This window comes from Spermophilus citellus (assembly GCF_964194105.1).
Source record: "Spermophilus citellus genome assembly, chromosome: 14".
NCBI lineage: Eukaryota > Metazoa > Chordata > Mammalia > Rodentia > Sciuridae > Spermophilus > Spermophilus citellus.
The window spans coordinates 71327945-71400033 of record NC_138194.1 but is presented as its reverse complement, the minus strand read 5'-3'; the positions used below and the strand labels follow the sequence as shown (position 1 = coordinate 71400033).

The following is a 72089-nucleotide window of genomic DNA, read 5'->3' as shown; positions in this document are numbered from 1 at the left end:
CTATGTCTTCTATATTGAGCTAAAAAAAGTTCAAGAAAAACTTGATTTTAAAATTTAAATATATATATTTTTTTAATTTTTATTTTTTAGTTGTGGTTGAACACAATACCTTTATTTTATTTATTTATTTTTATGTGGTGCTGAGGATCGAACCCAGGTCCTCGCACATGCTAGGTGAGTGCTCTACCTCTGAGCCACAACTCCAGCCCCTGAATTTAAATATTTAAGTTGTTAATAATTAAAATAGAAGTAGCTGCAGATGGCATTTTCCGTGCATATTCAGCACCTGTTCCCAAAACAAAACAAAACTCTTGGAAAAAAATTAGGAAAGGGAGTGAATGAGTTAATATCGTTGGGTATAGTTTATCCCTCTTCATTCGTGTGATACAAGTTCTAATATAACATCACTGACCTCTTCAGAAGAGTAGAAACAAAGACTTGCAGAGTCAGCCTCAATTTAGCAATCAGTCAATGCAATCCACCTAATTTACTTTTGAGGCACACAACTAAAGGCAACTCAGAACTCAATAAACTTTGCAAGATCATACAGCAAGCCCCAAAGAAGGATTGTACTGAGGTCAGATAATTTTTAGTTCAGGTTCAGCATTTAATAATATTTCTTATGAGTATTCCACCTTTATACAGCCTTGCTGGTAGAAATTGAGGAAAGAATTGAGCCAGAGGCTTAAGCCAAGTAGGTGCCTTTGGGGTCAGGTGTCATAGGGGCAGAAAAGGATCAAAGTAAAGGGACTGCAATGGAAAGGTAAAACCGGAGTCAGGGGCTTGGCCAGGGAGATGCCCTTTGGAGGATTCTGGGCTCTTCTGAACCAAAGAAGCTATTTCCTTAAGTGCCTCCAAATAGTTTTGACCCATATGCCTTGGTTTTACCCTCTAGACCACCCATAACAAATCCATTTTTTTATCCCCTAGGAAATCTTTCTTCTGTTTGAAAGAAGAAGCACACCAAAGAGTGACGCTGTGAGACATTTGATTCTTAAGTCTGCTGTTACTGCGGGATTCATTCATTCACTCATTGAATGAATGTTTACTGAGGTCCACTATATGTTCAATTCTGTTCAAAGCTATAGAAGTTTATCAATGAATAATACAGATAAGCTTCTTGGCCCTCATAAAGCTTATAATTTAGTTCATCATAAAAGATAGTAAACAATCTACATAAAAATGAATTATAATGTAATCATAAGGTATATTAGGCAATAAATTCTATGGAAAACAATAGAAAATGATAAGAGGGATGAAAAGTAGCGGTGACAGTATAGGAGAAGCCAGGCATGATTTTGCCTAGGGTAGACTAGTCTCATGCAAGGTGACATTTTGGCAAAGGCTTGAAGAAGATAAAGGAGTTAACTATACCACTATTTATGAGAAAATTACTCCAGGTAGAGGGCATATTCGACCTTAAGGCCCTGAAGTGAGAATGTGCCTAGATCTTTCCATTGCTCCACCCTGCCATCTTCAGTGGGTCAGTTTTACCATCTGACTTCCTTTTCTTATGACAATCAGAAGGCCCCAGATACCACATTCAGGCATAGAAATGTGCAGAAAAATCTCCTACGGTCTCCTGCCTGTCATTTTTAGGGCAAAAAACCTCTGACGTCACCTTATAGACCTTGGATTGTATCTTCTGCTAGGATCAGATCACATGTCAATTTCCAAACCCATCATTACCTAGGGAAATGATTATATTTTGGCTTAAAACAATTGTCTTGATGGTCTGTTTTCTGTTGTTATGGCAAAACACTGGAGACAGGGTGATTTACAAAGTTTTTACAAATAAACAGAAGTTTATTTGCCTCACAGTTCTGGTGTTGGGAAGTCCAAGAACATGGCGCTGGAGTCTTTCAACATGTGGTAAGGGCCTTCTTGATACATCAAAACATAGCAGAGGGTATCGCATGGCAAGACTGAGCAAGAGCTACAGTTAAGATCTTTCTCTTCCTATGAAGTAAGAGGGATGAAAAGTGGCAGTGGCCGTATAGAAGAAGCCAGGCATAATTTTGCATAGGGTAAACTAGTTTCATGACAAGGTGACACTTTGGCAAAGGCTTGAAGAAGACAAGGGTGTTAGCTGTGCCACTATTTATGAGAAGACTACTCCAGGTAGAGGGCATCTTCGACCCTAAGGCCTATGAAGTCACTAATGTCACCAGGGGAGACCCACTCTCATGTTCTCGTGATCTCTTCCAATCCTAACTGCCTCCCAAAGGGCCCACCTCTAAATACCATTAACATGAATTTGGGAATTAAGCTTTCAACATGAACTTTTGGGGGAAACATTCAAACCATAGCATCAATCATTTGAATTAGAATTGATGTGGGAAATTTTATTATCATAGATTCTTTCTTTCTTTCTTTCTTTTTTTCTGGTACTAGGGATTGAACCCAGGGCCTCATGTATGCTAGGTAAGTGCTGTATCCCTGAGCCACATCCCCAAGCCACATCCCCAACCCCATTGGTTATTTTCAATTTATAAATAATACTGCATTTATCATTCTACAACCTTCTTTTGCACACATCTCATTATTTTCTAGGGATAGAAAATAGAAGTAGAATTATTATCGGAAGATGAATTTTTTTTTTTGTACCAGGGGTTGAACTCAGGGGCACTCAACCACTGAGCCACATTCCCAGCCCTATTTTGTATTTTATTTAGAGACAGGATCTCACTGAGTTGCTTTGCACCTCACCATTGCTGAGGCTGGCTTTGAACTTGCAATCTTCCTGCCTCAGCCTCTGGAGCTGCTGGGATTATAGGCATGGGACACTGTGCTGGCTAGAGGAAGGAATTTTTAAGGCTCTTGATATATAATATCAGATTATATTTCATAAAAATCATACCATTATATACTCACAGCAGTGTATGAGGCCTCACATCTCTATACACTCGTTAGTCTGAAATATTTCTGTATAGAATTTTTGCCACTTTAAAAGTTGATCATATTTTTTGACCATTTTTAAGTATATGGGCTATTTATAAGTCTTTCAACATTTCTTCCACAGTCAAGCAGTATCTGAGGCCATCAGACTGTTACATGAAAGAAAGACAAGCCTTTTTGTTTATCTGTTAGGTTATGAATGAATTTCTTATTATCATAAAAATTATTGACATCTTTAAAACACTTAATCTTAGGGATTTAACGTATCTCCTCATTTTTCCAAATCTTCTTTTGTGAATCATTAAAGCTTTGTAATTTTTAAATTTAGGTCTTATCTATTTCATATTGTGGCTATTATGCATTTTGCTGCTACTGCAAATGAACCCCCTACATTTCTATTACTTTGTTACAAATTACTACAAACTTAGTGGTTTAATACAGCACAGATTTATTACCTCCCAGTTTTCGTGGGCCAGAAGTCCAGCACACCTGGTTATATCCTCTGTTCAGCATTATACAAGGCAAAAATCAAGTTGTGCTCAGGTGCATCATCCTTTGGAAGATTAGCTAGGGAAAATTCCCCTCCCAAGCTTCCTTAAGTTGTTGGAAGAATTTATTTCCTCTAGTCATGTGATCAAGAGCCCAATTTTCTTGCTGTCTATGGGTTAATCAACATTCTCAGCTACCAGTAGTTGGTGTGAAGTCCTTGCCAGGTGGCCCCTCCAAAGGAACTCTATCTATCTCACATATTAAATCTCTGACTTCAGGAAGGGTGTAGTCCCTTATGGCTCACACAGTTAAGTCAGGGCCACCAGGATAATTTCCTTTTAATTAAGTCAACTGATTAGGGACCTTAATTACTTCTGCAAAAACCCTTCTGCCATACAATGTAAAATAATCATGAGAATGACATAGATCATATTCACAGGTTCACTGACACTCAAGGGAGGGGACTATATTAGGCTTATACTTAAGGAGGTGAGAACTTTGGGAGCCTCCTATGTATATCAATTAGCTATGGCTGAAAGCTTTTGATTTTCATGTCTTGACTCCTTATAACACAAAATGATATCAGCCTTGGTCATTAAATACTCTAATTGAATTATTGGTAGGGATCAGCCTCCAAAGATAGATAGATAGATAGATAGATAGATAGATAGATAGATAGATAGATATAAAACTTTTACTTTGTAGGAAAGCAGAAAAAATAGTTCTCAACTTTTAAAATATTACACATTCACTTAATTCTCAGTCTTTATGTGCTAAATGTATCCTTTATGTATCAGTTAACAATGAACATTTCACATTTCAAAGTAACATGATTACTACCTGCCAGTCAAAAGTTCAGTTTCAGCAGCATTTCTGTCTTTGTATAGCAGTATTTGCATAATTGCTTGACTATTTTATATAAATAGTCAAATAATTATTTTCCACTTGATGAGAAGAATAAAGAAGAGTGGTGAGATTAGCGAGAGGCACTTGTAAACTTAGTGTAGTTGAAATAGAGATGGAAATAAATGGGCTTAAATTGCCACTTTTTTACAGGACCAATGGGACAGTCACTAGAATTAAGACAGAAGAACCTGAGTAGTGACATAAGCCTTGCTGTATATTTCAATTAGAGAGGATTTAACATACAAAATTGTTTTCCCAGATGCAAGAAAGTCAGAATGCAGAGAAAACCGACAGATACTGAATGAAGCAGCTTACCCCCAAACAAAAGAGAACAGGTGTCTGTGGGGAAGTTCTGGAAAACTGGGCCTTGAGAAAGGTTCATGCCTGCCCAGTTGGTGCACATTTAGTTCTTAGACTTCTTGTTGGATGCTGAGTGCACAGAGTTTGAACTACCAACGGAGCAAGGCCAGCTGGTGTTGATACTTCTGCAGGGCTGTAGCTCTGCTGGTGCTAGAAGTGGCAAGAGAAGCTGGTGGCTATGGCAGGCTCTGTCCCCTGAAGTCAGCATAAGGCTGGCAAGACTCAATAGCAAGAAGTTCCCTTTATCTTCCTTACGTCTTCCTATCTCCTTATAATGCCTCCAGTTATCCCATCACTAGATCCTAACAGGAAATCAGCTGGAAGGACTTCTGGGAAATGTAGTCTTTAGCCTACAGGCCCAGCAAGGCAGAGAAAAGTACAAAGGAGGGTTTCCTGTTGAAAATAGAAATAATTGTGAGTGCCAATACAAAAACTAGAAATGTGCAAAATGAAGAAAATATATTTCAAACATAATTTGTAAGAGGTGAGAAACAACTAGAAATTTCATTATATTTCTGGAGTCAAGGAGGAAAGCTCTTCAGTTGAACATTCCTTGCCTTTGTCCTTTCAGAGACACTTAGATTTCTTTTGGTGACAGAATCCTTCTTTAGAGGAGGGAGCCCATTCCATATAGGTCCAGTAGGGGTTTGACCCAGAAGTGGGGTATGTTATCCAGGCCCCCAGCTATTAAGGATCACATTTGTTTGGTCATAGTTAGTGGTTCAGAGATGAGTAGGAGATCCCCAAAACAGGCTAAAAAGAGCTCTTACTGGGACTTATTTCAAAACAATGACAACAATAACAAATACTATCTTCATGCCAGGCATGGTGACATACTCCTGTAATGCCAGCAACTTGGGAGGAGGAGGCAGGAGGAAGTTTGAGGCCGTCCTCAGCAACCCAGTGAGACTCTCCCCAGCTTAGTGATATCCTGTCTCAAAATAAAAAATAAAAATGGGTGAGGCTGGGTGCAGTGGTATACTCCTGTCATCCCAGCAGCTTGGGAAGCTGAGGCAGGAGGATTGCAAGTTCAAAGATAGCCTTAGCAACTTAGCAAGACCCTAAGAAACTTAGTGAGACCCTGTCTCAAAATAAAAATAAAATAAAATGGGCTGGGGATGTGGCTCAGTGGTTAAGTACTCCTGGAATCAATCCTCGGTGCCCAAAACAAAACAACAACAGAAAACCATTCTCAGCAAATACTGGCCTATCTGCTAAACTGGCAGAGACTGAGTCTGAGTTTGGGGCTACCAATGATCAGTGGCTGTTTTGTCTGTTATTGCAAAGAGCTCTTGAGAATTGGAGAGAAAGAAGACCCTATCCCAAAGTGAGCTTGTACTTCTCAGTTACATGGTTAATGAATTTTTTTTTTCTTATACCACATGAGTAAGTTTTAATTTTAAGATATCTGACTTTTATATGTATTTTTCATAAATACAACATGTTAAAGACAATGGAATAGAATGATTAAAAGTGATAGATTGAAATTATATACACTTCAGTTGAATTTTGATTGTACTTTTTAAGGATCATGACCTTGGACCAATTACTTAAAATCTATTTGCACCTCAAGTTTCTCAGATGAGGATAGTGATAGTACCTTCTTCAAAATATTGCATGAAGATCAATTGGGAGAATGCTATGTTAGCACAATGATTCTTGTGCTCATGACAAATTAGCTATTATCATTTTTATTAGTGTTATAGTTTGAATGTGAAGTGTCCCCAAAAAAACTTATGTGTGAGACAATGCAAGAAGATTTACAAGTGAAATGATTAGGTTATGAGAGCCTTAACCCAATCAATGAATTAATCACCTGACAGGATTAACTGAGTGGTAACTGAAGGTGGGTAGGGTGTGGGAGGAGGTGGGGTATTGTGGGTCCGTGACTTTAGGGTATATACTTTGTATCTGGCAAATGGAGTCTCTCTTTCTGCTTTCTGATCATCATGTGACCTGCTTCCCTCTGATCTACTCTTCTGGCATGATGTTCTGCCTTACTTTGAGCCCCAAGGAATGGAGCCATCTGTTTATAGACTGAGACCTCTGAAACTGTGAGTCCCCCAAATAAACATTTCCTCCTCTAATTGTTCTTGTCAGAGAAGAATTGTTTAGTCACAGAAGTGAAAAAGCTGACTAAAACAATTAGATAGGTCAAGCATTCCATACAGAATGAAAAGAAGGCATGATTCACCGGATGGCACCTAATTTATACATCAGTTGTATCTTTCAAGGTCCAACTGGGAGTATTTATACAAAAAGCTGGCCACCCACACAGACTACCTGCTAAACAGAAGACAGTTAGGCAACCCTAGAATTGGCAATAACTATAAGCTGCTACCATCTCCTAAGCTGGGGATTCTTAAGGTGTCCAGTCAAAGCTGGAACCATGCTGGACTGTCCACCAGAAACTGAAATCACAAAAAAGACAAAGCCACTGCCAGAAGAACCACCCGCATAGAGAAAGAAGAGCAGTACCCTGGCTGTTCGCCTATAACCACTGTCCAGTCTCTGATTCTTCAAGCCCAACTGCAGGCCTCCAAAACAAATTCTGGCAAGTAGACTGCCACAATCAGAGCAGAGCAGGAAAATATGAAGAATGGATCCGTGGGCAAACGGTGCTGATCAGTCCTGAAAGGGGGCATTAAATTCTGCCCTCCATTGACTCATGTTCACTTGCACGCCCACAGTCAGCCTTAATATCCAACAAAGTGGTGGCTTCTCCATATTCCTAAATATTTAGGTTACCAGACTATTTGGTTTGCTATTCAATCATTAGCTACTCTTTTTACTGAGCCTTATCGAGTAACAAATGGTAGGAAATTTTATAGTCTTAAGAGAATACAAGTTGATGGAAAAACACAGAGCCTAAATTACTGTTGAAAGATGACCAAAAGTCGCTGGCCTTCAATTAAGTAAGAATACTGCGCCGCTATCGTCCTTTATTTCTGCATATTTATATAACTGGAAGCTTACATCCTTTGCAGTGCTCGAGGGCAAACTCTGGTCTGTTAGATCTGGAAGAATTGCTTTTATTTATTTTGAATCATAGCATGGTACATGCTTTCAACTTGGGTAGTCTTTCATTTCCTGTCAAATTGTCTTCCTTTTTATTAAGCTACCCGAAGCTGGGCACGTTCTTCTCCTCTTCATTATGCCCTGTGTATAGAGGGTTTTTTTTTTTTTTTTTTTTTTTTTTACAAAAACAGTATTCTCTGAACAGACTCTGTATTGTAAGTTCTCAGAAAATTGTTCACGGTGGAGATCTGGGTTTGAAAATGGTCAAGATTAAAGGCATTTCTGGGCAGTTCAGATGACTCTTTGCAGCCTGTGTGTCTCTTTCAAGGTACAAAGAACTGCCTGTTTTATGATAAAAGGAAGCCAAAGTAAGCAGGATTTTTGGAATTGCATCCCCAAACACTTAGGTTTACAAAATACATCCAGTTCTTCAGCCTCCCTCCACAAATCTCCAACTGCATCGGCTGAACCATGGATTCTTGTTTTTCCTCCTCCAACTCCCCTGAGGGTTATCAATGTGACTGCTTTGTTGCTATAAAGTCAGATCATTGTAATAGAAATTACAATTTGATAAAATTTGCAAAGTTTTTTAGCAAATAACGGAGCAAACTGAATACAGTTTTACCTCTCCCAAAAGTGTCTAATAGAGAATGCTAAGAAATGACAAAATGGGAATTGACTAGTAACACGAGGGAGAAGGATCAATAGATTTGGATTATTTCCGCAGCTGTGGCAGTACTACTGCCACCATAGCTGGCCAGGTCTACTTTTAGCTCACGAGCTCCTATTGAAGAAGGAAGTTAAGTAAGGTGGTCTTTCTACCGAGGCTGAGGCTCATACCAAGCAGACTGCCTGAAATCTACCTGTGATAGAGCACCCAGGAAACAACTGGCTACAAAATCGGCTTGAAAGAGTGCGCCTTCTACTGGAGGTGTGAACAAACTCATCAGGCCTGGTATTGTGGCACTCCGTGAAGTCCACTGAACTCCAGATTCACAAACTTCCAGCGTCTGGTGTGAGATATTGTTCAGGACTTCAAAACTGATCTACACTTTCTGATCACAGCTATTGGTGCTTTGCAGGAGGCAAGTGAGGCCTATCTGGTTGGCCTTTTCACCTTGAAGACACCAACCTGTGTGCTATTCTTGCCATATGTGTAATGATTATGCTAACAGACATCCAACTAGCATGCTGCATACTTGGAGAATGTGCTTAAGAATTCACTATGATGTGGAACATTGCATTCTCAAAAATGTTTTTCTCTTCTTCCTGTTATTGGTAGTTCTGAATATTAGATTTTTTTCCCCCGGGATCAAAGGTACCTAAGTATATGATTGCAAGTGGAAAAATAAGGGATATAAATCCATTTTCATTTGTGTGTGAATTCTTAATATGAATATGGGGATGTCAAGCATTAATGCAAGACAAATTGTTTCAGTGAACAAATTTCAGCTATTCAACTTTATAATAATTATAAATAGCGGGGCACTGTGGCGGAGGCCTGTAATCCTAGAAATTCAGGAGGCCAAGGCAGAAGGATTGCAAATTTGAGGCCAGCTTCAGCAACTTAGTGAGATCCTGTCTCAAAATAAAAATAATAAGGCTGGGATGTGACTCAGTGGTAAAGCAGCAACCCTGTGTTCAATACTCAGTACCCCAAATAAATAAATAAAATAAAATTTATTTTTTTTCTGGACAATCACAATGACAGAATTTGGAATTTCTTTTTAAACAAATAAATTTCTTAGTGAGTGCAAAAAGGTTTATAAATAAAGGAATTTAAAAAGATCGGGCTGGGGTTGTGGCTCAGTGGTAGAGCACTCTCCTGACATGTGTGAGGCACTGGGTTCAATCCTCAGCACCAAATAAAACTAAGCAAATAAAATAAAGGCATTCTGTCCATCTACCACTATAATTTTTTTTTTTAATCAAGATGTTTGGATACCAAGTAAGAAATAGGTGAAATAGGTAACTTTCCAAAGAAAAAACATGAATTAATAGAACAGTTCATGGTCAATTATGGCATAGAAGGTACTGGTGGTTAAACTTGCTAACAACTGTGTAGAAAATCAAAATTAAGTCTTGGCAAGTCCCCTTCCCATGTTCAAAAGAACCCATTGGTGGACTGTGGCTGAGGCTCAGTGGCAGAGTGCTCTCCTGGCATATGTGGAGGCCCTGGGTTCAATCCTCAGCACCTCATATAAATAAATAAAATAAAGGTATTGTGTCCACCTACAACTAAGAAAATATTTAAAAAAGAACCTATTGGCAATATTATTAGATACTTTGGCACAATTGTCAGAATTATCAGAGCTATCCTCTTACTGTCTTTTCTAACTCTTAACTAGATTGATAATTCCTATTTTTATTAACACTCTTGACCCCATTATTTATGGGTTCTGTAAAAAGCAGTCTTCAAAATTTAAAAGATGATCCTGAGCTGGAAGTTACAGCTAATAGAGTGTTGAACCAGAGCCAGAAAAAGATGAGGTGGGAAAGTGGGGGATGGGAAGGGAAAGGGGGAACCAAGGTAGATATCGAGTTAAGAATGAAAACCACTAAATTGTTATCTGAAGAAAATCACCAGAGATTGAATAAGGAGAGATAATAAAAATTCTCTCATAGCCATTAAACAGGTGCAAGTGTTGATATACAATTTTTTTTTTTCTGGTTTTAAATGCCCCAGGTGAGATGCTGCCATGAGTTAATATGTGACTCTCATACCAGAGGTTGTAAGAGATGACCTGGAGTTTGACCCCTTCCGTGTTTCACTGGGTAACTGGAATCCCTGGCATGTGCCTTAATTTTTAAGGTGGTTGCTTCCTTGGACATCACAGGAAACTGTTCTGTTCCTTCCTACCCTTCTTTACACAGGTTTCTTCCAAAGGTCAGTTTACATCCTCAGCATCTGCTTAACGTGTCTCCAGGAACTGTTGCTTCTTGGAAACCCTCTGTTAAGTGTCTGATGACATTTCAAGGTGATGGCTGGAATAGTACATTCCCAGGCTATCTTCCCATCCCCCAACCCTGTCATTATTCAGACAGTGGCAGGCTCCTGTATTTCTACACTGATTATAATTACATTGCTCCATATTTCACAATAATTAAGGCTGGTATAGGCTAATAAAAATCAAGGTAGAAATGTTAATGGGATTAAAACCTCTTTAATAAATAAATGAAGACAAACTGTTTTACGGGCTTAAGAATGTGACTGGAGCCCTTGATTCTATTGCAGGCAATGCTGAGAAACAGCACAGGAATATTTCTAAGTAAAGCAAGCATGATTGTGAAGAGGTTTAAAAACTACCTTAAAAAAAAGAGGAAAAACTGAAAAATTGTAGGGGGTAGCTAAAGAGAGCCAAGATGCAAAAAATCTGAAGGGCTATCATAAAAGGGATAGACCCTGTTGTATTTTATGAGGGTGGTTTAAACTTCCCCAAGATACGCTGCAGCAATCCAGGAAGTAATGAAAGCAGACACAATCATTTGGGCTAATGATTGCCTTGCAGTAAGAGCCAGCTGCCGTGGCAGTGAGTGGTCAGGAGCACAGGCACCCTCTCAATGTTCAGTGGACCGAGTGTGAGGTCTCCTCTCTGGGGACAGTTTCCACAGGGCAACTGCCATTGATCTTGGAAGACTGATGACATCTGAGAAGGAGGGTATGGCTTGCCAAAGCCTAACCCCTGAAACTGAGTTTGGTAGGTAGTGCCCATCTCAGGGACTGAAATTTCAAGTCTACCTTCTAAACAGGCTGGAAGCACAGTGGTTTAGGAGTGGCAGCCCAATGGAGTCAGAGCCCAAAGCTTTAAAAAGCAGGGTGTGAGGACACCATTTTTCTCTTGAATTTATCTCAGGACTTTTCATTGTGAGGATGTCCACCCACTTAACAACTATGCTACCCACTTCCTGCACTTTGGCTTCTCTCCTAATATACATCATTGTGTGTCACGTGGATTCTCTCCTCTCCTTCTGAACACTGTTGTGTAATGACTCTTCATGTACCTGCTCCCACTCTCCCTCTCCTTTGGTAGAATCATTGGAAAATTTAAGTCAATGGCTCTCTATTGCTCCCTTTCTCCTGCCCCATGGTCATCTAAACCAGTAAGCCTCAACAGTCCCTCTGAGGTATTTTCCCCAGGGGTCCCCTCCAATTAATCCTTCCTAGGAACATTTGCATTTTATCAGCAAACTGTAAATCTAAGGATAGAGATTTCTGAGTAGGGTGTTTCTAGAACCTCAGTTTCTCAAGCCAACAGTTTCCCCAGATACTCTTCCATGAATAGCCAAAGGAAAGATCTTCACAGTGAGATGCTGCTAAGAGTGGGCATATGTTCCTCCACTCTGCCCTTAAATTCATTGTTGAAGCCCTAAACTCTAGTCCTCAGAGTGTGATTGATTGGAGATGGCCTCTACAAAGATGTTGATGTTATGATGAGACCATTAGGGAGGGCTCTAAGTCAGTTTGACTGGTGTCCTTACCAGAAGAGGAAATTTAGACACACAAACACTAGGGATGCCTGTGAAGAGGAAAGACCATGTAAAGACACAGCAAGAAGGTGCATCTGCAAGCCAAGAACAGTTTTCAGGAGAAATCAAATTCATCAATACCTCAGACTTCTAACCTCCAGAACTAAAGAAAATAAATGTCTGTTGTTTAAGCCACCCAGTCTGTGGTGTTTTGTTATAGCATTCCTAATATTCTAACACAGAGGCATAACTAGAATTGAGCTATGATCTCCAGGGGTCTTGTGTTGGATGACTCAGGAATGCATTTCTGCTCACCTAGAATAAATGATGGGGATTTGATGTATTAAAGCAGTGTATCTCAAACTCCATGTATAAGAGTGTCATCTGGCAGGCTTGTCAAACTGATTGCTGTGCCCCACCTCCAGAGCTTCCATGTCATTAATCTTTGCACAAATTTCTTTGCTTGCTGAGTGTCTTGTTGGTAATGTTTGCTTTCTGCCTCTCCAGGGATTCTAGTCTTAATGGAATGTGATTTTTTTTTTCCTCCTGGAATGATCATCTGTGAGGCTCCACTTACTGAGAAGTCTTGTATAAATAGGAAAATGTCACTGACACACTGGATTTTCTGGTCAGTCACTTTTCCACAAGCATTTTGTTATCTCTTTTTTTTTCTTTTTTCTTTTTTTTTTTAAGAGAGAGAGAGGAGAGAGAGAGAGATTTAATATTTATTTTTTAGTTCTCGGCGGACACAACATCTTTGTTTGTATGTGGTGCTGAGGATCGAACCCAGGCCGCACGCATGCCATGCGAGCGCGCTACCGCTTGAGCCACATCCCCAGCCCCATTTTGTTATCTCTTGATAATTCTTCAAACAAAACTTAGTCTCTGTCCCAAGCACATATTCTTTCCTATATTCGTTACAGTCTTCAGGTTCCTGAAATATTGGTCCATTGGCAGAATTATTAGGCATTTGTTTCCAAAATGTTATTGATAAATACTATTACAACAAACATTATAGCACTTTAGCTTAGTGGGAGAATGAAACTGAGGTTTCTCCACTTCTGCTGGAGGGAAGGGAAGGGTCTGCATTAGCTGTAGGCCTCTGCAGCTGTGAGTATTTAATGGCGGGGTCTACCTTCCAGACTACAGCAGCTCACTGTCAACTTCTTTCTGAGTTACTATCTTACAAATCTGAAGAAATTCGCTGACAAGGGAAGGCAAGAGTGAAATGAGTAGGATTTAGTCAAGAATAGAATCGGAACTCCCACAGGGTTAGGGGGGACCAACAGCAGGTTGCTGCTTGAGTATGCTGGTCTAGGGGTTTATATAACACTTGGGTCCATGCTATTGTTCCATATTTATGGTAATTAGGCTTCGGAAAAGTACCAGTGCCATTGGTTAACCCTTGAGTCTGAACTTCATTTAGATCTGCCTGTTTTCATTTTCTCACAGCTAGTTGCAATCTCAACTTCCCAGGAGGTTGAGGTCAGTGGATATTGGATGCTGGAGGTTCCAGGCATCCCCATTGGCCCTGCCAGGTGACCACAGGTGACTATGATGTGTCATGATAGATTCAGCAATGGTACCAAATGTACCACTCTGCTGGGAATTTGGATAATGGGAGAAGTGCATCTGAGAAAGCTCTGTATCTTTCACTCATTTTATTTGTGTGTGAATTCTAAAACTACTCTAAAAAATAAACTCTATTTTTAAAAAGTTGATAGGATTGGGTGGAACAGCACAGTGTTGATTAAGGTCCCATGATGCTGTGGCTCTGGGCAATCTTTTGAACAAAGACTTCCTAGACTCATCATTGCCCTCAATGCAAAAACCATTTTAGCCATGGCAATATGCACAGGGTATCCATGTGGAGTGGCATTTCTCTAAGTACGAAAGAGCACAGTAATGCAGAGAAAAACCCAAAAATGTTAACATTTTGTTTTGGAGGCTCAGTGACTGATTAGTCTTCACCAGATCTCAGACTGGGAAAAGCTTTCAGCTTATCAGTTATCCTGTTCTGCCATTGTTCCCTTATGTTTATAGCAGAATTTCCATGGATTTCTCATGGAAGGTTGAATTTTCCGTAGGCATAAATCACATTTTCCAAGCCAGATGACTAGTATTCCTTTCCCTGCTACTCTCAACCATCACTGAGTCCTAGATGTCCTCATTCCACATGAATCTGACCATGCCCACTTACTTAGCAACTCATTTTTTCAGCATAACAAAGTTCAGATTCAGGTGTACCTGGATGGCATGATTCACTTCTAGTAGAGGTTATCACAATGTCTGATGTATACATTCTTACAATGTTTCAATAAACCTGTCTTTTATGTGACAGACACTTATATTGGGGGGTACATATCAATTATCTTAAGGAGTTGTTAAGTCAATTAAGATGCTTTCAGCAGCAAATAATAAAAAATCAACTCATCATGACTTAATAAGAAAATTTATCTTCTCTCTTCAGAAGGACAGCAGATCCAGGATTAGTTAATTCAGTGACTCAACCACATTGCCACCAAGGACTCACATTTGCTCCCATCTTTATATTCTGTCATTCTTAGGATCTCACCTTTGTCCTAACATGTTATCTCCCTAGGGAGAGAGCTGTCTGTGCTGGCTGCAACCTTGTCTAGAGGAAGAAGAGGACCAGCTCTTGTCCTAACTCCTTCTGAAGAGGAAAAGAATCTTTCTTAGAAGCCCCCATTCTCCTCACATCTTATGGGCCAAAAGCCAGTCATATACACACCCCTGAAATAATCCTGAACAAGGGGAACAAGATAACTACAGTAGACTTTGGCAAATCAAGAAGAAAATCTTAGAACCAGTTCTCCCATGCAGAATAGAATTGCTACTTGAGTAAACTGAGGTTCTGCAATGAAAGAGGGTGGGGGAATAGATGTTGACATGAGACCAACAGCTTCTGCTTCAGGACACAAGAAAGATGCGTTAAAGATGGCTGTTTCAGCTGGGTGCAGTGGTGCACCTTGTAATCCCAGTGGCTCTGGAGGCTGAGGCAGGAAGATCACAGGTTCTAATCTAGCCTCAGCAATTTAGCAAAGCTGTAAGCAACTTAACAAGACCCTGTCTCACAATAAAATATTTAAAAAAGGATTTGGGTATGTGGCTCAGTGGTTAAGTACTCCTGGGTTCAATCCCTGATAACAAAAAAAAAAAAAAAAAAGAGAGAGATGGCTGTTCCTTTTTCTCAGAACTTTGAACGAAGCTCAGATAGGTAACTTGCACCTGCACATTCTATGAAGGGGTACCACACATGACAATATAACATTTTTACCCCTTTGTAGGCCTACCTATTACTCACCCACTTGAGGGTCTCTTTGGGTACTTGTTTATGCTTGGTCTCCTTGACTCATCATGTTTTTGAAATTCATCCATTATCTCATGGATCAGTAGTTTGTTTTTATCAGAGTTGGTTGTTCATGTATCCGAGATCATAGCCTACAAAGCCAGCATTTATCGTTTAAGGTCAATATGTATATCATTTCCTTTCTAGAATGTAGAGTTTGACCCTGGGGATGAGAGCTTTGGAGTATACCACTGTAAACGTGTGATTCCCACGGTCAGGAATATGCTGAGATGTAAGATGACAGTGTGCCAAGGAGAAACTCTCTCCTGTTCTGGTTTATGGAGGAGGTCCAGATACAAGTTGGATTATCTGGGGGGCTGCTGGGTATTCCCTAAGAAGCTTTTTCTTTCCCTTACAACTTGTCACAAGGACTGCTTTTGCTCCAAGATTCTTGGACTTTACAACAGAAGTAGGAATCCAAATTGCACCATGAGCTGCTGCAGAGATATTTTTTCCCTCCTGCCTGACAGACTTTTGGAAAACTGAAAGATGGAGACAGGGAGGTTCCTCTTATGTCTCAGCTCAACAGGGTGCACTATTAGCAAACTCTTGGCCTTGAAGTTGGGAGTCAGGTCCAGTATATCTAGTTCAATCCCAATTTTCTGTTGGAATTATAGTAATCCCAGACCTCTGCACATCCAGAACTATGAGCTAAACACTTAATTCTTCAGTATATTTAACTCATGTGGTTATGAGTCATTGTTAATATGTTCAACAGATATGCTGGTTTCCAAGCTGCATGTCCAAAGTAAGGGTTTTAATTATTTTACTTAGTGATTTGCTCATGTCTGCATTCCAGCAGTCAGGCTTGGCTGACCAAAGCCATCTTGAAATATTTAACTAGAATTCAGTATAGGACTAAGACATGTCAAATATTTCTAAGATCTCTATCCAGAGACACAGGTCACTTGTCAAAGTTGAGTTCTAAACCAAATTACAGTAGAAGGCAAAACCAACTATATATTTTATATATGAATATATATGGAAGAATGAAATTTTATAAATTATATTCTGGAAACAAGCATATTGCATTTTTTACAAAATTGAATAAAAGGAAATGTTTATTTATTGTGCAATAATGTTGAAAAATTTAGACTGATATTAAAAATAATGAAATTCATTATGATTATATCTATATCTATATGTCTTGGTTGACCTGAATTGTCATATTGGTTAAAAAATAACAGAAGTTTGCAAAATCTACATATGTGTAACCATGGTAAAAACAAAGTCTTGTTTACATATATAAATACAAAGTGTTGTGTTGTTTACATATTCTACAAGTGTAATTTTGCAACTTGGCTCTTTTTTTCTTTTCTTTTTTCTTTTTTAACACTTAACAATGCCTTTGGAGCTTCCATGACCGTGAACTTAATTTTATATACATGAATTCAATCTCTACCACTTGATATTCTTGTGGAGTGGAGGTCACTTGTTTGGTGTCTTCACAGTGTCCAGGGGAGCTAGCCTCTGACCAAAGTCTCCAAAGCCCTGGGCCACCCTCTTCCCAGTTTGGGATGTGTTGTGCTCCTCCTCTGTGGTCTTTGCTTTCACAAAAAACACTTTTGCAGGCTGAGGGTGTAACTCAGTGGTGGAGCACCTGTCTAGCACACAAGAGGCCTGGGTTCTATAGCACTACCAACAGCATAAAAATGTGTTTGGGCCACTTGGTATTCAGGGTAAGCCTGGAAAGCCTGCCCGGAGTCTGAGGACCAGTGACAAAGAGGCAGTGATGACTGTCAGTGGAGAAAACAGCCCTGCTGGTTTGTTTTACTGTGTTTTCTATTTGCCTGGAGCCTGCCAACAGGGAAGTTCCAGAAACACAGTGGCCTTCTTTTGCACAGACGCCTGTACTGAGTGAGGTGGCTGTTAAGAGGCACAAAATGCCAGCAAGGGCTTTTTTTTTTTTTTAGTTGTAGATGGACACATACCTTTATTTTATTTATTTATTTATTTTTATGTGGTGCTAAGGAACCAACCCAGTGCCTCACACATGCTAGGCAAGGACTCTGCCAGCTGAGCCCACAGCCCAGCCCCAGCAACGGTTTTGCCTGTGTCAACTTTGTTTATAGACCTGCGATTTTCTTTTTTATGAATGTTTTCATGGAAGCCACTGGTGTGGCCATGAGAAGGACTAAAACCACAAAGGGAGCTTCGAGTATGCTGGCAAGTTTTCCAGATCAAGTGTGGCATCTAACTCTTAAGATTTGGTTATTTCCTGAAGTTAAATGGACGAGATCTTGGTATAGGCCCTTGAGAAAATAAACCCATAAACTAGAAAGCTTTACTCTTGTTAGTACTTTGGAAAATGAGGGAAGGTATTAGATATTTTACTTTCTTCTGAGTTTAGGAAAAACTTTCTAAATCTCTGTTGATTCCATGCCTTTCTTCTCAACGTATTCAAAATGTAATAGTACATAATAGTATATTTATAAACAGGCATTAAATGTCAGGTTTAATAGACTCTTTTCACTAGGTATATTAAAACCATGTGAGTCCCCTTAGCAATCATTTTGTATTTATTTTCATTTCTGTTTAGGATTTACCACTACAAGTCTTTCCTGCTTTTTATTTCATTGCATTTCTTTTCCAACCGCTTCCTTTGGGTTCCCTCCACTAGTCATGTTCACTGTGACCTTTATTGTGCCTCTTTCCACTGTCATCTAGTTCTGGGTCTCAAAGTCTTTGGTCATTTTGGATTAGCCTTTTAATTTTTCTTTACTCTCCTTATGGACACACCGCCATTGCGAGTTAATAAAAGTTTGATTTCTCTGCACATGACAGATCACAGTGACTGCTGTTAAGGTTTTTACCATCTGGAATCAAAGTCTTCTGCTTTAGGCTGTGGCCAACGGGGTTTTAAAGATTATGCTTTCCAAGCAGAAAAGTAAGGGCAGGGTTTCTTGTGGTTATTACAAATTGTATCTTTCATTTCCTGAGAGGTGCCTGCCTTGGCAATGTTAAAACTTTCCAGCAGCAATAACTAGACACAACAGTGGTACATTTCTGAGCAAATGAGGGAAAGGAAGCAGGAAAACTGATTTTGATGATGGGTGACAATTACAAGCTGTTTTTGGTCTAGTTTCACCAGGAAAGTTTAGCTAAGATTCTTTTGGAACCATTAACAGCATAATGGCTATTGATGCCAAATGGGTGGACTGGGTCCTTTTGAAAGGTGGCTTTCTGTGAAATTCTTTTGAGGGTTTGTAGCAGACTGTCAAGGTGAAATACCATTTTATCACATCTCTGCTGTCATTGGGTATACCTGCACACTGCTCATGTTACTGTAAATGTAAATCCCATAGGATTGTGAAATTTAACTCAACTTTCTTGATTGAAAAATGATACAAAATTCTTTACAAAATTAATTTCACCTCTGATACTGTGAAGTGCCCCCACACTCCTGGTCTCATGAGAAAGAAAAACTACTTTAAAAAAAATTAGATAATACTTTTGAAGTTTGCTCTTAAAAGTTAATACTTTTAAAGTTCAAGCTTACTATGAGCATTAAGCCCAAGGCTAATAGAACATTTAGAATATAGGCAGATATAGATGAAAATTTTTATTCTAAGTAAATCACTTATAATTCAAATCTAACAGTATATTACACAATAGATAAAAGGAAAGTTATTCAAAGAATTGAGGATGCCATTATATTAGTAGATTTACTCAACACCTCATCCTTGCAGATTGCAATGCTGACTGATGGTTCACCAAATCCATTTCTTCTCCCTACCAAATGCACATCTAGACTACATTTATTAGCCCCTCTTGTTCTTAAGTATAAATTTGTGCCTGAATTCCAGTAAATGAAATGCAGCTGGGAATGTCATGTGCCACTTCCAGCTCTGGCTCATGACACTTTTTCCTGGGTAATCTTTCTCTATGAAAAAGATGGCAGAGCCACAGATAGAAGTCGTGGGCGGAAAGGTTGAATAATCTTTTGGAAATCTGCCTCAAAAACATTTGCCCTGTCACATGAATGATAATAGCTTCTTATACTAACATTCTGAGGATTGTTAGTATTAACAGGCAGCCTACTCTGATGTAATTTAAAAAATATATTTTTTTTGGCCATACTGGGAATTGCACCCACTGTTCTACCATTGATCTACACCCCAAACCCTTATCTAATTTTTTATCTAATTAATTTTCCCCCCATGATACCATGTTACATTTAGGTACATGTCTTCCTCAGCTCCTCTTGGCTCTGGCCATTTCTCAGACTTTTCTTGTTTATAATAATAATGCCAATGACTGCTTTTGAGGAGTACTAGACAGGTGTTTTGTAAAATGTCCATCTTCTGGAATTTATCTGATATTTTTCTCATGACTACTGAGGTTATGGGTTTTGGGGAGGAAGATCACAGAGGTAAGGTGCCATTTCATCACATCATATGAAGCTAAATACTTTCAACATGACTTATCACTGTTGATATTGACCTTGATCACCTTCTGAGTAGTGAAGTACTTGTGGTGGAGATAGTATTTGTTGGGTTTCTTCATTGTAGAAGCTGCTCTTCACACCTCCTCTATTACTAAAATACAATTTTATTTATTATTTTTTTTTTTGGTATGGGGTATTGAACCCAGGGGCGCTTAACCACTGAGCCACATCCTCAGTCCTTTTGATTTTGAGACAGGGTCTCATTAAATTTGTTAAGGCCTTTCTAATTTGCTAAGGCTGGCTTTGAACTCATTATCCTCCTGCCTCAGCCTCCTGAGCCACTGGGGTTACAGATGTGTACCACGGCGCCTGGCTAATTTTCTTGCAGTACTGTGCCTCGCACATGCTAGGTAAGTGCTGTACCACTGAGCTATACATGCCCCTTCCTTCTTTCAAATACAGAAAGAAGTCACTCTGCTGCTCAGATGTAGGGAGGGAAGAGTTATGCTCCATATTTAGGGTGGATTTTCTGCATAGATTAACTGGATAAATACTTAAGAACATGATTGCTGGGTCATATAATAAGGTCATGTTTATGTGGGAAGAAACTGCTAACCTGTACTATTTTTGCATCCCCATAAGCAATGAATGGGTTGTTTCTTGGCATCTCATTGAAAATTGGTATTTTCAGTTTTTTTGATTTACCCATTTTCATAGGTATGTAGTACCTCATTATTTCCTGTGTTGAATTTTAAACTTACATATGTCTGGTAATTCAGGATTATCTCTGGATCTTTCCCTCTTTCCTGATGTTTGTGACAATTCTGGTTCATTTTTTGATGATCCAAAATTTTTCTCATGTTTGATTGTCTGATTATAGGATGGATACTGATAAGTACTTTTAGGGTATAAAGAATAACATTTCCCTCCCCCTAAATGATTTTCATCTGCTTCTGTTTGGTACCTTAGGGCTACTAACCCAGATACCTTTATCTAATATTAGTGTTTGGGCTTTTCCGAGTCTCCCAGATGACCTGAAACAGAGTTGCTTTGTTTACAGTTTACACTTACTTCTAGGAGCCAACCCTTTGGGGTTACAATTCTTAAGTGCAGGAGGTCTGCACTCCCCTCCTCTTGTCCTACAGTTCTTGAGGCTATTGGGAACACTATTGAATTCCTCAGCTTCCTTTTCCATATCAGCCAATGCTCCTTGGACAAAAGAAGTTCCAAATGTTGGGGTTGGCAGTGTGAATTTCTCTTTTCCCAAGACCTTAACTGGCAATTCCTATCTGACTTTTGAATGTGGGGGTGATATTTCATGTGTATATTTTATGTGATATTTCAGGTGTATATTTTAACTTTCTTTTTTGGATTCTGTCCAAATAACCTAATCTACTGCAAATCCAGGTTTGTGGGCCTGGCAGGGGCGTGAACAGGAACTGAGCACGCATCCTTAGCCTTGAGTACTGGGGGTGTGGAACTGGCATCACACGCAGGGGGAAGCAAATAAGTCTTACCTTCGCTGGGCAAGGAAGTGCAGCTCTGGGATGGGGCGTCACCCAATAGGACTGGACTACACATAACGGAACTGGGCTACACCCCAAAGTTTGTTGTAACACAAGCCCTTGCCTTATTTGGGTGGAATATTCTATTGAATGTCTTCCCCTAATAAATACCAGGTTTAGGGTGCATTCCTCTCTTGCCTCTTGCCTTCTGCCTCCCTAGCTCCTCCTGCCCTTCAGCAAGAGAGCTGACCCCTGAGGCGGCAGAGCCGCCCCTGACCCCCCACCAAAAAAAAAAAAAAAAAAGTATTTCTGTGTTTGTATGGTCTTTTAGTTGCCAGCCCAATTCACCGGGAGTGACCCTGAATCTGTTGCCCATGAGGACGTGGGTGACACAGGGTCCTGAGTTTCCGTTGCGTCACTTGCCCATCACCCCAGCTCTCCCTATAATTAACTCTTAGGGGAAGAAATTGTGATGAAAAATAAGAGTCCTGTTGTCTTTCTTCAGTTAAAAAGAAGCTTTTGGCTTATTAGTCATGGTGTCACTAATGTGAAAAATATACTACTTCCTGGGCCAAGATTATAACACCTAATCACAGAATTCTCAACAATCTCTTATACAAAGAAGATTTTATTAATGAAAAGATCACATGAAACAAAGTTCTTGTATACAATGTTATCTGTTTACAAATGTGGAAAAGTTAATATTTACAACATGTTCCATACAGTACATGATAATTGTTTTATATGCTTTAATAGTATGCTTAATAGATCAAAAGCATCAAAAAACTTTAAGAAATAATACTTAATGAGAAACAAAATTTTAAAAATTCTTTAATATTTTAAAGTAGGTTGTACAAAATCATTTTATCAGGACTTTTTTTTCCCATTTGATTGGCACCAAAAATATTAACACATTTTGAATATTTAGTTACTTAGCTGCAAAAATGAATTCTACATAACATCTGAGAAAGATACTACAGCACACAGTTTTTGTAGGGGGAAAAAAAAAGAAGTTAAAGGAAAAGCATAAGCAAACCTAAATGGTCATAATGCAATGTTGGGTGGTCATAAACATTTAAAAAATGAAATAATTGCACTTGGCTTAATTTATAAAAGACTAAAATTTCATTTACTAATCCTTTAGGACATTTTATTTAAAAAATGCAAAGGATCAGGGAGCAGCATAACACAATCAACATCATACACTCTTGTAGTAAGCACCTTATTTCAGTTGCATGATAGATATGTGAAGTTTCTAAAATAATGAGACTTAATAAAATTCACACATGTAAGATGACAATGTAGAATAAGTGGATTTTAAAAATTGAATGCCTATTATAAAATGTTTTGGTATGTCAACTTTTTTTGAACTATTTTTATCTTATAATACCATTTTTCAATTTTCTTAGAAATTCAGTGTAAAAGCTATCAAAGTAGCTAAAAAACATCAGAATAATGTAATAAAATATTTAAATTGATTTTCCAGGATTTCCAAAAAGTTCAAATATATGTAAGCCTATTTTCAAATATATATATATATATATATATATATATATATATATATATATGTATATATATATATATATATATACACACATACATACATACACACACGTACGTACAAGGGTAAGTTTTAAATATTTAAGCAAAGAAAAATCTTGATTTTCCATTAAGAAAAGTGAAGTAGCATAAAAAAATCTTAAAAATACTTTCTAAAAGTAGAATCTTCATAAATAGAAAAGGAAGATTCCTCTAATTGCTCCTCCCACACAATTTAAAAAATATTACTAACCTGCACAATTTGGTTTTCAGGCATATTGCTGTCACTAATCTTTGTGGAAATGAATTGTATTACTCTTGAAATCTGTTTTCCCCCCCTTCCCAGTAGAACAGTAGACAATGAAGCTTTAAGTGCAAAAGAAGAATGTAACAGTGATTCCTTCCCCCACTCCCAAGGCTGGAGATTGAACCCAGGGCCTCATAAATGCCAGTCAAGTCCTCTACCACTAAGCTACACTCCCAGCCCAGCAGTGATTCTCCTAAGACAGTGCATTGGTCACCTCCAGTGTAACAGGTATTTGCTTCAAAGTAATAAGATAAATGTTTTCAAGTATTTGAATGACCGCCAGCACTCTGCTCTTTTCTATCTTCGGAAGCTGAGTGAACAAGCAGAGATGTGGAAGCTTTAAGGCTGCTCGGCTCTGAAGAACTAGGCGCCTGTGAATTGTTGCTCTGCACTGGGGCAGTTTCAGTAATATCACTCCTTGGACTTACCCTATTTAGAAGAAAAGGAGTGGACATACATACATATATAAGCACAAATATGATGTCAGGTGTCCTTATTACTGTTATTCATTTTTCATGAGTTTTACCCCCAACTAATGTAGATCTTAATCAGAGAATAAGCCATTAAAACTCTTAGTATACTCTAACACTTCAAAATACAAATAATTAAAAAAAATAGTTTCTGATAACCTTAGAAACTTCATCAAGTGCTACCCATACATAGATTGAGCATTTGTGTTTCATAGGGTGATAATGAGGTCAGATTACTGCTCATGGTTTGGCATGGTGGATTTCCTACCAAGGACAAGACACCATGAAAGAGGCTGGGAACAAAAAGATGAGTAAGATTTTAGTTCTGCCTTTGAGGATTTTCAAATATAGTGGAGGATAAAAGTATATATCCAACTATAGTTCAGGTATACAAAAGCTATCATGAAAACACAGAGAAGGTGCATTTGGCCCGGGGCAAGATAATCCTGAGACCTTAAAATTAGTTAGCTGTCAGCATTCTGGCTAACTTAGTGTTGATCTGTGTTTGGGTCTCTTATAATCATTTGAGAAAATTCATTAAAAATGTCAATATCCTTCTCCCATCCAGAAAACAAAGATTTTGTAATCATCTTTAATCATGACACCTTTCAGACATAATTATAATGTAGTATTAATGAAAATTTAGTCTGTGTTTCAGAGGAATGGTAAATGTTTACCTAAATATATAGCAATGCTTAACAACTGCCACAGGAAATGAACTTTATTTTCCTTCTTGAAAATATATATATGAAAACTCTTCTTCAAGTGAAGAATCAAACTAATAAACAGTACACTTATAGCCCGAACCCAAAATCCCTGAATTAAAGAGTAGACATGTCATATCATAAAATGCTAACTTGCCAGATAAGTTATGCTTTAATAAAAAATGGATAATGAGGTAATTAAAACTGTGATGACTATAGATAACAAAATTAAGTCTTACCTTCCTGCATTCCGAGAACCCTCAGACACACTGCTCTTATCCTTCACGCTGCCTGCCCGGCCTTTCCTGTTGGCTTGCTCCCCGGAGAGTTTGCAGGTGGAGGCTGCTGGGGAGGCAGGCTCACCACTGTCCTGCTCTCTTAATTTGGGGGTGCTTGCTCTGTCTGCTTTCCCCTCTCTCACTGATGTTTCTGGAGAGGTTTGGACTTCTGTCAAAGTTTCTTGTCCTAAGTAATCATGGTCAGTGATTGCTACTGCAGAAGTGCCATGATTTGTTGTAGCTCCTGTGCTGGTCCCCATGGATTTGGAAATGACTTTCAGCTTGTGTGAACTTGGTTTGTAATGCTTCTTTTTGTGTTTCACTTTAGAATTATGCTTTAAAAAAAATTCACATGACTCCTGTAGCACTCTTCGACTTTCACTGATCGGACTGTAGGAAAATTCAAGGAGAGAATTTACTCAATAGATTTCAAGTGTTATAGAAGTCATAAAGGAAATTATAAATCTTTTGCCAAAAATTCTCATTGTTTAAATTAGAAATTCTATATGATTTATGTTATTTATAAAATCTTGCAGTATAAATACTATGAAATAGTAGATTTTTATGGAGTGAAATCTTTTGTGCAGCACTTACATGCTTTTATCAGCAGAAACAGAAAACTGACAAGAAATCAAACAGACAAAAATCAAAGAATGAGGGCAAGGAAATTCAAACCAACATAAAATAAGGAACTCACTGAATGTGTATTTTTAAATACATCAAATATGAAAGTAAACCATAAGAAAAAAGACATGAATATAATTAATGGTCTTTGTTTAAATTTGTTTTCTTTCTAACATTAAAGTCAACAAGTTAACAGTGAAGTTATAGTGTGGGTGTATAAATATGGGATAATCATATAATAATAGCACACACAAAAAATAAAGCCCAGTTAGGCTGGGCATGGTGGTACATGCCTGTAATCCTGGTGACCCAGGAGGCTGAGGCAGGAGGATCATAAGTCTGAGGCTAGCCTTACCAATTTTGTGAGACCCTCTCTCAAAAGAAAAAATCAAAAGGGCTGTGGATGTAGTTCAGTGGTAAAGCAATTCTGGGGGCGCGCGCGCACACACACACACACACACACACACACACAGCCCAGTTTAATGCAATTTTTCAGATTTTGAAAACTTGTTCATGCAAAGATTTATGGTTCTGAGATTTGTATCACAAAGAGTTCATTAATCAAATAAATGGGGAACAATTAAAATAACCCTACAGTATATTATATATAATGTTCATAAGGAACTAAAAGGGATTATAGATAAACATATATCATAGGATGTTCTGGAAGTTGAACTTTTACCATTTTAGGTAAAAGATCTTGATATTTTGATATATTTATTCTAAAACAATGGCAGATGATTCAATAGGTTCTTACTCTCTCTTGCGATTTCGTTTAAAAAACCCAGCCCACTCTGTGCATGTTTTTTTGCTTCCAACCCAGAAGACAGCAGAGATACCAACAATTAATGTCATCAGATATTTTATCATGAATAAGGCCAATTCTGGTCGAGCTTCTGCTTTTGCCTACAAAAAAAATTGATATGTTTAAAATGCAGAAAAAAGTCTATATTGTCAATGTAAAACTTAAATATAAATCTTTAGTGTGTTTTATTATAGAAGGTTTGAAATAACATACTATAATGAACAAAGTGCAGCACATTTTTACCTAAGTTCTGAATGAAGAACCTTTATATATCTGTACCTATATCTACATCTCTCTATATCTTGGAAGGAAAAAATACTGAAATGTATTTAGGAATGATCTTTTAAATCCTGTCCTAATTTTTTGGCCCTACAGATACAGCAGTTCTCTTACAATAACCTCTAAATATTTATTCACCTTCCTTCACCATAATTTACCATGACTATAAAATATAAGTTATTATAACAATTTATATTTAGTCTTTTACACATTTATGTTTATGTTATAAAAACTTGGTTGGCTACAGTAAAGTAAATATTAGTGAAATGTGAAAATGAAGACATTTCACAAAAATTAAAATTATACTTTTGTTTCAAGCATAAACCTTCAAATTCTATTTTAAAATGTTGTACAAGAATAAAAATATTATACATTCTTCTGTATATCTTGCTTTTTTTGCACTTGCTAATATTTCTCAGAGACCATTCTACAAGCAACATAGAGGTTTTTGGTTTTTTTTTCCTTTTAAAGATGTTACATTATGTGGATGAACCATAAATTATTCAAAGATATTTAGGTTACTTCCAACCTACTGGCAATTTGCAAGTAATATTAAAGTGATTATCTTTATATATGTAAGATAATTTTTAATTTGATATAATAGTTATTACCATACATCAATATTCAAGAATAATGTATAAAATCTATTTTAAAATAAAATTAATATTAAAAATACTCAAAATGCTTTAAGAAATTTTATATATTCAGAAATTTGTTTCAATCTCAAAAACACCACCCTTAAACTAATCATAAGCATCAGAAACATGTAAGACAGATTTTGTTTCAATTGTATTTTTTTTTCAGTTAAGAAATGACAGAATAGACTAAGCAAAAATCAAATTATTTAATAAGCATGTGCTATGCAAAAGTTATAAAATGATCAAATTAAATATCCTCAAATAGGAGTTCCCCTACTACTGAAGAAGTAAAAATAATTCAACAGAAGTTATTTCTCCTTTTCTCCCTCTGATGAGGCCTATAGGCCTGCACTTCTGATTCTGTTCTTCACTACTGTTAATCTGCCTTTGCAACCCAACTTAATTTTCAAAAGAATAATTAAAGGAAGTATTTTTTACTGTCACAAATGAAGCTACAACTCAAGAAAGAACTCTTGGGACACTTACCCTAGTTTTAGCTGGGTGTCATTCCCTATGTCTGTTGGATTTTGTCATCTGAAATCTAATTTTCAGTCCATGACTAAAGCAAGAACATTTCCAGGAACATTTTGTACATTAAAAATAAATATAACACAATCCAAGTGATAGCTCTTACCTGATAAGGACATGGGATGTGGTACTGACGACAGTGGTCAGAGACCCAAGTTATCTCCCAGGTAACCCTGTTCACTTGCTCATAGACATAACATCCCAGAAGTGTCACTAAGGGCACAAGATACAGGCCACTGAAGACTCCAATTCGAATCATAAATTTCTTTAGTTTCTCTTGGTTCCGCCCATCATGTTGTATAACTTGTCGCACATGGTTTAAGGAAATAATGCCAGCTAAAAGAAGTGACAGCCCAACAAACACACAAAGGCACAACGGTGAAAGTACAAAGTAGCGAGAGGCATCCAGGTCATAAAGGCCAACAAAGCAAACTCCACTAATGTTATCTCCTTCAACTTTGTTCATGGCAAGAAGCATAACAGTCAGAAAACCTGGGATGCCCCATGCAACAGCATGAAACCACACTGCTTTCTGTTCAATGGCTTCACAACTCCATTTTCTTCCTGCAGCTAAGAACCAAGTAATGGTCAGAATCACCCACCACACAGTGCCAGCCATTGTGAAAAAATACAAAAACATAAATAAAATGGTACAAGCCTTATTTTGAGAGCCTAGAACAACAGTGTCACCGACTTCTAGCTTCTCGTCTGCCTTATTGCATGCTGTGCTATTGCCTAGCAAAAATCCAACAAAGTACATAAGAGATACAATGCTGTAACACACAGAGTAATATATAATTGGTCTCTCTGGGTATCTGAATCTTTTAACATCAATTAAAAAAGTAAGAAATGTAAACAGAGTTGCACAAAGACAAAATATTGAAACTATCCCAATAAAACTTTTTGCAAACTCTAGTTCATCATTTTTAAAATACATGTTGGGACATGGAGGTGCACACTGATCAATTCCCAGAAACTTATAGCCTTGCCCCACAGAAGTCTTAAGATGCCTTGGACACCAAATTCCAATGTCTCTTGGGATGTCTTCTGTTTTCTGAGGACCAAGAAACTCTGTGGGTGGATCAAGGGTTATAGGAACAGTCTCATCACAGTATTTCAATCTGTAAAGATAATAAAAAATTAAATATATGAAGTCAATATTTGTACTGACTTGCTATTGAATCTGTGTTTCCCAACTATAAATTATTACCTTATGCATTCATAATTGATGAGAAACCTAAATAGATTACAGGTTAGGGTTGAGTAGAAAGATTTGAAATTGATTAAGAATTTGTGGATGTTCATGAGGCCTCAACATATGAATATATATTAAATACAAGGCAGGTTAAACATGAAAGTCTATTAACTGGAAAAACAATTAGTCAAATAATTTTAAAATAAATTCTGTTTTTCAATCCTTAGCATACAGAGTGAAACAGGTGGCATCACTATACCAGACCTTAAACTATACTACAGAGCAATAATAATAAAAACAGCATGGTATTGGCACCAAAATAGACTAGTAGACCAATGGTACAGAATAGAGGACACAGAGACTAACCCACATAATTACAGTAATATTAGACAAAGGCGCCAAAAACATACATTGGAGAAAAGATAGCCTATTCAACAAATGGTGCTGGGAAAACTAGAAATCCATAAGCAACAAGATGAAATTAAACCCCTATCTCTCACCATGCACAAAACTCAACTCAAAGTGGATCAAGGACCTAGGAATTAAACCAGAGACTCTCCATCTAATAGAAGAAAAAGTAGGCCCCAATCTTCATCATGTGGAATTAGGCCCCAACTTCCTTAATAAATAAGACTCCTATAGTGTAAGAATTCAAACCAAGAATCAATAAATGGGATGGAATCACACTCAAAAGCTTCTCATCAAAAGAAACAATCAGTGAGGTGAACAGAGAGCCTACAGCTTGGGAGCAAATTTTTACCACTTGCACATCCAGATAGAGCACTAATCTCTAGGGTATATAAAGAACTCAAAAAGCTAAACTCTAAAAAAAACCCAAATAACCCAATCAATAAATGGGCCATGGAACTGAACAGACACTTCTCAGATGATGATATACAATCAATCAACAACTATATGAAAAAATGTTCAACATCTCTCTAGAGATTAGAGAAATGCAAATCAAAACTACTCTAAGATTTCATCTCATTCCAGTCAGAATTGCAGCTATTATGAAGACAAACAATAGTAAGTGTTGGTGAGGATGTGGGGAAAAAGGTACACTCATACGCTGCTGGTGGGACTGCAAATTGGTGCAGCCAATATGGAAAGCAGTAAGGAGATTTCTTGGAAAACTGGGAATATAACCACCCTTTGACCCAGCTATCCCATTCCTTGGTTTATACCCAGCATACTACAGGGACACAGCCACGTTGATGTTTATAGCAGCACAAATCATAATAGCTAAACTGTGGAACCAACCTAGATACCCTTCAGTAGATAAATGGATAAAGAAAATGTAGTATATATACACAATGGAATATCACTCAGCAAAAATCATGGCATTTGCAGGTAAATGGATGGCATTGGAGAAGATAATGCTAAGTGAAGTTAGATAATCCCAAAAAACCAAATGCTGAATGTTTTCTCTGATATAAGGAGGCTGACTCATAGTGGGGTGGGAGGGGGAGCATGGGAAACTAGACAAACTGCAGATAGGACAAAGGGGAAGAAGGAGGAGGGAGAGGGCAAGGGGTAAAAAAAGATAGAATGAGATGGACATCACTACCCAAAGACATGTATGAAAAAGATATGAATGATGTGAATATACTTTGTATACAAGTAGAGAGGTGAAAAATGTGCTCTATATATGTAATATGAATTGTAATGCATTCTGCTGTCATATATTTTAGAATAAAAAATTAAAAAAAAATAAAATAATAAATTCTGCCTTTAAGGTTAAATATTTAAAAAAGAATTGATCTCAACTAGTAGTTTTCAGACAAAAAAGTTATGGCTTGCCTACTTATAAAATATGAATGTCCTGGGGAAACTCGTGTGTGTGTGTGTGTGTGTGTGTGTGTGTGTGTGTGTGTGTGTGTTTGATGGGGTGTAATCCAGGGCTAGGCAAGATCTCTACCACTGAGCTATATCTCCAGCCCCACTTCTGTTTCCTAATGCTAGCAAGCAAAGCAGATCAATCATATGACTAAGATGAGGATAACTAAAATGAATGAAATGAAATTCTTCCCTGGATTGACAGGGCAGAGTTCAACTTCTTAAACAAGGGCAAGAACACCAATAAGAATTAAGTTGAGGACCAGCTTACCTCATATCACTGTTTTATTTAGGTTTGGCCGCCTCCCTTGTTTATGGACAGACCCGAGTGATACACAGGGATATTTCTGTCTTGTATAGAACTTTATCACTGGGTCAAGTTTGTATACATCAGTATTATTTTGTATGTAGTTAAAAGTAGTGAAAGTTTTCAATGAGAAAGCATTTAAATATACCTTAGATAAAAATGGAGAATAAAAAAATATATGCTCATAAGCCAAGCATGGTGGTGCACACTTATAATCCCAGTGACTCACTCAGGAGGCTGAGGCAGGAGGATCTCAAGTTTGAGGCAAGTCTCAGAAGCCTAGTGAGATCCTGTCTCAAAAGAAAAAATAAAAAGGGCTGGCATTGTAGCTCTGTAGTAGAGCATCCCAGGATATAATGTCAAATAAGTGTGTGTGTGTGCATGTGTATGTGTATGTATGGGTGTAATTTCCATAAAATGAACATTCATGTATCTACCAGCTTTATTAAACTGTAGAATAATGTAAGTTTTGCTATCCTTTAAAATAAAGGACTACATAGGTCTTATTTCCTTCTACTCCTTCTCAGAAATATTCATTACTAGAAATTTGATTTGTATTTTCCTCAAGCTTTTTAAAATACTATACTTTTGCTAATAATAACTTCATACAGTATTGTTTCATAGGTTTTGAACTTCACATAAATGACATGCTGAATATCACACTGCAATTCCCCTTTTAAAACTCAACACTACTTTTAGACTTATGCATGTTGACAGATTTAGGTCAACTACATTCATTTTATCAACTGTATGGTAGTATTCTAGTGTGTAAGTATATCACAAATTGCTAATCATTCTTCTGTAATGCATTTTTAGACTTTTTTATTTTACAAAGAGAAATGATTATATAATTGATATTTTGGCTGATGACTACGTGTTTGTACAAGAGTTTCCATAGATTTCCTTGGGTGTAAAAATTGCACCTGCAACTTTACCATACATTATTCAATTGTTTTGGAAAATGATCATGCATCTACGAAAGTGTGTGAGTTCCACAAAAGTTCTATAGTTACTTCAGTCTAGAAAAAAACTACCAAAAAACTAGTCAGCTTCCTTCCCCCATTTATACATGAGATTTCACTATATCAACAGAATATTTAAAATTCCAAATCCCTAATATCTGGAGAATAGGAAACAAAAGTAATAAATAAAGACTAATGTGCAAAGGTCAGTGAATTGATAAGATTCATTCATGAGTTAATTGTGCTAAAAATCCTATTTTTGTAATATGGACTCTTATTGCAAATGAGCAAGCCAAACAGTGTTTATTATGTTTATTCACTATCACAGAAATGCCCAGACTGAATATTTCTTTTAAGAGAAAAACATATATTCCTGAGATTTACTTCTTTTTATTTTTTGGTACTAGGGATTGAACTTGGGGGTACTTGACCAATGAGCCATATCCCCAGCCCTATTTTGTATTTTTATTTAGAGACAGGGTCTCAGTTGCTTAGCACCTCACTTTTGCTGAGGCTGGCTTTGAACTCACAATCCTCCTGCCTCAGCCTCCTGAGCAGCTGGGATTACAGGCATGTACCACTGCACCCAGCCTATTCCTGAGATTTTTACATCCAATAAAGACAATTCACTTTGCCAAAATATTATACTAACACCAATCTGAAGGCATAAGTAATGAAAAGTACTTTGACCTTAACACAATAGACTATTTCACATTATAAGACTGCCTGTTAACAAGTGCTTTAGCATCATTTTCAATTGAAATGCACTTATTAATTTAAGAATCTGGCAAAGTACAGTGGGTGAGGAGTGATAAATCATACCAGTAAAGTGTTTTCATGAAGGCAAGGAAGGTATACATTCTGGGGGGAAAAGTTGGACTATTATAATAAGGACAGGAAAAAGAGGGAAAGAAAAACAGTGTAATAGACAACAGTAAGATCCCAAGACTCTCGGGTGGTATGGTGAACATGCACTGCTGTGTGAAGAGTGAGAAGAGGAAAAGGAAGACACACGACAGGTCACAATGAGAGAGGTATCAATCTACTGGCAAGCTATCTAAGGATGGCGGAGCCAGAGGTGAAAAGGAAGTCTCTTTAGCCAAGAGACTCCTCACATACAAATGTGTGCCTGTGTCTGATAAGCTGAGGAACCTGCAGGTCTCAGAGAATTAATGTACCTTTTTATCTTTTCAAGGATAAGTATCTCTGGTACCCAGAGCCTAATGAGTGCTATGACCACAGAGTTCTGCTATTTCTTAAAGAGTAGAAGCTGTCATTATGTTTTTGCCACAAAGCTGACTATGGTAAACCTTTCATTATGCTATAAACCTTTGAGCAGGCTAGAATTAGGTTTTTTTTTTTTAATACTTTTTTAGTTGTCAATGGACCGTTATTTAATTAATTTATTTATATATGGTGCTGAGAATTGAACCCAGTGCCTCACACACACTAGGTGAGTACTCTACCACTGAGCCACAACTCCAGCCCCTAAAATTAGGGGTTTAATCAGAAACCTCCCTCTTTCTTCATGTCTTCAAAGTTAGATGCCACAAAAGCTTTAAAGTTTTATTTACAGAAATGAAGAAAATAAAATTTCTCTACTCTAGAACATGCCAGAATTATTTTTATGTGTGGACCCAATTAACATTTTATAGAAGATGTTGTTTATGGGTTTGCTTTCTACAAGTAGGATATAGTTTAACAAAGGACTTATACAATTTTTAAAAATGGGGATTATACTTCTCAATCATAAGTATTAAGTATTCTCATATGTGAGATAAATTTGGTTTGGTTTAATTATAAGAAAAAAATGTCAGTTTCTTAACAAAATCAAACTACAAAGATCCAAACTCCCAAAGAGTTGGTAATAACAGCATAGGCACCAGTGTAAATTTCTGTAAGTTATAACAACTCTCCTGTTTTGAAATTGAGTAGGCAATTCCATAAAAAGAAAGTGTTTTCTCCAAGGCCTTATCATTTTCAAATATAAATATAAATCATTTCATCTTTCAGTTTCCTCCACAAGTAGTAAGATCCATGACAACAGAAATTTTTGAATTTAAGGGTGCTGAATGACTCGCTGGTTTCTTCACCTCTTCTTTTGCTGTCACCACTTTTTAGTTTGACCATCCACGTGGGAAACCCACTGACACTCTGGCTTCTTAGCTCCCCAACTTCTTCATCTTCAATGTCTATCCATAATCTATGGATACCGCAGTCACAAGGAATCCTCCACAGCCTACAGATGTACCCTATCTCCAAAAGTCAACTGAAGTATACTGCCCTTGGTCTACAGGCTCCTATCTTTGTAGCTCATTTATATTAAAAAATGTCCACTATGCCCTTAAAAAAACAAAAAACAAACAAACAAACAAACAAAAAACCCTCACTCACTCTCCTCAACCCTGTCTTCATACAGGTCTTCTTTCAATTCTTCGGTTCATTCCTTATCTATTTAGATTTTTCTAGACCATCATTTCAGTAACACCCTTCTAATTATCCTTCATTTTCTTACTGTTCCTTTGCCTTTGCACTGAACCCATCTGACAAAACCCCAACCACAGATAAATCCAGTTATCTATTTTACTGTACTTAGCCCCAAGCAACCTATGCTGCTGGAGAAGGTCTCAACAGGCCAGATGAGATCCACTAGAAATTCACCTGACTTAGCTGCAGTGTTACAAAGCTTCTCCCATCTACTCCCTCTGCTGTTCTCTACGCTTATCTCAAACTAATATCCTTTTTCCCCAGATCCTCCACAGAGGACCCTGACTCTTATTACTTCACAATGGAAATAGAAACCAGCAGGTAGGATTCTTGCAACAATCCTTACTAAACATACAACTCCATCTACATCTGTAGCCATCTTTTCCACGACCAACAATGTATCTGTGCTTGGGATCCTACCTCCTTCCCAGAAAACTACTATACACAATCTCTTCTACTTCAATATAGTTGCCTTTTCCTTGTTCCCAGCAGTTCTTACAGTAGTCAGTTCTTTCCCATTAAAATAAAACCTCCATGACCATTCTCTTCTGGCTCCCACATGCTCTTCCTCTGCTTCATAGCCAAATTTCCTAAGAATATCCATGTGTCCTGCTTCACTTTTCACTCACCCTTTCATACACTGCAAACTTCCCTTGCCACAGTTAATCTAGTGAAAAGATTTTTTTTTTTTTTTTTTTTTGGACTGGCAACACCTGACACTTCCTCTGCCTTGAATGCCTTTTTCTCTTCTGGACACACATTTCCCAGCTTCCCTGTTAGTTCAGTTACAACCAGATGACGGAAGTCTAGCCAGAAGCAAGGCAAATGAAAAATGTACAATAATTCCAGGCAGAGGCAGTTAAGAAAAGGCATGTTTCTATCTTCTCTCTCACCCATCTGAATGACTGTTAGCACTGCAGAATGGAGCAGCCTGGATTCCTGGAGATGAGCTGCTATGGAGAGCTGTCAGCAATCCTCATGGGACTATGACACAAGTGCCCTGCTTTACACAGAAGCTAACAGGCGCCTATCACCCGTTGTTAACTTAAAATACATGGAGACCTTCTCATTGCTCTCAGCATTAAAACATGGAAGATGGGCCCTGAATGGTCTGACTGCTGCTTCTCTCTCCTTCCTTATTTTGTACCAGTCTTTCTTATTCTCATCACTGCAGCCAATCTGATTTTATAATTCCCAAATATGCCAAGTTCCCTCCTGTCACAAGGTCTCTAAACAAGCTTCCTATTGTCCAAATTCTCTTCACTCCTCTCATTGTCCAATTACCTCAGTCTAACCTTCATCTTAACTGTCATCTCCTTTCCTATCCCCTAGTTTAGGCCAAAGGCACCACTATACATTCTCAAAAAACTATGCATATCTTCTTTGTTCTATTATCACAGACTTAATTTTTCACTTATTGGCATAATTATTTGATTATTTTCTGTCCATTCCTCCCTACTCTAGGTCTCCTGCAAGCAAGAACCAAGTCTGTTTATTGCTAACCACATGTATGCAATATTTACCACCATTGTGCCTGGTGAATATTAAGAGTGCAATAAACACTTGTTGAATTAAATAATGAAAGCCTTTTATTAACACTGTGCAGAGCTAGTAACATTAAAGTAACATTAGCTGTTAGTGAAAAACATAATTTACCTGTCACATTCAAGTTCCTCAGGCCATCTGATTCCAAAAGTGTCAATTAATTTTTTACAATCAGAATATACTTTCTCACAAAATTTTCGACAAGGCGGAACCACATGAATTTGGTCTGTGCAGGTTGGTACAAAAGCTTTGCAAAGGAAAGTTTCAACATTTGGTGAACATTCCAGATTTGCAAGAGGAAGAAAATGCTAAAAAGAAAAATAGAAAAATAAGATTAGAAAACATTTCCATCACAAATAGTTCATTTATTGTTTAAAGCATATACTTTCTACTTACACTCCAAAAGAATTTTTAAATCTCCCTCTCAATACAATTAAATTTTGAGAACATCAGTATGTTTAGTCTGTTAGATGTAGGATCCCTTCATACAAAATGGATGCTATTATTTTATTCAATTATACATTTTTTAAGAAGACATGGATTATTCCATTGAAACTGCTTGTTGAAGTCACCAATAAACTCCACATTGTCAAGTCCAAAGCTAAATTCTACTCAACAATTGACACAGTGGATTGTATTCTATTTCTGAGGCACTTTGTTCATTTGTCTTCTAGGATATTAACTGTCTTGAATTTCTGACTATTTTAATAACTGGCTGTTTCTTTGTCTGATCCTTTCCCCTTGCTGATTCTAAATATTGAAATGTTTCAGCTATAAATGCTGAAATGCTCTCAAGCTATACTCACTCCTCAGGGTAAACTTGCTGGCCCCATTCTCTCCTGTGAAGTCTAGACTTGAGTGAACATCTGCTTTCTGAACAATTGCAGAACAGGCATCTCAAACCCAATATATCTAAGAAACAATGCAATCCATTGCAGACTTAAGCCACAATCACTCTCAGTCTACCCCACCTCAGTAAATGCTCAGTCTACCCCACCTCAGTAAATGCTTAGACCAAGAATCTTGATTCATTCTTTACATCTCTCTTCTTTCATCCTATATCTAATCCATGAGCAAACCCTGCTGGCTCTCTCTTGAAAATATATTCTCAATCTATTTCTCACTATGCCCACCCAGTCTAAGCCACTGTATCTTTCACCTAGGCTACTGAAAACCCTCCTAACAAGTCTTACTACTTCCCACTCCTGCTAATCTTATAGTTGATTTTCATTATCAATCCATATTCCCCAATGTGATTCTTAAAAATTCAAGTTTGTCCTTATTCAAATATTTTGACAATATACATTCCAAAGTCTTTACCAAGTCCTATAAGGTCCCTAACTCTGACTATGTCTCCAATTTCATTTTTTATCCATTCTTTCTCTTATTCACTTCACTGTCACCAAATAAGACTTTTGCTTCTCATTTCATGTATATTTCTCCCTCAGAATTTTTGCATTTGTTGTGCCCTTCAATTCTTCCACCAGATAGTCGCATGGTTTTTGTCCCCATTTGAGTCTGCTCAACTGTCATCTTAGAGAGGCATTTTCTACCCAACCTACCTAAAAATTATCTAGTCATTCTCTATCCCATTGCTCTGGTTTGTACTTTTTTTAATCCCTTACCAACATCTAACTTTGTATTACATAGTTTATGTCTTAATTTCTGCCTTTTCCACTGGGAATGTAAATTCTATGAGGGAAGGGATTTGGTCTATTCTGTTCACTATTTTTGTTTGAGTTGCTAGGAAGTAAACACAGGGCTTGATGCATGTTAGGCAAGCACTCTACCTACTTATTTCCCTAGCCCTCTGCTCACTGATAAATCTCTAGAGCCTATAACAGTGTCTGCTACATAAATATTTATTGAATAAATGAATGTTTTCCATAACAATGAGTGAATGCAATGACAAGGCATGTCAATAAAAAATTTCAGAGCGTCAAAATAAGGATAAGAATATAACTATTTCCAGGGGGAATAAAAAGGACATAGGGATGAAATAAGTTTTGAATATTTGGTAATATTACAGCTAAAAGGCAATGAAGAAATAACTCTAAAATTTTGAAGAAGAGTAACTTTCAACCTGTACCCAGCCAAACATTTGGGGGAGGTAAAAATAGTGATATTTTTGACTCTGTAAAAAATTTTTAAAAATTTTATTTTCAAGTACCCCTTTTTTTAGAAAGCAACCAGAGAATGTAATATTCTTGAAACACACTGAAGAGATATATGAATAAACCAAGAAGGAAAATAATATGAGACTCAGGAATTACTTTATCTAGTTTTAAAGAATGGCAAGAGGAATTCTCAGTAGGACAGCTATGAATCTAGTCCAGAAAACAATCAGAGCATATTTGATAGGAGGACAGATGGCTGAAGAAAAAAGATCTCCAGGGGTTGGAAATGGGTACTGGAATTGAGAGATTATGTGATATTTAGAGCCCCTGAAAAAATTGTCTCTAGATGATTGACAATTCTGTTAAGACATCTGGAAAATGTCAGCAATAGGTACATAAAGCAAAGCAAATAGGGATAACTACAACTACTGCATTAACTTAGGAGGAGGAGGTATTAAAGAAATAAATGTAATGCAAGTATACTACTTAACTCAGCCACGCACAATATTTGATATACTTAATGATATACTGACTACTGATTTAGTTAAAAATTGTCTTAGAAAATTGGGAAGAGAAATAAAAATGGTGGAAAAGAAAAGTGAATTATCAACTACCATAACAGGAAAGAACAAAGAGCTACTGCTTGAAGTTCTAAATTGATGAATCAATAAATAGCATAATAAACATATCAGCCTAAATATGGCTTACACACCAGAACAACTTCTAGAAGAGTTCAAAATGTCTGTCTCTAGGGAGCAGGACTGGGATAAGTATGGAGCAGGGTGTGCAAAGACTCTTCCTTTTCTATCAAAAAGCTTTTTAGTGTTGAGGGTTTTTTCCCAGCTTTATTCAGATATAATTAGTTGACATATGATAAACTGAATATCATTGTATAAAGTGTACAACTGGATAAGTTTTGAAACCATTACCACAATCAAGGTAATAAATATAATCATCACTATCAATAGTTTCCTTCTACCCCTTTGTAATTATTCCCTTCTTCCACCTCCTGAACCTTCCTTTCTCTTTTTCCCTCCCCAGTAATTTCTCACTCTGGCAACCACTGATGTGCTTTCTGTTACTACAGAGTGGTATTTTCTATAATTTTACATAAGTGAAATCACATAATATGTTTTCTTTTTGTTGTTGGCTTCTTTCACCCAGAATCATTATTTTGAGATTCATCCATGTTGTTTCATGTATTAGAAGTTTATTTATTTTAATTGCTGAGTAGTATTCCATTATATCGTTATATCATCATTTGTTTATGTATTTACCTATTGATAGACAGTCTGAAGTACTCAAAGGACATTTGAGTGTGAATATCTACTAGTAGACAGTTAAATAAATAGAGCTATGATGGTCAGAGACTTTAGGTCAAGGATATGGATTTGAAAATCATCAGTATAAAAATGGACACTGAAATAATTGATTGACATTACATAGAAAGAACGGATAGTAAGAGAAGATGAAAATCCTGATTCAAGAGGAATTACACTGAACCTATTACTAGCATTTATTTCCTCTCCAAATGCCACTGAAAAAAGATGAAAAGGTTAAAAAAAAAAAAACCCTGAAATCCATCATTATATAAGAAAAAAATAAACAGGGAAAATTCTCATTAATTACTATAAACTTTGAAACATTTCTGGAAGATATAAAGAAAGAATGGGGACTGATACTTTCATCAGGATGGTCAACATAATAGTTCCTGACATAAAAAACATTCAGATTCTAGAAAAACTGCAACAATACACTTTAAAATGCATTGCTGAGCACTAGATAGACCTAATAAATTACCTTAAAATATATAAAGTAAAAAACTGACAAAACTATAAGGAGAAATGGACAATTTCGGCCAAAACCACCCACACCAGCCTGTGCAGGATCCAGGCTCACAGTAGGCCTGGTTCACCCCTCCCTCCATGAGGCAGACACCTGACAGAGCCTAGCCTTTGGCACAGGACTGCCCCTTCTGACCAGCCGTCTACCATGGGAGGTCAAGCCCTGCGGCCCAGATCCACCCACACCAGCCTGTGCAGGGCCCAGGCTCACAGTAGACCTGAGTCTACCCCTCCACAGGCAGGCACCCGTCGGAGCCCAGCTTCTGGCACAAGACCACCTCTACCGACCAACAGACTACAGCGGAAGTCAGGTCTGGCCTAGATCTGTCCACACTGACTTGCACAGGACCCAGGTCCAGGGTAGGTCCGAGTTTGCCTACCCTCCCACCTGGGAGCCTAAGCCTAATCCACTTCCATCTTGGGACACTGCAGTCTGATATCACCATAGCCTTGCCCACACAGTCAGCCCCTAACTTTTTGACAACAGACAGGGCCTACAAGCAGTTACATCTCAGAGCAGGTATCCCAAAGGAAGTGTGAGGCCCACTCTTGCAGCCCCATCTCGGTAAGACATTGCTTCTATGTTGAGGCACCTTAACTATTATCTCAAGTTACCTCTGCTATTGCTGCCACCAACCTTAGATGCAGTAGCATACACTGAGGGACACCGGCAAGGTCTGGAAGCCCAACATCAAGGTGAGGTACAGAAAGGGAGCAGAGTACAACAATTACCAATAGGGCATTATGTAAAATTGTGGATGTGTAACCGATGTGACTCTGCAATCTGCATTTGGGGTAAAATTGGGAGTTCATAACCCACTTCAGTCTAATGTATGAAGTATGATATGTCAAGAGCTTTGTAACGTTGTGAACAACCAATAAAAAAAAAAAAAAAGGTGAGGTACAGACAATCTGCACGGGTACTACAAGAATACAGGGAAGAAACTGTCATACCTCAGATCCACACTGCAAGAAGGTAAGACACATAGACAACATGAAAAAACGAGAGAGGAAAGTGCCCCAAACAAACCAGGATACTATAATAACAGAACCCATGGACATCGAAATTGATGAAATGTCAGAGATGGAGTTCAGAAGGTTTACAATTAAAATAATCTCTGAATTAAAGAATGACCTAAATGAGCAAATACAGGCAAAAATTGATCACTCCAACAAAGAGATAAGAGAACAAATATAGGTAGCAAAAGAGAGGGGGCTGGGGTTGTAGCTCCATGGGTAGAGTGCTCACCTAGTATGCATAAGGCACTGGGTTCGATTCACAGCACCACATAAATATAAAATAAAGATATTGTGCCAACCTAAAACTAAATAATAAATATAAAAAAAAGAGAGAGACTCTGGAAAAAAAACAGTCAGAAATCCTTGAAATGAAGGATAAAGTAAATCAAATAAAAAACTCAATAGAAAGCATAACCAACAGACTAGATCACTTGGAAGAAAGAATGTCAGATAATGAAGACAAAGTAGACTATCTGGAAAATAAAGTTGATCACACAGTGAAGATAGTAAGAAACCATGAACAGAACATCCAAGAATTATGGGACAGCATCAAAAGACAAAATCTAAGAGTTATTGGGATAGAGGAAGGCAAAGAGTTTCAAACCAAAGGAATGTGCAATCTCTTCAATGAGATAATATCAGAAAATTTACCAAGCATGAAGAACGAATTGGAAAGCCAAGCAGAGGAGGCTTAAAGGACACCAAATGTACAAAATTACAACAGATCTACACCAAGGCACATTATAATGAAAATGCTTAGCATAAAGGATAAGGATAGAATCTTAGGAGTCACAAGAGAGAGGAATCAGATGATATATAGAAGGAGACCAATTTGTATCTTAGCAGGTTTTTCAACCCAGACCCTCAAAGCCAGGAGATTGTGGAATAACACATACCAAGCTCTGAAAGAAAATGGATGCCAACCAAGAATCTTATATCCAGCAAAACTAAGCTTTAGATTTGATGATGAAATAAGAACCTTCCATGATAAACAAAAGTTAAAGGAATTTACAACTAGAAAGCCTGCACTACAGAACATCCTCAGCAAAATATTCCAAGAAGGGCTGGGGATGTGGCTCAAGCGGTAGCGCGCTCGCCTGGCATGTGTGCGGCCCGGGTTCGATCTTCAGCACCACATACAAACAAAGATGTTGTGTCCGCCAAAAACTGAAAAATAAATATTAAAATTCTCTCTCTTTAAAAAAAATATTCCAAGAAGAGGAAATGAAAAACATGATGAAAATCATCAGAAAGAGGTATTACAGTAATTAGAGGAGAAACAAAGTCATGTTGAATACCAAAAATAAACAAATATGGCTAGTATACAAATCATATCTCAATAATAACCCTGAATGTTAATGACTTAAACTCACCAATCAAAAGACACAGACTAACAGATTGAATAATAATAATAATAAAAGGCCCAACAATATGCTGCCTCCTAGAGACTCATCTCATAGGAAAAGACATCCATGGACTAAAGGTGAAGGGTTGGGAAGCAAGCAGGGGTTTCCATCTTCATATCAAATAAAGTAGACTTCAAACTAAAGTCAATCAAAAAGGATAAAGAAGGACACTATATACTACTCAAGGGAAACATACACCAACAAGACTTAACAATTATAAATATATATGCCCCATCTACGTTCATCAAACTCTTCTCAAGTTCAAGAGTCAAACAGACCACAACACAATAATTTTGGGTGACTTTAACACACCTCTTTCATCACTAGATAGATCTTCCAAACAAAAGCTGAACAAAGAAACCACAGAACTCAATAATACAATCAATAACTTAGACTTAATTGACATATATAAGGAATATTTCATCCTTCAATGAGAGAATACACTTTCTTCTCAGTAGCACATGGATCCTTCTCTAAAATAGACCATATACTATGCCACAAAGCAACTCTTAGGAAATATAAAAAAGTAGAGATACTACCCTGCATTCTATCAGACCATAATGGAATGAAATTAAAATCAATGATAAAATAAGAAATAAAATCCACTCCAACACCTGGAGACTAAATAATATGCTACTGAATAAACAATGGGTTGCAGAAGACATCAAGGAGGTGATTAAAAAATTTTTAGAAGTGAATGAGAACTCATGTACAACATATCAAAATCTCTGGGACACTATGAAAGCAGTTCTAAGAGGAAAGTTCACTGCATGGAGTTCATTCCTTAAAAGAAGAAAAAGTCCACAAATAAATGACTTAATATTACATCTCAAAGCCCTAGAAAAAGAAGAACAAATCAACACCAAAAGCAGTGGAAGACAGGAAATAATTACAATCAGAGCTGAAATCAATGAAATTGAAACAATGAAATTGAAAAAATTGACAGAACAAAAAGTTGGTTCTTTAAAAAAATAAGATTGACAGACCCTTAGCCATGTTAACGAAGAGGAGAGAGAAAACTCAAATTACTAACATACATGATGAAAAAGGAAATATCATAGCAAACACTACAGAAATACAGAAGATAACTAGAAATTATTTTGAAAACTTGTACTCCAATAAAATAGAAAATATCGAAGGCATTCACAAATTTATAGTGTCATATAATTTGCCCAAATTAAATCAGGATGATATACATAATTTAAAAAGATCAATTTCAAGTGATAAAATAGAAGATGCCATCAAAAGTCTACCAACCAAGAAAATACACAGTCGAGTTCTACAAGACCTTTAAAGAAGAACCAATACCAATACTCTTCAATTTATTTCAGGAAAAAGAAAAAGAGGCAGCACTTCCAAACTCATTCTATGAGGTCAATATCACCCTGATTCCAAAACCAGGCAAAGACACATCAAAAAAAGAAAACTTCAGACCAATATCTTTAATGTACATAGGTGCAAAAATTCTCAATAAAATTCTGGCAAATCGAATTCAAAACCATATCAAAAAGATTGCATACCACGACCAAGTGGGATTCAAGGTTGGTTCAACATACAGAAATCAATAAATGTAATTCATCACATCAATAGACTTAAAGATAAGAATCATATGATTATCTCAATAGGCACAGAAAAAGCATCTGACAAAATACAGAACTGTTTTATGTTCAAAACACTAGAAAAACTAGGGATAACAGAAACATATCTCAACATCATAAAGGCTATCTATGCTAAGCCCCAGGCCAGCATCATTCTAAATGGAGAAAAATTGAAGGCATTCCCTCTAAAAACTAGAACCAGACAGGGATGCCATCTTTTACAACTTCTATTTAACATACTAACATAACTATTTAACATAGTTCTTGAAACACTGGCCAGAGCAATTAGATGAAAGAAATTAAAGGGATACACATAGGAAAAGAAGAATTCAAATTGGCACTATTTGCTAATGATATGATTCTATACCTAGAAGACCCTAAAAGTTCCACCAGAAAACTTCTAGAACTATTAAATGAATTCAGCAAAAAGAAAAAAAAGGATATAAAATCAACACCCATAAATCAAAGGCATTTCTGTATATCAGTGATAAATCCTCTGAAAGGGAAATGACGAAAACTACCCCATTTACAATAGTCTCAAAAAAAAAAATACTTGAGAATCAATTTAACAAAAGAGGTGAAAGAGCTATATAATGAAAATTACAGTGCTCGCTTCGGCAGCACATATACTAAAATTGGAACGATACAGAGAAGATTAGCATGGCCCCTGTGCAAGGATGACACGCAAATTCGTGAAGTGTTCCATATTTTTTACTTACAAATAAAGTAAACCTCTTGCCTTCTATCAGCATTAAAAAAAAAAAAAAAAAAAGAAAATTACAGAACCCTAAAGAAAGAAGTCAAAGAAGACCTTAGAAGATGGAAAGATCTACCTTGCTCTTGATAGGCAGAATTAATATTATCAAAATGTCTATACTTCAAAAAGCACTATACAGACTTAATGCAATTCCAATCAAAATCCCAATGACATTCCTCATAGAAATAGAAAAAGCAATCATGAAATTCATCTGGAAAAATAAGAGACCCAGAATAGCTAAAGCAATCCTTAGCAGGAAGAGTGAAGCAGGTGGCATTGCTATACCAGACCTTAAACTATACTACAGAGCAATAGTAACAAAGACAGCATGGTATTTACAGCATCAAAACAGACTGGTAGACCAATGGTACAGAATAGAGGACACAGAGACTAACCCACAAAATTACAATTATCTTATATTAGACAAAGGTGCCAAAAACATGGATTGGAGAAAAGATAGTCTATTCAACAAATGGTGCTGGGAAAACTGGAAATCCATATGCAACATAATGAAATTAAATCCCTATCTCTCACCATGCACAAAACTCAACTCAACATGGATCAAGGACTTAGGAATAAAACAAGAGACCCTGCATCTAATAGCAGAAAAAGTAGGCCCCAATCTCCATCAAGTGGGAGTAGGCCCCAACTTCCTTAATAAGATTCCTTTGGTAGAAGAATTAAAGTCAAGAATCAATAAATGGGATGGAATCAAACTAAAAAGTTTCTTCTCAGCAAAAGAAATAATCTGTGAGGTGAACAGAGAGCCTACATCTTGGGAGCAAATTTTTACCCCTCACACATCAGATAGAGCACTAATCTCTTCAGTATATAAGAACTCAAAAAGTCAAACACCAAAAAAACAAATAACCCAATCAATAAATGGGCCAAGGAACTGAACAGACACTTCTCAGATGATGATATACAATCAATCAACAAATACACGAAAATGTTCATCACTGCTAGCAATCTGAGAAATGCAAATCAAAACCACTCTAAGATTTCATCTCACTCCAGTCAGAAATGACAGCTATTATGAAGACAAACAACAATATAAGTGTTGGTGAGGATGTGGGGAAAAAGGTACATTCATACACTGCTGGTGGGATTGCAAATATGAAAAGCAGTATGGAAATTTCTTGGAAAATTGGGAATGGAACTACCTTTTGACCCAGCTATCCCTCTCCTTGGTCTATATCCAAAGGGCTTAAAAACAGCATTCTACAGGGGCACAGCCACATCAATGTTTATAGCAGCACAATTCACAATAGCTAAACTGTGGAATCAACCTAGATGCCCTTCAATAGATAAATGGATTAAAAAATGCAGCATATATACCCAATGGAATATTATTCAGCAATAAAAGAGAATAAAATCATGACATTTGTAGGTTTATGGATGGAGTTAGAGAAGATATGCTAAGTGAAGTTAGCCAATCCAAAAAAAACCAAATGCCAAATGTTTTCTTTGATATAAGGAGGCTGACTCATAGTGGGATAGAGAAAGGGAGCATGGGAGGAACAGACGAACTCTAGATAGGGCAGAGGGGTTGGAGGGGAAGGGAGGGACATGGGGTTAGAAATGATGGTGGAATGTGATGATCATTATTATCTAAAGTGCATGTATGAAGACACAAATTGGTGTGAATGTACTTTGTATACAACCAGAGATATGAAAAATTGTAGTCTGTATGTGTAATAAGAATTGTAATGCATTCTGCTGTTATATATAAATTTTAAAAATGGACAATTTCATAATCATAATAAGAAATTTCAATACATCTTAGTAAATTAAAGATGGGCAAAAATTAATAAATATTAAATATGATTAGAGTACTATAATAAACAAATCTGATTTAAAGGGTGCATTCAGACAGAACCCACACACAATTAGAGAATAGCTTTGGAGGATATTGGACCCATGGAAGTTTTACCTGTCCTCTATAGTTGGTATTCTGTATCTCTTTTATTCGAATGATATTCAGAGACCCAAGCCTTTGCTACCTAACAAGAAGTCCTTGAAGAGCAAACAGTACAGTGCTTTTCTCAACTTTTTTTAATCCTGGGGATGGTAGGAATGCCCAACTGTGTAAGTATTCTCCTTTGGGATTGAAGTAGAGGAGGAAGGCATGGGCAACTGCATTTACTTCTTTATTTACTGTCCCCCAAAAGTCTAGTGCCTAAATTTTTTGAGTATCTGATAATCAGATTCTTTGGTAGAAAGAATTAAAATATGCTGTATTTATTTCCAACTCAGAAGACATTTTATAATACCCATGATAAACTGATGTTCAGCATTTAAGAACTAAATTATCTAGTTCAAGGGCTGGCAAAATGAAAGAAACCTGTAGTTTTGCTACACTAACACAATTTTCTTATGGGACAAAAATGGGAACCACTTCCCTTGCATAATTCCTCTGGAGTGCTAATGTTGGTTAATCCAATAATGCTGACGTTCACATACTGTGCAGAGGATAAACCAGATATTAAACACTTAAAGTCCTTCATAGGCCAGGCAGATAGATTCAAAGGGGTATAAGACAATGGGGGTTTTGGGTAGCATCTGCCACTCAACTCCAGTAAGATGTTATTTGGAAAGGTGGGCACAGAATTGTCTCATATATCCATGCTTTCACAAGAAAACAACTTGAATTTTTGTGTGATTAGATTTAGGCACTTTAATTTACACATTTAAAACATGTGTGGGACAAACAAAACATGTCTTTGTGTCAGACCCAGTTGGGTCACTAACTTCCAAGTTTTGTTGCAAACTAACAGACTTAAAAAATTCTTGGAAGGAACCCAAGAAGACCTTTAGGACCAATTATTTTCAGAGTGTCTGTGTGCATCCATGTGTACATTATATCTTGCCAAGAAACATTTTCTTTAAATAAGAGGTTACAAAGAAGCCTGACTTATTAAATAAATAAAAGCACAGCTGCTTTGGCTGAGGAGGAAGCCCTTCCTGCAGAGAAACCTCTCACTGTTCCCCTCACTACCAATGACCTCAAAGCACCTCCAGAGATCATAGATTGAAAACACTGACATAAGCCAAATCCTCAGATTGTAAGTGAAAAAACTGAAGCCAATTTTTTATTGGGAATTATTACTGAAATTCCAAAACCTACTCTGGATTAGAATCTTGATATCCTTATTCATGGTCCAGCACTGCTTTTAGCAAGACTACAGCTGCTGATAACAAATCAGAGCTTTGCTTTATTCAGCACTTACCATAAGTGAGGCACTGCGTTTTTTAATATACCATTTACTTTTACAACAACCCTGTGAGATAGATGTTATTATCTCCACCTTGCAGACAAGGTACCTGAGGCTGAGAAAAAAAAGAAGTAAGCAGCATAAGAAGGATATGAACCTGGGCTCACATGACTTCAGAGGATGTCCTCTTGAACTTTCACACTAAGCACCAACCAATTCCCCTGAGAAACACCCTTTCCCAAAGCATTGGACAGGCAAAAATGCCAATAAGGATGAGGGGAACAAAAGATATCAAGAGAACTGGAAATCTTTTACACGAAAGAAACTCTCCAGTTTGAAAAAACAATAATTCACAGGTCACAAATCAGACTCTAAAACCTCAAACTACACTCCTCTTCCCTAATACCAGGGGAAACAGGATTACCTTTCTTCCCAATCCTAGACGGAGTTATCTGTCCTTGAGCACTTACCCAACATAGGAATGGAGTAATCCAGACTTTGGGGATGGCACCAGAAGATCCCAGAAAAGACTATCTCCCAAATAAAAAGTGAATTACAACTCCAACAGAGAACACGTGGAAAGTAGCCTTTGAACCACCTCTTTAAAAGCACCCTGATCCTGCTGATGGGCAGAATCAGAGCTCTTGGGACAGGAGTCCCCTGTGTTTCTTCTGCTAAGCAACCTTCTTTTTCCTTTTTCTCAGAAAAAACCAAAAAAACAAAAAAAAAAAACCCTCAAACTATGTTCATCATTCCAGATAATGCACATATCTCCTAAAGCAGGTAATTTTGAGCAAATAATTTAGAAACAAACAATGACATTTTAAATAATGAATCATCCTATTATTGAATTTAGTGTATCAATCAGTTGAAAACAAACTGGATGAACATATTGCTCTAATCTTTTGAAGCAAAAATCTTAACAGGAATCAATGTTCATCCACAAAACATACTAGGTACCCTTCTCAGAATCCAACCTTTAGATGCAAAGACTACTAACCCAACTTACTGCAATATTTATGTCCATATAGTTTTGTACTCTGAAATCCGTCAGATTATTACACTAGTATTTAGCATAGTTAGTGCATTAAACTTATAAATTGAGCAAATATTCAAACTTCCTGATCTATCCAGTCTGTTCCCTTTCTTCCCACTTCGTGACACATCTTTTTTTAAATATTTTTATTAGTTATTGATGGACCTTTGTTTATTTATTTTTTTGTTTATATGTGGTGCTGAGAATCAAACCCAGTGCCTCACACATGCTAGTCAAGTGCTCTACCACTGCGCCACAACCCCAGCCCTCATGAGACATCTTATTCAACTCTCTTACTTATCTTGTGCCTTCATGATCTCACTTATGAATTCCTGGTTTTGTATTTCATTCTCAAAACAACTCATCCAATAACTAACCACAACAAAAAGTATCAATACTGCTTTTGTGATTCTACCATTTAATAATAAATAAAATAGTACTATTAATTACAGTTTTAATCCTCAGAGAAATAAAAGGTACACTCCTCCAAGGAAATGGTCAGTCTCTGGCAGAAATCCCTAGAAATGATTGTTATTATTAGTACTGGCCAAGTTGAGGAAGAAGGCAAATGAGAAGGCAATTCATATCTCTATTCTGAAAAATAGCCTAAGCTAAACATTAAGATAAATGGATAATGAGAACCAAAATACATGGAGTATTTTATATAATCTTTTTCTGGAAATAATGCTAGTATTTAATCTTAACTGAGTTCTAGGTACTCTTTAACTACCTGTGCCTCCACTGACAGAAAGTTTCTGTATCAGAGTCTCAGAGTATCCATCAGTAAAATGAGAGCCACAAACTAATGGATGATCTCTAAGGACACCAATGACTCAAGAGCTTATGAAGACAGTAACAGATTAGAGATAAATTTCAAATCAACTATAGATAATAATGACATTTTCTCTCAGGTAGGTAAGTCTGTCTTACTTTGATCTCTAGAGTTTACACTTATCATTTCCATCTGCCCAGCAATCCTATTTTTGGGGAATTCCAAAGCAGGGGAGATGCTATAGAAGCTAAGGAGGAACCTAGGGATGCAATTTGGCAACAACAATATAGGCTTAGCCATTTAGATGCTCCAGGTATTGAGATTCTTGGGGAGATCATTGGGTAAAGAACAGGTACAACATATTATTTGAGTCATCTGGAGAGGGATCAATACTCCCTACAATGCCAAAATAAGTGTCTAGTGACAATGATTCAGAAAGTGTCTAATAGCATTGGCCTTGGTGACAAACCAATATGATAGTGTATGTTTTGGTTCCTCTGACCCTCCACATATTGTGAATCTGGTTGTCCAACCTCCCTGTGAATTTTAAAAGCTGTTGTATGTCTGTTCACTTTCTTTATAAATTAGCCAGAATTCATGTCTGTTATCTGTAGCCAAGAAGACTGATTAGTGTGGAGGTTGCACAAAACATGGTTTGTCAGTGACTTCAGCAAAATGGGGGAATTTTAGGACTGGATTTCTGCCCTAACTTAGGGCTAAAATCAGTAATCAGCCATTAATATTTAGAGCAAAACAGTAAATTGAGTTATCCTTTTAATCTCTTAGATTCTAAGTACATTTTAGAACCCAGTGAAAGCAACACTATGGGGAGATCAAATGACTGCCTGCCACCACGTTAGTCAAGGTGTGGAGTAAAAATAAGTACTCAGAGGATCCAAGACTAAAGAAGTTGAAAACTAAATGCAGTTTGATCCTGCAGGTTGCCAATTATATAAACTTAATGCACCCCACCACTCACAAGAGATCTGGTGATACTGTTGTTCGGAAGCAGTGGGACCCAGAGTTCTGAAGTAAGGATGTGTGATGAGATTCAGAGTATTATATTTACACAGTACTGTGAACCCACAATCCTCAAGGCAGATCCTCCTCATTAGAAAGACTTACTCTGTAAGAAGAAAATAGCTTCATGCTCCATATTTCCCTTCAAAGTCTCACCCAATATCTAGAGTTCCACCCCAGCATGCCCTAGGAGGGTCAAGTCAAAATCAAATATGGAAAAAAAAGGCTTATGTATTTATTAGTGGTAAGACACTGTTGAGATTGATTTCTGAGGGTTCTATATTAAGGAAGGAAAAAAAAGACACTTTTAGATGGGGTTAAGATATACTGATAGGCTTTATTTCTCAGATTCTAGATTCAATGTGCTAGCCATCAGACAAAGGGCTTTTGAAATATTCAGATGATAAGTGGGCTTTTGATGGGGGCTGAGTAGGACACCCCCAATCCAACTCACTTTAATTTCTCAAGTCTAAATGTGTATACCTTAAATAGTTGTCTTTAGCAAAAAACATAATCACCATATTGGTTTTCTGGATGTTACTATGGCAGGAGGGGTCAAACAAAAACCATTAGAGGTTCCCCTGACCATAAGACAGAAAATCAAAAACAATATTGCAGATCAAGCAGATTTTCCAAAATAGTGACACCATAAAAACATATTCACCTGCCCATTTTAATACTCAAGTGCAAGTGGATATATTGTTAACAAATTATCTGAAACAATAGTAATCAAATGGTGAAAGTGCTTTTCTAGATGTGGTCTCTCTACTGTAGACAAATCAGTATAGCCCTCCACCTTGTATGCAGTTCTAACGTGACCAATGCTCTTTTCTCTGAAAGTAATTTGCTTTCACCAGCAAGGACAGTGGCACATCTTGGCCAGCTTGCCCTAGAAAGTGGTTACCAAAGAGTGGTCCTCAATCAACAGCATCAGCACCCTTAGGAATTTGTTAGAAATGCAAATTCTCCTTCCCATTCCAGACATACTGATTTAAGAAGTCTGAGGTAGGGCCAGAGATCTGTTTTTTAATAAGCCCTTCAGTTGATGCTGACGCACACCAAAGTTTGAGAGGCACTGCCTTAGGATAACAACAGCTCTTTAGTTCTGTGTCTCAATATTACTGTCAGAGCTCATTTCACAGGACATTATAATGGTCCACCATATTGAGGACATAAATATAAAGCCATAGACATGTACCCTAAATGCCACAGAATGACATAATGCAAATGAGATTAACCCTACGTAAGTAAAAGAGTCTTCTCATCTTGGTTTTGCTACTAGTTTCCGATAGAAACTGAACACAATAATGAAACATCTAGAGATCAACTCAAGCTACCTCTCATGGACAAGGTATTATCGAACTTACCTACTCATTCATGATGCCAGATATATACAATAGCATTCCATCTGCAAGTAGCTAAGCAGATCTTAAAGACATGCTACCTATGTCTTTAAGACCTATTACCATCTTTTCCTTAAAACACACCTATGGCTTCATGGAGAGTTCCCTTGGACCAAATGACTGAAGAGGAAATAATTATAGCCTAGTGTAGGTGGCCCAGCCAAGTGTGAACTGCAGTAGGATTATAACTCAGAGGTTATACTAGTGGGCTGAATTTCAATCATTATGTCTTTTCTACACTGTTGCAAGAAAGGTGGTATGATATAAGAAGTCACATTGATTCAAGAGATACAGCTTACAGTATAACCAGATAGAAATTTTGTAAACCGAAGAACTGGTGATTAGGAGTCTGGAAAAGAAGTATGTGAATTCTCCAAAATGATCCTATAATATAAAAATATTGTTGCATATAAATGCAAACCAAAAGCCCTCCATACAGAAAAAGGTCTTAAACACGTAGACCAATAATCTACTCTGTGGATGTCAACCAGACTTTTCTCTAGTTATTCCAGTATTTGATTATTAGGCTTTGTAATAAAAAAAAAAAAAATGGTGGCAAGAAGTGTGTGTGTGTGGGGGGGGGGGGGGCAATTTAATTCTCCCTGTGGCTGATCTGGCTATTGCAGAGCAGTCAAGTTGTCAGAAGCAGAATAAGCAACCAACCTTAAGCCCTTAACCAGAAGATCATCCAACTATCTAATTTCAGGTTAAGATCCTGGGTTCCTTCCATCCAAGATTTGTTCTCACTAAAAATCCCTTTTTATAATGTCCCCAAGTAAATTGTTCCTGTATCAGGGTCTTAGTTGTAGCTAGTTTCCTTAGAGTGAGCTTGAATTCCATTCTGCCCAGTCTATGCGCTGAGCACTACTCTTCAATTCTTTTCTCTTTTCCTTGTTTCTTTTTATTAAATTTGCCATCTCTAATCAATTCTTTTTCTGCTAAACCCTATCTTAGGTGGAAAGGATGCAGAAAAAGAAGAAAATTAAGTCAAAATATAAGGAAAGGAGGTTCCTTTTGTTAGAGTTAAAGGACTTAAAATAAACAAAGGAATGACCAGAGCAAAATAATATTAAATAGGTCTGAAAGTGTTTTCTGGAAATGAATAAACATGGGCTAAAAAAGTAATCTAATAATTTTTTTTTTGCTAAAAAATAGAGCTAAAAGTGTTATTTATAACAAAAACAGATTGTCTTACATTTCCTCTACCAGAATATAAATTCCATGAGGGCAAAGGGGTCTGTTTGGTCCATTATTGTATGTCTAGTACCTGAATGGTGCCTCAGATATTTATTGATTTAGGCATTCAAATATTTGCTGAACAAATGAACACCAGCTGGTCTCAGTGATATGTATAGGGAAAGGACTATCAAGCTCCCCGTGCTATAATGTTCATGGGAGAAACCATACTATGGTACTGGGGTTGGTGGCACTAATATCCCAAAGAGAAAGACTAGGATAGGATTTTAACTGAGAGAGACTGAAAAAAGAAATGTGTTTGATTTTTCAAAAATATGCAAAATGGAGTCTAAGCAGAGTGGTCTGTAACAGCATCTTGGCTGTGTCTTGCCTACATTATATATCCTGAATACAGGATATATAAACACTTGTCAGTTTTCTGACGCACAAATCAGAATCCCATCAGTACATGGAAGTAAGTCATCTTATGAAGGCCAAGTGACTTCATAGTATCTGATTCTCAGCTCAGGATTTATGCTTTCTACCCTGGTCATCATACCCACTAAATCCCATGCAATGGTAAATGCCTTACTACTTGCTTTACAAAGGTATCAACAACAAAGCTGACTCTTAGTGATGGTGATAAAAATTGAAAGGAAGTCAAGAAATCTTAAAAAAAAGTGATTGAACAAAAAAAAGTAACAAAGCTCTAGCAAGACACAGACCCACTGAAGTCTAAAGAGTCCTAAAATATTTTTAGTTACACTTCACAGAGCAAACAAAGGCAATGTGGTTACATAAGTTTAGTGTAAATTCTTTGAGATAATCAATGGACTATTGTATAAAAAAGTGGTGTAAACTCTTGCATGTTTTTAGGAATTTTTGATAAATCTCAGGCAAGTCAGCTTCTTTTAAAAAAGAAAATTAGAGTTGAGACTGAGAAGAAAAGGCAGGAATTTGCAATATTTCCATAATGGAAGACTTATTTTTTTAAAATTTCTTGGCAGGGAACATTAAATATTTTAAATTATTTTCCCCAAAGAACTTTTCTTCGGAAATCAGACAAATACACATATTATCTGGTTGATACAACAAAGCAATCTATTTAGTAAAGAGTCAATGTTTTAGTTTAGAACTAATAACTTGAAAAGCTACAATTCTGTGGAAACCACACATTCAGGTACACATTGAAGCTATGAACTCAGGTACACAGTCAACAAATATTAATGAACACATGAAAAATATATATACTGTAGTAACAGAGTCTCATTATCTACATGTCACATTCTCAAAGAGGGGAAATGATCACAACAAACAGTCTTTCACATTATCCATATCTCTTTGTGGACAAGCTCTCCTGTGGGCATAACAAGAACAACCTAGGCGTTGGAACACTTCAAGGAAAGGAATAAAACTCTGCGCTTATCAGCAGAGCCTTCCAGGAGAAATATCACCCTTTTGGTTCACAAATGTGTCTACCTTTATTATGTAAATTCAGAGGAAGCAGTCAGGTTGCTTTCCCTATATTTGCAAAAGAACACCACAAAGGAAGGTAAGCTTGCAGTTCTACATTTAAAACACCAATGACAGCTATTATAATACCAACTTGGAACACTTTTCTGTGTGACTTTCATTTTTTATGACTAATATTAGACTTTCAGAGTACTTACAGTCATTTTTAGATTATATTCCCTGAAAAACAGGTTAATCACACTCAACATTTTTTCCCCTTATGTATTTGGGCACAAGAGTAGAGAATATGGAGGAATGATGATAGGTGAGATCAGGATGGGTCCACTGCATTCTTCTAAAAAGCTGGAAAAAAAAAAATGCCTAAAATCCCTGGATAATAAGTTTTTTTCTAGAAGTCTGTTGATCCAGTTTTTCTCCACCCTTTTATTTTGAATTAAATAGAAACATTTTATAGTACATATTAACAGTGGAAAGGAAAGCCTTTTATTTTATTTTATTTTGACATATTTCTCTTTAGACTATTTAAAAGTGGAAAGACCACATGCTGTTTCAAACACAATACATGACTTTGCTTTTGCCTGGACCTGAATGAAGGCAATTCAAAGGAAAAATACAATATTCCTGTTTCCGTTTTCCCTAGATCAGTCTCAGCTTTTTCTGGATGAAATCAGTCTCTCCAGGGAGTCAAACCTCACAATTTGAGAAACAATGCTCTAGATATGAAACAAAAGGAACACAATGGAAAACCAGCAGCCATTTGTTTTTCCATTTGGGAGCCTTAGAATGTACAACATCCTTTTCATCACAAAGCCAAGTTACTATTCAGAATTGAAAATTAACTCTTGGCAATACAAATAATTTTAGTTTCAGATAATAAAGAAAAAACTGAAATCCCTTATTTCAAGCAATATCTGAAACAAAACTTAAGAACTGTGATTATTTCAGTCTTTCAGCTTGTGATAAGCCTGACTTAAACAAATTCATGTGGAAAGTAAATTACATATAACTCAGGTAACATTAATAATAATGCCCAATAATGTTCATTTATTACATGATATAGTATCCTTAAAACACTTACTTTCAAGTATTGTGGGGTTCTGCCAAATATGGTCCCCCTATTTTTTTTTAAATAAAACTTTCCAAAAGTTTATTTGAAAAAATATACACAGCTTTTATATTAGTGACAACCCATTATGTAGCCATATTATCATATCTCCTAGGAAATATTTTTGTAAATACAATAAAGTTTTACTGAAACACAGCTATTCCTTTGTTCATATACTGTCTATGACAGCTTTTCTGCTATGGTTATAGAGATGAATAGCTGTGACAGATACTACATGGTCTCCAAAGTCAGAAATATTTGGCCCTTTACAGAAAATATTTGCAATCCCTATTCTTAACCAATGAGTCTTGAACTTTACATTCAAAACAGTTTCCTAGGGTCTATTTTGAAAGATCATGAATCAGTAAATCAAAATAAACAAACTTGCATTTCTAACAAGCTCACAGCCACTAAAATTTGAAAACTGCAGCTCTAAGATTAACAATGACCATAAATGCCTAAACAGGCTAGTTGTCACAAAATGGAAACTGAGGGCTAAAAGAAGAATGAGATGGATCTCCTGACTTACATGAAATTCTTGGTGGCTAAGAAAGTACAATTGGTTGCTATAATCATCAGGCAATTTTTTAGAAACTCACTCTACCATTAATTCAGTTTAATTTAAAAGGGACCAGCAGGAATCAAAGGCAGTTGGGTTGAAAGTATGAAGCCCAATCTATTCTTTAGAGAAGATATATTCTTAATAAAAGCTAAGGTACTCACAGTCATAATCTAGTAGTTGACTGGAATATTAATTTAAGAACTCAAACATAATGTTTGAAACATATCTGACACATAGTTTATAATCCAATGGTCTAATTAAAAGATGAATTCTTTTACTTCATATAAAAGAAATGGTTAAAAATCAAATTCTTTAAACAAATTCCAACAAATATATGTAGAGCTAATGGAGGAAAGAAAATAGAGAATTTCAACTGACATATTTCATTAGAGCTAGGCAAACAAAAAAAATATTATGTAAAACAACTAAAAATATTAGAATGTCTTTCACTTGAACACTGTAGAGGTACATAGAGGATAGAGGTGGAAGGTAAGAAGTTGGAAGAAAAATTCTTTGTTGACTTACTTTTTCTCTATTCAACTTTTATTGAGCATTTACTGTTCAGAGACAATGTACTAGGCATTAGAAATAAGGATGAATAAAAACCATCCCTGCCTTCAACAAGTTCACCATCTAAAGGCACATAAATAATTGCAATACAACATGTTAAGTATACAAACTTATAAATATTAAGTGTCATAACAGTATAGAACAGTATATTAAGTGTTATAAATAACAGTATACTAAGTGTTATAAATATAAGTATCAAACAGTATATTAAGTGTTATAAATATTAAGTGTCATAACAGTATAGAATGGGCTTATTAATTATGCTTGGGTGAAAGAAGGCCTCACTAAAAAGAGCCATTGCTTTAACTGAGACATAAAGGAACTGAGGAGGTGAAGAAGACAGAAGGGCAGGTAGAGGGCTCATCAGAAGATACAAAACTGTGCAAAGGTACAGAAGTAAGAGTGATATGAATTTGAGTTCTACAAATGGGTCAGTCTGGTTGAATCAGAGATTGCAGTGTGGGAAGGGACAAGAAAGCAGGGTCCCATAAGAAAAGTTTGGAAACTCTCTAGAAGCAGGTCTTTATTTCCCTGACTTTAGGGATATGGTAAAGAATTTTAACCCCAAGGTGGACTGCATGCATTTGCATTTTAACAAGGTCACTTTGGCACCACTAGAGAAGACAGAATGAAGGTTAGGGATTTTATTTTTGATCTCACAAGACTTTGTGGTTAAGGCAAAGCTGAAAAAAAAAATCACCTAATTTTTATCTAAATGCAGTCTGCAAAGAAGTAGTAAAGACTGAAATTTACACATTATATTCAGGTTTTTGTTTGTTTGTTTGTTTTGGTGGTGATGGTGCTGGGGATCAAACCCACAGCCTTGTGCATGCAAGGCAAGTACTCTACCAACTGAGCTATATCCCCAGCCCTACAGATTATATTCTGAATCTTGGGAAATATATCTTGCTTATCCAATAAGATTAAAGATATTTTTTAAAAAAGGTGAAAGATGACATTATGGATTATGCAGACAGAGAACACTGTGTCAGAGTCAGATCAGAGTGCTCAAACTTGAACAAATAATAACTTCGCTGGGCTGCAGTTTCTTCACCTGAATAAAAATGTAGGATTCAGGGGTTCTTAACTTTAGCTCTGAATAGAAGTATATTTCAATATAATTGGCTTCTTTTACAATCCTACCCATTTTATTTATTTAAATTTTAAAACATTAACTCTTGAGAAGGGTTTAATGGCAAGAAAGAGTTTAAGAAGCTCTGCATGATCTTTAGGTTCATTTACAAGTCTCAAATGGTAGGATTTGGGCATTCAATATAGGAAGTAAAAGAGAATGCTGCTGGCTAAGGACAAATAGGAATGGGACAGCAGGAAAAGCACAAAACTACAGATCAAAAAATTATATAGAGATTAAAATTTTGACCCAGGTTAATATTATTTTGCCTGTTCAATTCCCCTTTTTCTTTTGAAGACAGGTTAATTCTGGTATTAATGCTATTTAATGGCTTTCTTCTTTTATATCCTTAAGCCTACTGAAATGTGATTCATAGAAAATGTTCATTAGTGAAGCCTATGAGAAAATTTAGTATGTGAAGATTATATAATGAAGAGATTGGTAATATAAGAAATCAAATAAAGAAGGTAAGACCAAAAAGCCTTCTTGATAATGTCCAGACACAAAACTACTAAGGAAAAGCTAGGTAAATAAAAACCAAAAACCAGACAAACAAAACTCTCTTTTTTCAAAAAAAATATTTTTTTAGTTGTTAATGGACCTTTATTTTATTTATTGATATATGGTGCTGAGAATCCAACCCAGAGCTTCACATATGCTAGGCAAGCATTCTGTCCCTGAGCCACAATCACAGCCCAAAACTTCTCTTTTTTTAAGTCTCTTTTTTGCTTTATAAAGATAGAAATGGAACAAAAATAGTTGTCACTGTCTTACAATTATAGGCCTTTTTAAATAGCAGGGATACATCTCTCCCCTATCTTTATAATGGTTTTCTAGATAAGGAACTCAAGTCCAAATGTTATGAACTTATAAAATCATTGTTAGCATTCAAACTTAAAATGTATGTACCTACTACACAGGAAGGAACCAGATTAAGATAAAACTCTTTAAGAACACTACTGAAACATGAGTTTTAAAACATATATTATCATAAGAGGAATGATAGAATTATTGCTTGATGGTATTCCCACCACATACTTTATTTTAATGAAATTAAACTATCAAAAGTTTCTGATAAATCAATGAAAATCTTTCCTCACCATTTGTTCAGTATTGCATTGGTTTGAAAAACCATTGAAAGATTGTAACATTATTTGTAATATCTTTTAAAATAACATCTACTTTAAAAGCTGTCCCATTTTTGGACAGAAATCTACAATGAAGTAGTCAGCTGTTCAATTGAACAATGGAAGACCTTCAAAGCTGCAAAATCAAACTTGGTCAGTTTTTAAAAATGGTACCTATATTACATTTGTAGGGTTTTCATCTCTTAGAAACAACCTGAGGGGGAAAAAACCTTGACACCACCCTCAGACCATTTTTTGGGGGGTGGGGGAGACTATAAAAACAGCACATTTGTCCTCTTTCTTTCATGAGACTTATCAACCTAACAGATCTGTAGGGAGGGCAGGTTCCTGTCTCTACAGGTAGCTCTTTCTTCCCTAGCAATTTGCATATCTCTAAACCAGAGGCAAGTAACTGAGGCACCTAAGGCAATCAATCTTTAGTGTCATTCTGCTCTTCACCTGATATGTGGTTTCATTTAACAAGTATAAGAATACTTAAATGCTGTGTTTAAAAACTAGTCACTTTTTAGTAAAACACTGTCTGCAACCCCCAACATATTCCAATAATTCATTTGCTTTGGAAAAATTGAGCCAAGTGAACATTACAACTACTTATAAAAATATGTAAATTTCTTCACTTCAGTCTAGGCAATAGAGATTATATGTTCAGTGAATTGGAAAAAAAAATCAGAATTCACATTTCTAGAGAAGTTACTGTACTTAATTTTGAAAAGCAAAATATTTGCCAGGTGCGAGATATTTAGAAATCATTCAGAACCAAACTTCATGATAAAACAACTTATATTAAGCAAATTCAAAAAAGAAGGACCCAACAATACAAAAAATATGTCAGTAGGGGGATTTAATTTTCAAAAGGATTTTTCAATATATGATTTCTACAAACTTGAAAAATCCTTTGATATGTTTAAAAGAGTTTATTTAGACCACAACATAAACCATTTTTCAACAAAAGCATGATGAACCACTCACCTCCATTTCGACAGCAGCAATACCCTGGTCATAATGACCCATCAGATTAGGGAAAAATGTCATGTTGTAGGCCATTTTCATGCATCTGGGAACAGTAATTGGTTCACAGGTGAAGAGACTATGCCCCCTTATGAGGGGCAGAAAAACACACATTAACAAAAATGGGAACAGTTCCATTTTCTTCAAATTCCTGATTTTACCACATGGCTTGGATTAATTGCTTTTCACCATCAGAAGACTCCCATCCAAAGATAAAACGTTCAAATTCCTCATTTCATTATTTTGCCAATTTGAAGGAAGCTGTTTTCCTGGAAATGAGTTCTGGGTCAATTGCTGTAAAAACAACCCAGAGGGTGTTATCATAAAAACATTTGTCATAAAATCAAATGCAAGTCAAAGTGCACAGTTAAGATTTTTGTTCTAGGTAACTAACATCTGAAAAACGATGGAAAATTCCATCCTAGCGAAATACTCTTTCATCTGCTTTGGCATAGAATGTATCATTTGCTAAGGAAGTCTCATCTCTAGGGAACTGATGATTGAAGGTTTGTGTTGTACGGAACATGGGTTTAAAATGGGGTGGGTGGTGCAGCGAATGAGTTGGAGAAAAAAAAGGAATGCTGGTCTAAGTTAGGACCAAGTTAAAAGGCATTAATAGAATCATAAAATCTAAGGGTCCCTTTTGGTAATCTGATTACACACAAGAAAACAGGCCCAGGGAAATTCCTTAAGGCCTAAGGAGTTGTTAAACTTTCAAAGACTCTAAAAAGCTAGCTTTTGTGGCAGTCTTCTGGGGATAGACTTTTCCTGTTTTTTCAAAAGGCCAACTAGAGGGAGACTTCTAAGATTCTTCCTTTGGAGGAGCGAAACTAGTTTTCATGGAATGGGGGCGGGTGTGTGTGAAGAGAGAGTGATGATGCCGTCGAAATTGAAAATGAGCACATCTGTCCCGGGAGGGCGACGGCGGTCCCTTGGGGAGGAAGGCTGTGAGCCCTGAACCATGATTTTTATGACTCTATTAACCCCTTTTCATTTATTCCTAATCGCAGCGTTCCCTTTTTTCCTCCACCTCGCCCCTTTACCTCGTGTTTCCTACAGCACAAACCTTCAATCATCAGTTCCCTACCCCCCCAACACTGCCAGGTGCAGTCTTCCAGCGCCCCCACACCCGGACACCTGTCCCAGGCCTGAGCGCGGCAGCAGCGGCCCTGGCCTGCGGGGCGGCCCGGCATCGCCTTTCAGGAGTTGGCTCTCACTTGCAAGGAAACTTTGGCTGCGCAGCCTGTCCCGCCGCCAGCTCCGCAGCACCTGCGGCTCCGTCCCGAGCCTGCCGAAGTCCGCCCCACAACCGTCCAGGCCCCCAGCCCGCCCCGCATCCTTGGAGGCCCGCTCGGCTGCCCCCAGGAGCTGCCTCTGCGGCCACCCGCCGGGTCGGGGCCCGGGAGCCTCACCTCGGGCGGCGCTGGAAGGCCACTCTCCCTCCCCGTCGCCGTCCCCCCGGCAACCTCAGACGGCCCCGGGGAGTGTCCCGGACTCGAGCTGCCGCCGGGGCCGCACGGGGAGCGAGAGCTGAGCGATCCCGCGAGACTGCGCCGCCAGGTCGGGCGGGCAGGTCCGGGCTCGCGGCGGCGGCCTGGGACTCCGCCCGGCCCCGCCCGCACGGCGCCCGCCGGGCCTGGCTGGGCCGCTCGCCCCGCCCGGCCCGACCCGGCCCGGCCCGACCCGACCCGACCCGACCCGGGAGAACGGTCAGTCGGGGCGCCGGGGTCGGCTGAGCGCCCAGAAGTCCCTGCACCTTGCCGTCGGGTACGGTAGCGGAGGCCCAGGGCTGCGCCCTCACTCGCCCTCTGTCCGGAGGTCTTCATCCTAGAAGGATATATATTTTTTTAAAGTTCTTGGAGATTCTCAAAATACAACTCCCTTTGGAACCCACTTTTAAATGGAGCCGAGTTGCTCTGCCATGTCAATTGCCCCAGTGACCTGAGTTGGACAGCGGATAACTTCCAAGATAACTGTCCTTAAAAAAAAAAAAAAAAAAAGAAAAGAAAAGAAAAGAAAGGAAGAAAAGAAAAGAAATTAATTCAGGGATCTGGTTACCAAGTTTTAAGTCTGGTGGCAGTGGGCTTTCTAGCCCAAGCAGACCCTGCACTTTCAGTGATGCACAACCGTAATAGAAAGTTGTATTGCTTTGAAAGTCAACCTAGTTTTTAGTACCAGCTGTGCCACACGTCATCCCAGGTAAATTACCTATCTTTCAGAGTCTCGGTTTCTTCAATATGTAGACAACATAATATTTATAATGATAGTGTTTTTTTGAGGACTAAGCCGGGTAATGCCAAGTCCTTTATATTAATTTACATCTAATCCGCAGGACCCCTCCATGAGATAGACAGAAATGTATATGAAGCAAATGAACTTGTGGAAGCTCTTTGACAAATGCAAAATGACTTAAAGGGAGGTGATGACCAGATAAGCCATCCTGCTGCAGAAAACAAATGTCACACTTAAGTGCCTGGGGTGAAGGGCATCACAGAATAACCAGAAGAATTTTGAAATCTGCAAAGCATGGAAATGGGGAAAGGCTTGAATTTGAAGAGGGGTATTCCTTCCCAGCTTTACCAAGAGCTTAGCACCCCAGAAGGGCCTTCCGTTGGGCAAGGGTGTACCACTAAGCTATATCCCCAGCCCTTTTTATTTTATTTTGAGACAAAGTCTACATTGCCTAAATTGCCTGGGCTGGCCTTGAATTTGCAATCCTCCTGCCTCAGCCTCTCAACTAGTTGGGATTACAGGTGTGCACCACCACATAGGCAAGTCCTGAATCACGATTTTTATTTGCTAATCCTTTGTTGAGTTTTACCTCTATGTTCATGAGAGAATTGGTCTGTAATTTTGTTGTAGGGCTTTGACTGGGTTTAGTATTAAGAAATGCTGCTCTCATAGAATGAGCTAGGGAGTATTCCCTCTGCCTCTATCTTCTGGAAGAAATTTTAGAGAAGTGGTCTTGCCTTATTGTTGTCTAACATTAATTTGAAGAATCTCTAGGTCATTATTGCTGTAAATATTTCTTTTGTTCCTTTTTGTTTCCTCCTGGTATTCCTCTTACATACATGTAGTATTTTTGTAGTTGTCCTACAGTTCTTGGATATTATACTTTCTTTTTTTCTTCTTCAGTTTTTTCCTCTTTTCAGCTTGGAAGTTTCTATTGACATATACTCAAGTCAAGAGATTCTTTCCACAACCATTTCCGGTCTATAAATGAGCCCATCAAAGGCATTCTTTATTTATATTAACAGTGTTTTCATATCTAGCAATTCTTATTCATTCGTCCTTTGAATTTCCATTTCTTTGCTTACATTATCCATTTTTTTCTTGCATATTGTCTACTTTTTCCTTTACAGTCCTTAGCATATTATCCTAGTTATTTTAACTTTCTGGTATGATTTTTCCAATATTTATTCCATATCTGAGTGTGATTTTGATGCTAGCTCTATCTGGTCAAACTATGGTTTTTGATTTATAAGATGCCTTGTAAATTTTGGTTGAAAGCTAGATATGATGGACTGGGATAAAGGAACTGTGGTAATCAGACTTTAGTAATGTGTTGTTAAGGATGTGTAGGAAGGGGAAACATTCTACAGACATGGATTAGATCTGTTCTGATGAGCCTGTGCCCCTGGACTTTGAACTTCACAAGTACTTCTCAGTTTTTTTGGCCTCCTTCAGTGGGACAGGATAGGTAGAGGACACTGGAATTGGATATTTCCCTTCCCCAAGATTGATTATATGCTGATAAAACCCCTCAATAGGTTAGGCTCTGGTAAAATAGTGTCTCTTGAGTGCAGGCCTTGTTAAGAAAAACAATCTTCTGGCATTGTGTTAGTTAGCTTTGTGTTACTGTAACCAAATACCTGAGATAATCAACTTATAAGAAGGAAAGGTTTATTTGGGTTCATGGTTTCAGAGGTTTTGGTCCGTGGTCTTTTGGCCCTGTTGCTCTTGGGCCTGTGCAAGGCAGTAAATCATGGCTGGACAGTACAGTAGAGGAAGCTCCTCAATTCACGGTAGTTGAAAAACAAAGAGAGATAGGAAGGAACTGTCACTGATGAATTGCTAGAGACTCATATAGACAAGTCTGAGAGTTAAAACTTCCAACGGGCCTATTCTTTAGAGAGTACACTCATACTTCTATGAGTTTTACCTCTAGGAGCTCTGCCAGGTCCTCTCAGTGATGATTAGAGAAAAAACAAACAAACAAACAAACAAAAAAAAAAAAAAAACACCCTCCTACACTGATCATGGAGTCAGGGGAAAGTAATAATTTTGAGTATGACAGTAGTTTGGGAATGACCCCCAAAGGCTTCTGTGTTAAAGGCTTGGTTGGCCCCTGACTTGTAGCACTATTGGGAGGTAGTAGATCATGGAAAAGAGGTGGGGCCTAGGGAGAGGTCTTAGGTCACTGGCAGTGTGCCCTGGAAGGGATAGTAGAAATCCATCCCCTTCTTGTCTTTCTTTGTAATAGTTTCTTAGTTTGATACATGGCTTTTAACTGTATAGACATATACTATTGTATCCTGCCATGTGCCCTTACCTGGTGTTTTATTTAGCTTTTGTATCACTATGACCAACAGACCTGACAAGAACAATTACAGAAGAAAAAGGTTATTTTGGCTCAGAGTTTCAGAGGTTCAGTCCATGTTCAGCCTACTCCATAGTTCTGGGATGGAATGAGGCAGAACATCACAGAGGAAGGGTATGGCAGTGGAAAGTAGCTCAGGACATGGTAACCAGGAAGCAGAGAGACAGCTCCTCTCACCAGGGACAAAATATAAACCCCAAAGGCATATCCCCCAGTGACCTATTTTCTCCAGCCACACCCTACCTGACTTCAGTTACCACCCAGTTAATCCATACCAGTGGATTAATCCACTGATTAGGTTATATCTTTTATAATCTAATTATTTCACCTCTGAAAATTCTTTCATTGTCTCACACATGAGCTTTTGGGGACACCTCATATCTAAAGCATAACACGTAGGTTCTCTCTCTCTCTCTCTCTCTCTCTCTCTCTCTCTATATATATATATATATATATATATATATATATATATATGTAGAAGGCATGTTTGTGATCACTGACCTATTGCTGAGGCTATAGGAACTTGGAGAGCAAACAGCAGTAGTGGTACCTCAATTTGAAGGAGGCTGAACTTTACAGAGGCATAGAAAAAAACAGAGGGGAAAAAAAGGGACCCTGGGAGGAGAACAGAACAATGGCATGTACCCCTTCCTTCCTAAAGTTCTCTCTCAATCACTTCTTTGTTCAGATCTTGAATGCTCTACCCATGACTGCATGTATTGGCTTAACTTAGGAGAATCTATGAACATGGCATACAGGATAATCTTTATTGAAAAACTAACATTCATATGAAATACATTACCTGTTGCTCTCTGTTTTAAAAGCTAATTGCTGAAGTTTTTGTAGCATAGCAACTAATCTTTGAGTTGTAACCATTATGGTTGGCCAGAAATAATATAATTTCTAATTAATACCCCCAATATTACTGGAAGAATAAAATCAGTGTAGTAGTAACATGATACAGTAGGAAAGAACCACATTTTAATGACAGTTTGATGTATAAGACTGCTTCTTTGGAGTTCTGGTATAGTCATTTGCAATTAGAGGTTCATAATGATACAGAAAAACAGTTTTAGCTGTATTAATGCTTGGAATTATATTTTGTGCCTGTGAATTTAGCCTGATGGGTTTTGATTTTATTAACTTTCAATACCTAATATCTTTTTATCTTTAACCTTTATTTGTTTTTTAGCATAGCAGCAATGTAAAGTCAACTGTTTGAAGTAGTATTTTCTTTAAAAGTGCTAGCATCTATAAAAGGGCTTTCTGCCTCAAATATAGTAATTTGGACAATAATTAATTTTTCTTTGATATAAAATCCCAATTTTATTCCTAATTGTACCTGTTGGGTTGCTAATGAGTATACAAGATTTTTAAAAACTGTCTTAAAAATAAAAAACAAAAACAAAAAAAACTGTCTTAAAAAAACAAATGAGATAAATCCATGAATTAGAAGAATTAATACTGTTAAATTTCCATACTCTCTAAAATGCTGTAGATTCAATGCCATTCATATCAAAATTCCAATGGAATTTTTCACAGAAATAGAAAATTGATCCTATAATTGATGTGGAACAAAGAAAGACCCTAAATGACTAAAGAAATCTTTTTTTCTTCCCATTGTTCAAGATTTATTTGATATTTCAGTTGGCATGACACTTGGATAGCTGGTTGCATTGTTCATTTGTAGATCTTTCTTTTTACATTACATAGAAATGTAAACTACAGATACATATAATACACAAAATAAAATTCCTTAGAACCATTATACACAAGACATTCAATATTGGACTTAACATTAGATCCTAGGATGTGATTGGTTGAAAAAAAATTTGACCAAGCCTGTTTGAGGAAGTTACATATGACACATCTGGTTTGAAGGGCAACTGGAGCCTCTACAACATTAGCAGTGATATCTCAGAGATGGTGGAACTATTTTACACTAACTGTTTTAGGACTATACAAGTTAAGTACCATCCAGCATCAGGATATCTGTAGAGTTTATAAGCCAGGCCTATTTCTAACTTTAGGAAATCGATGTTTTTCCCAGGCCATCTGCTTTAATCACAGATCAGATAAAAAGGACAACATGTACAACCTCAACTAAAATCCTGTTGTATCCTGGACAGTGAAGTGGTATAACATTAGAAGGCTTTAAAATTGGAGCTCCTTTTAGATCCCCCAAAGTGTATCTGCATTCCTCTTCAAAAGTGCCTCTTCCTCAGGTGTCAGAGTCACCTTCACAACATCTGAGATTCCATTTCGTCCCAAGATGCAAGACACACTTAGAAAAACATCATTCTTTATTCCAAAGACCCTTAATCATGGTGGAAATGATGCACCTGCCTAAGATTCTTCATTATACTTTCTGCCAAATCTGCCACAGACAGTCCAATGGCCCAGGATGTATATAGCCTTTTAGTTTTATCACCTCATAAGCACTGTCAACCACCTGCTTTTGAACCTGTCTCCAATGTTGCTTGCCTCAGTCTGGCTGGGCACAGAATCACGAGCCACTCAAGCAGGAACAAAACTTTATTTTTGAAAAAACCACCAATACTCCGTACGCGCTGGCAAGCCAAAACCGGTCCACCCACGTGCGGAACACCGCCCCCCCCACCTCCCCCGGAATTCCCTCCTACTATCCTTCCCCAACCAATGGGAACTCTCCAGGAGTCCGGTAACATGAGTCCCGTAGCAGGCCAAGGTGAACAGCAGGAGTCCAATTTCCATATGAATGTAAATCTTAACATAATCATATCATCTCAATGGCTAGCTGGTGTCACCTTACAACCAAAAGTGCCATGCATCATATTATTTGCTTGTGGCTCCTAGCAGTTGCTTATCTGCATCAGTGCCTACATCTGCATGAAAATTCTTCAAGGGGACACTAGCAACATTCACTCCATTCCATACAGATACACTAGAGTCTTCATGCTCCCCAAGGACACACCCGTGACAGCTTAATGGGTGAACTCCCAACATTTCCCCTATCAGTTAACAGAACTGGGCTGAATCCAGATTGCAACCACTTCCAATAACATGGTTTTTGGGGAAGCCACTTATCTTCCAAACCACATAGGTCAAGATAATCCACTGGATTGGAAACAGCTTGCAGTGTGGACTATATTTTACAATATTAGGAATAATGAACTTAAAGACATTCACGTTAAGCTGGACCAGGGTAAGATGACCATTTCCCTTTTTCTGATGTGCCCCAGCTGTGATAATAACAAGTCTGAAGTTTGTAGTCACACTATAGTCTTCGCCCGAGACAGTTTTTGGTGTTCTAAGGAAAAGGCTGCCATGTTGGAGATCCATTATCTCTCCCTTCAATTTATCTTCCATGACATCAACAAGAGCAAGTTCATTGGCCAAATCCTTTATTAAGATAACTAATTGCACACGCCATGCCAACAGCACCAACCTGAACAACTATAATCTTATTCTGGGGGCCCTGATCTTCCTTAAGAATATTCACAATCAGCTGATCCTTGAGACTTGCCATCTTGGACTTGGAACCAAAAGGAATTGGGAGTGCACGTTGAGAAGGCTTTAGGGGTGTGCAGCAATGGAATCTACACTCAGCAACAGCATCTCCAGCTGATTAAGGAAATCTTGAGAAAGCAAAACAAAGCTGGAAACATTAGACTTCCTGATTTTAAACTGAATCACAAAGTTATTATAATCAAACCATTTGTTATTGTCATAGAAGTAGACATGTAGATGAATAGAGCAGCATGAAGAGTCCAGAATTAAATCTATTCATATAGTCAACTAATCTTTGATGAGGGTAACAAGAATACACAATGGGGAAAGGATAATCTCCCAATAAGTGGTGCTGAGAAAACCCTTATCTTATCCATATCCACAAACAAACTAGAAATGAATTTCATGAAAATCTAAGACCTGAAACAGTAAAACTCCTAAAAGAACACTTACAGAAAAACCCCTTTGAAGTTGATCTTTGCCGGGATTTTTGGATATGACACCAAAAGCATAGACAACAAAGCAAAGAGACAAATGGAGACCAGGGAAGTGGAGTGATTCAAGTGAGTATTGAAGCAATTAACAACACTTTAAAGAGTTTTACTGATTTCTCCTGGAAAAGGGAAGATGAAACTGATTTGTTTGTTTTTACTAGTAACAAACCTTATATAGATGGTCAATGTATCACTTGTACAAAATTTAAAACTATTTGAAGGGAAATGGAATGCTGGGAAGTCTATGAACATGTGAGTTCTTTATTAGGAAAATCTTTGAACTGGGGAAAACCATGCCAGCCTTTATCCTTCCATTCTTACTCCAATCTAGAGACCCAGCTTGCCAAAAGGAGTTCATGGGAAGAGGAAATTCTTCTACATTCTCCTACATTGATTTACCTTCTGCATTAGTGATAAGGAATTTCTTCCCATCAGGGGGTTTCTCCATTATCTTTTTTTTAAAATTTTTTCCCCACACCACCATATTTGTAAGTAGAATTGAATTACTCTTAAGGTGGTTTTCATCTCCCAAGTAATTCCACTAAGGAACAACAACTAAAAGTACAATAAAAACTTGGGTCAATTTTTGTTTCTTTAAAAATATAGTTTGGGATGATTACATTCATTTTAATTTTAAGACCTGGTTCTTACTTAAATGACTATATTTTTGCTCAAGGTTAATGTAATCTTAAGGATAGTGTTTTTTTTTTTTTGTTTGTTTTTGTTTTTAAAGCAAGAGATGGCTTAAGTAGGAATATCATGAAAAAATATTTCCATTTTAGTAAAAATCTGTGTAGGATAAATGTTGCATTTTAATTTGACTAACAAATCCATTATAGCATAAATGGCTACAAGAGCATTACCTGGACAGCTCAATAACTTGAGATATTTGAGCTTGTAAAAGCCACTAATGGGCTTACCATATTGGAAGTATGAAAGAGAGTTATGGGATGTTTTCCTCAATGAAATTTTAATTGGTTTGAAACAAAAACACAATTGATAAGCTAGGTTTGAGTTGGGTGAGACCAGGATATAGGGGAAAGAATACAGAATAAAAGGTTTATTTCCAAGGAAACAGAAACTGAACATTGTGTCGCTTGTGGCTGATTGGTGTTAGTAGAGTCTAAGGCAGAGTCTGATGTGCAAAAGGGACTCTTACAATTTTTTTTTTACATCAAACATATGTAACCTTTAAAAATTCTTTGAAGGAAATAGGAAAACCTCACAGCATAGTATGTACATAGGAGTAAAGGGTAAGAATGAAACCAAAACACAAAGGTGAAAACAAGATACGATTTCATATCTATAAGAAAGGCTAAAATCCCAAAGACTGACAATACCAAATGCTGACAAAATACATAAGAAGACAGACTGGCAATTTCTTATAAATCTAAACATATTTTTACCATATGATCCAGCAATTATGTTCCTTTGTATTTATGCAAAGGAGATGAAAACCTATGTCTACACAAAAGTCTGTATATAAATGTTTACACAGTGTAATTAGTTTTTCATTGCTGTGGCCAAAATACCTGATCAGAACAACTTAGAGGTGGGAAAGTTTATTTTTGGGATCATGGTTTGAGAAGTCTCAGTCCATGGTTGGTGAACTCCATTGCTCTGAGCATGAGATGAGGAAGAATGTCTTGGAGGAAGAACATGGCAAAGGAAAGTTGCTCAGCTCATGGCAGCCAGGGAGCAGAAAGAGTGAGAGAGGAGCTAGGGACAAAAAAGTATAATCCCCAGCAGTACCCTCAGTGACCTACTTCTTCCAACCATACCCCACTTGCCTACAGTTACTACTCACTTGGATCATTCTAATTATTAATCCATCAAATGGATTAATCTACTGGTTAGATTATAGCTCTCATAATCTAATCATTTCATCTCTGAACCTTCCTGCATTAATATGGAAACTTTTGGGGGACGCCTTATATTTAAACCAGCACAATGAGTTTTATTTATAATTGCCAAAATTTGGAGATAAACAAAATGTGTTTGTAAAATGACAATTCAATGGAATATCATTCAGCACTAAAAATAAATGAGCTCTTGCTGGTCATGTTGGCACATGCCTATAATCCCAGAGTCTTGGGAGGCTGAGACAGGAGATATTGTGAGTTCAAAGCCAGCCTCAGCAACGGAGAGGTGCCAAGCAACTCAGTGAGACCCTATCTCTAAATAAAATACAAAATAGGGCTGGGGATGTGGCTCAGTGGTAGAGTGCCCCTGAGTTCAATGTCTGGTACCAAAAATAAATAAATAAATAAACAAACAAACAAACAAACAAGCAATCTCTCAAGCCATGAAAAGACAGGGAGGAACCTTAAATGTGTGTTACTAGGTGAAAGATGCCAATCAGACTGTGTGTGATTCCAAATATATGATATCCTGAAAAAAGCAAAACTATGGAGTCAGTAAAAACAACAGCAATTTTCCAGAGACTGGAGATAGGGGGAATAGGCAGAGCACAGAGCATTTTTAGTACAGTGAAACTACCTTGTATGATAATATAGTGGTAGATACATGTCACTGTACATCTGTCAAAACCCATAGAATGTAGGACACCAGAAGTGAACCCAAATGTAAACTATGAACTTTGGCAACAATGATGTGTCAGTGTACATGCAAATACACCATTCTGTTGAGCATATCCACAGTGGGAGAGGCTTTATGTGAAGGCAGGGAATGTGTAGGAACTCTTACTTTCTACCCAGATTTTCGGTAAACCTATAATTGCTCTAAAAAGAAAGTATTCTTAAAAGAAGAAGAAAGGAAGGCAAAAAAAAGAGTTCTTCAACAACATCCCAGAGGACTCACATCTGTCTTTTGAGAATCCTATGGTTAATTTGAAGGGATGAGAGGAGTTAAGAAGTCCCTATTATGACCTTCAAAAACTATAGACAAGAAAAGTTGAGATTACACAAGTGCCTGAAAACCTTAGTAGACTGTGGGTAAAACAAAAGGAAGGTCTGTATGCAAATGTACAGGAATTCACTACTCTTCCTAGAGGCAGGGGTCAAATCCCTAACAGTGGAGTGAGGGAAGGGGGTGATAGAAAATTCCCATTGTCCCACATTAAGTCAACAGTTGAGTCCCACTGTGTGTGTGTGTGTGTGTGTGTGTGTGTGTGTGTGTGTGTGTAAGTGGGGGGCCTAAGAGGTATCTTTAAAAAAATTCACAATAACACCCAGCTGGGTGGCACACACTTGTAATCTCAGAAGCTCTGGAGGCTGAGGC

General features: G+C 37.4%; 1 protein-coding gene and 1 pseudogene across 3 annotated transcripts; both read right to left on the bottom strand.

The window, feature by feature from the left end:
* Positions 1–22935: 22935 nt before the first annotated feature.
* On the bottom strand, positions 22936–61899 carry FZD6 (frizzled class receptor 6). 2 transcript variants are annotated; one of them, XM_081265982.1, is made up of 7 exons: positions 61679–61899; positions 60228–60560; positions 36016–36212; positions 27679–28693; positions 26080–26228; positions 24660–25088; positions 22936–23675 (listed from the first exon to the last, which is right to left on the bottom strand). In XM_081265982.1, exons 2-7 carry the CDS (start codon positions 60402–60404, stop codon positions 23507–23509), a joined length of 2136 nt encoding a protein of 711 aa, XP_081122108.1. In that variant the 5' UTR covers positions 60405–60560; positions 61679–61899; the 3' UTR covers positions 22936–23506. The 2 variants fall into 2 exon arrangements, with proteins under 2 accessions (XP_081122108.1, XP_081122109.1); XM_081265983.1 differs by lacking the exons at positions 36016–36212; positions 61679–61899 and having other exon boundaries at positions 60228–60408.
* A 5111-nt stretch (positions 61900–67010) lies between these two features.
* On the bottom strand, positions 67011–68433 carry LOC308633707 (L-lactate dehydrogenase A chain-like; annotated as a pseudogene). The gene is made up of 2 exons: positions 67713–68433; positions 67011–67350 (listed from the first exon to the last, which is right to left on the bottom strand). The product of its transcript is annotated as an L-lactate dehydrogenase A chain-like (transcript).
* Between the last annotated feature and the right edge of the window lie 3656 nt (positions 68434–72089).

Excerpts from the sequence above, each read along its gene's own strand:
- FZD6 (XM_081265982.1), bottom strand. The coding sequence starts at position 60,404 with ATGGAACTGTTCCCATTTTTGTTAATGTGTGTTTTTCTGCCCCTCATA. Across the intron at positions 36,213-60,227 it reads TTGCTGCTGTCGAAATGGAG|CATTTTCTTCCTCTTGCAAA; the intron begins GTGAGTGGTTCA and ends TTTTCTTTTTAG. Across the intron at positions 25,089-26,079 it reads AAACGAAATCGCAAGAGAGA|TCCGATCAGTGAAAGTCGAA; the intron begins GTAAGAACCTAT and ends ATTTTCCTACAG.